Source organism: Oncorhynchus mykiss, chromosome 23 (genome assembly GCF_013265735.2).
Source record: "Oncorhynchus mykiss isolate Arlee chromosome 23, USDA_OmykA_1.1, whole genome shotgun sequence".
Classification (NCBI taxonomy): Eukaryota; Metazoa; Chordata; class Actinopteri; order Salmoniformes; family Salmonidae; genus Oncorhynchus; species Oncorhynchus mykiss.
In genome coordinates, this window is record NC_048587.1 from 18834826 (window position 1) to 18906914 (window position 72089).

The 72089-nt window shown below is 41.3% G+C and overlaps 2 protein-coding genes across 3 annotated transcripts; both read right to left on the reverse strand.

Annotated features, from left to right (window-relative positions):
• Positions 1 to 14563: 14563 nt before the first annotated feature.
• On the reverse strand, positions 14564 to 19397 carry LOC110502394 (succinate dehydrogenase assembly factor 4, mitochondrial). The gene is made up of 3 exons (XM_021580385.2): positions 19188 to 19397; positions 16667 to 16780; positions 14564 to 15460 (listed from the first exon to the last, which is right to left on the reverse strand). Exons 1-3 carry the CDS (start codon positions 19270 to 19272, stop codon positions 15351 to 15353), a joined length of 309 nt encoding a protein of 102 aa, XP_021436060.1. The 5' UTR covers positions 19273 to 19397; the 3' UTR covers positions 14564 to 15350.
• A 734-nt stretch (positions 19398 to 20131) lies between these two features.
• LOC110502395 (T-cell leukemia homeobox protein 1) lies at positions 20132 to 26164 on the reverse strand. 2 transcript variants are annotated; one of them, XM_021580387.2, is made up of 3 exons: positions 25553 to 26164; positions 24126 to 24327; positions 20132 to 22909 (listed from the first exon to the last, which is right to left on the reverse strand). In XM_021580387.2, exons 1-3 carry the CDS (start codon positions 25980 to 25982, stop codon positions 22699 to 22701), a joined length of 843 nt encoding a protein of 280 aa, XP_021436062.1. In that variant the 5' UTR covers positions 25983 to 26164; the 3' UTR covers positions 20132 to 22698. The 2 variants fall into 2 exon arrangements, with proteins under 2 accessions (XP_021436062.1, XP_021436061.1); XM_021580386.2 differs by having other exon boundaries at positions 24126 to 24363.
• Positions 26165 to 72089: the final 45925 nt, after the last annotated feature.

The window sequence follows — 72089 nt, forward strand, 5'->3', positions numbered from 1 at the left end:
ACTAACTCAGAGAGGCCGCTGCCTGTATTCAGACCCAATCACTGGGCACTTCAATGAATGGATCACTAGTCACTTTAAAAAATGCCACTTTAAATAATGTTTACATATCTTACATTACTCATATCACATGTATATACTGTATTTTATACCATCTATATTGCACCTTGCCTATGCCGCTTGGCCATTGCTCATCCATATACTTATATGGACATATTCTTGTATGGACATATTCTCATTCACCCCTAGATTTGTGTGTATTCGGTAGTTGTTGGGGAATTGTTAGATATTACTGCATTGTCGGAACTAGAAGTACAAGCATTTCGCTACACTCAAATTAACATCTGCTAACCATGTGTATATAACCAATACAATTTGATTTTGATTTGATTTACTTGGCTAAAATGCTTGCTCACTATCCTACATCTAGCTACGTATTGAACTATATATTGAACTTCCATCCTCTCTGGCCAGGTGCACAATGTATGAATTTCTGGTTGTATCAAAATCGTCGTTATAATCATTGGCCAGTACGGAGAATTAAGTCAAAACATAAGTCCAAATCCCTATCCCCACCCATGGCAAATTTAGGAAAGGGACGATTTTAGCTAGCTAGCTAGGCATCGGTGGACAACACAACAAAAGCAACAATTCAAGTTTTCTGTCAATGAAGTTTTGATTTTGATGTGATGTGATTGGTGTGAAGCTAAATCCAAACTAGTTTCACTTGACACTTTTCTTTTGGTGTGCCAGGAACATTCACAGTTGAGCTCACTCAGTTCAGCTCAACGCTGATTGGCTATTATTGTAGGGAGGCCAAATACTGTCTGGCTTTGCATTCTATGCTACGGCTGGCAACAATGTCATACTCTTTTTGATCAGACAGCATCAGATAGATGAGCTACACATGGAGAGACAGAGCATCCGCTCAGATTCTTTCTCCAGCGAGAAATATTCAGCCTCTTGCCAATTAAAGGAAAATTATTAAATACACATGAATACACACCACTGTTGGTGACAAAGTGGTTTCCTTGAGAATTACCCTATCTATATTCATCAGGAAGTTGAATATCTCCGATAAGCTCCGATAATCTCCATTATATTTAATGACAGTAAGATTCCATTCTAGACTCACACATTAGGAACACAACATTTTTGTTGTAAATACAACAGCGCGTCACAGTCAGTTTTTCTTTAAACAGACAGCTAATGCTCATTGTGTCTGGGGTGTTGCACTTCCTCTAGCAATCCTTCCTGCAAGTTTGAGTATGTCCTGTTCCCATGGCAATGACTAAAGAGTGGCTCTCTAGAATGCCGATCATGAGGTTGGCGACCATAGAATTAGGAATTCAAATATTTTTGTCAGCTGGTGATTGTCACGCAAATAACTGCCGGTTTCATTGATTGTTAATGAATATAAACACATGTAGCATCTCCTGGATTCCAAGCATAGCCTATCAGCCACTGATGCAGACCTTTGGAACATCTACATTTGCAGTCTAATAAATCCATCTAATATATATAGCCCACACCATCACAATAAATCCATTATTTATTTCTAAAGAAATATGACATGAAGAAAATCTCTATTTCAAATGTACAGAATAGCATACTCTGAGATGCCCTTATGTTAGGCCCTGATCTGGCTAGGCCAAATGGCTGTGGGCTATGCTAGTTCATTTAACAGACAAGGTTTTCTTAGAATTCTGTGGCATTATTTTTAGATACTTTTATAGTATGAAGAATACAATTAAACAAAGCTGAATAAAATAGAAAGGATATTTTCTCCAAACAATTTTTAATCCATTCTAACGCTGCACGATGCGACTCTAATGATGATTTGAAAACATTTGCATGAAAGGCATGGGCTCTGCTGAGTTTTTTTGTGCAGGCTGTACACACTCCAATAGTCTCTCATTCACAATTTGACAAGCACTTGATAATGCCTCCAATTTACTGGCGGCATCCAGTTTGTGTGGCCGTAATGCCCCCTAAAAGAATCCATGCCTTTTGTGGCCAGTGGCCGTTGTGCCCTGAATACAATAATTATAATTCCCTTCTCCCATCTGCGTGCTCCGAAGCATCTCTCACTCACATGGCTCTCTCAGATAGCTCAATTCTTATTAGCCAATGCCCGTCACATATTTAGGTTTTTCTCACAGGCTACAAGTGAAGACAGACACATCGGGGATGTAACTGCGTGCGTCCTTCTCCAATTCCGAGGCGCATATTGAAGATATTGAAAGAACTGTCCACATTTACTTTTTGTCAGCCAACAAGATGAGTAGGCCTAACGAGCAGCAAAAGCACTAGCCTATGTCAATCTACTATCCCCCATAGTACAAAAGTTTACCTATTTTATTTTTGCGATAAATAAATATTCCAACCCGTCTGGGACAGTTGTGGGATGCAATAAATTGCAAATTAATACAACTACTAGTATCAACCATTTTTTTAAGCAATGAGGCTGATGCAACAGATCAGAACATTTATCTTAAAATGTTGATAAACTATTAGTCTGTTTCTTCACATTATAAACGCATCATTACGCATACGGCAGTAGACTGTAAACGCAAATGTTCCAAAATCAATTAGCGGGAAAACACCATTCTCATAAATGACCACAAATGTGATTATGCATGTAATGCTTTTATTATAAAAAGTGCATTTTTATGGTGAAAATAATCTTCCCAAAATGTGAAACTCACACGCTGCTTAAGTATGCCAGTTAGGCTCCATGGTCAACCATGGTTTGCCAGTGCTGTGATAAGATATTGTTTAAAACAAGGAATATGAAGAATTGATCTGCATTTTTTGTGTGTTAGCTAACTAACCAGACAGTTTTAGAGGAATGATTCCATACATTTTATAATGAACTGCCAATATGCAAATATTGTGCCGTCAATCCACAGCAGTACACTGTTTCAAATCAGTTGATGATAGGACTTAGACAATTTGTAAATGCAACAAGTACTGATATTGTATTAAATAATAGGACTCACATCTTTCCAAGAACATGTATGGTCTGTTTACATAGAGGCTGTTTATACAGAAAGTGTATAAAACCTGTATAAAATGTATTTGTAATTATATGGCAATATCGTAGTTTGACTATAATTCCATTACAACATTTCTGATATACACGGAACAAAAATATAAACGCAACATGCAAAGTGTTGGTCCCATGTTTCATGAGCTGAAATAAAAGATCCCAGACATTTTACATACACACAAATAGCTTATTTATCTCACATTTTGTGCACAAATGTGTTTACATCTGTTAGTGAGAATTTCTCCTTTGCCAACATAATCCATCCACCTGACAGGTGTTTCCATATCAAGAAGCTGATTAAACAGCACTGTCATTACACAGGTGCACCTTGTGCTGGGGACAATAAAAGGCCACTCTAAAATGTGCAGCTGTGTCTCACAACAAAATCCCACAGATGTCTCATGTTGAGGGAACGTGCAATTGGAATGTTGACTGCAGAAATGTTCACCAGAGCTGTTGCCAGAGAATTGAATGTTTATCTTTCTACCATAAATCCTTTTAGGGATAGGGGGCAGCATTTTCACTTTAGATTAATTGCGTGCTCATAGTTTACTGCCTCTTACTCTGTCACAGATGCTAAAATATGCATAGTATTATTACTATTGGATAGAAAACACTCTGAAGTTTCTAAAACTGTTTGAATTATGTCTGTGAGTATAACAGAACTCATAGGGCAGGCAAACTTCCAAACAGTAAGTGGAAATTCTGGGGCTGGTTGATTTTCAACTCATCACCTATTCACATCCCAATAAGATATGGATCTGTTCGCACTTCCTACGCCTTCCACTAGATGTCAACAGTCAGTAAAATGTGGAATGAAGCCCCTAGTGTGATGTGGGGCCGGATGGGAGGGGAATGAATCTCTGGTCTGGCAGAATGCCAGTTCCTGGTTATGCACCAGCATATGGTCTCACAAGGGGTCTGAGGATCTCATCTCGGTACCTAATGGCAGTCAGGCTACCTCTGGCGAGCACATAGAGGGCTGTGCGGCCCCCCAAAGAAATGCCACCCCACACCATGACTGACCCACCGCCAAACCGGTCATGCTGGAGGATGTTGCAGGCAACAGAACATTCTCCACGGCGTCTCCAGACTGTCACATGTGCTCAGTGTGAACCTGCTTTCATCTGTGAAGAGCACAGGGCGCCAGTGGAGAATTTGCCAATCTTGGTGTTCTCTGGCAAATGCCAAACGTCCTGCATGGTGTTGGGCTGTAAGCACAACCCCCACCTGTGGACGTCGGGCCCTCATACCACCCTCATCGAGTCTGTTTCTGACCGTTTGAGCAGACACATGCACATTTGTGGCCTGCTGGAGGTCATTTTGCAGGGCTCTGGCAGTGCTCCTCCTGCTCCTCCTTGCACAAAGGCGGAGGTAGCAGTCCTGCTGCTGGGTTGTTGCCCTCCTACGGCCTCCTCCACGTCTCCTGATGTACTGGCCTGTCTCCTGGTAGCGCCTCCATGCTCTGGACACTATGCTGACAGACACAGCAAACCTTCTAGCCACAGCTCACATTGAATTGCCATCCTGGATGAGCTGCACTACCTGAGCCACTTGTGTGGGTTGTAGACTCCGTCTCATGCTACCACTAGAGTGAAAGCACCGCCAGCATTCAAAAGTGACCAAAACATCAGCCAGGAAGCATAGGAACTGAGAAGTGGTCTGTGGTCCCCACCTGCAGAACCACTCCTTTATTGGGGGTATCTTGCTAATTGCCTATAATTTCCACCTGTTGTCTACTCCATTTGCACAACAGCATGTGAAATTTATTGTCAATCAGTGTCGTAGATTTCACAGAAGTGGGATTGATTTGGAGTTACATTGTGTTGTTTAAGTGTTCCCTTTATTTTTTTGAGCAGTGTATGATAACATCCTGAAGATTGATTCTCTACTTAGTTTGACCAGTTTATTCGACCTGGAATATAACTTTTTGAAGTTTTCATCCGAGTTCGCCTGGACCAGCGCCAGCTTTTGGACATGTGAACTAAACGTGCTAGCAAAAGTAGCTAATTGGACAATAGTAATGGACATTATCGAACAAAACAACGATTTTTTGCGGAACTAGGATTCCTTGCACTGCATTCTGATGAAAGATCATCAAAGGTAAGGGAATATTTATGATGTAATTTTGTATTTCTGTTGACTCCAACATGGCGGAGAAATATATTTACGTCTGAGCGTCGTCTCAGATTATTGCATGGTATGCTTTAAATATATATATGATTTTTTTTAAGTTTAAAAAAAATCTGACACAGCTGTTGCATTAAGAACCAGTGTATCTTTAATTATATGTAAAACATGTATCTTTCGTCAAAGTTTATGATGAGTATTTCTGTTATATGACGTGGCTCTCTGTAATTACTCCAGATATTTTGGAGGCATTTCTGAACATGGCGCCAATGTAAACTGAGATTTGTGGATATAAATTTGCATATTATCGAACAAAACATAAATGTATTGTGTAACATGATGTCATATGAGTGTCATCTGATGAAGATTATCAAAGGTTAGTGATTAATTTTATCTCTAATTCTGCTTTTGTGACTCTTTGGCTGGGAAAAATGGCTGTGTGTTTTTTAGGATTTGGTGGTGATCTAACATAAATATATGTTGTGTTTTCGCTGTAAAACATTTTAAAAATCGGACACGATGGGTAGATTAACAAGATGTGTATCTTTCATTTGCTGTATTGGACTTGTTAATGTGGGAAAGTTAAATATTTAAAAATATATATTTTTGAATTTCCCGTGCTGCCTTTTCAGCGGAATGTTGTGGGGGGGGGGGGGGGGGGGGGGGGGGGGGGGGGGGGGTGTCCTAGACCTGTGTCCTAGACAGGATAAGCTGCCTCCAACGTCGTTTTAGAGAATTTGGCAGTACTTCCAACCGGCCTCACAACCGTAAGGCGTCGTGTGGGCGAGTGGTTAGCTGATGTCAACATTGTGAACAGAGTGTCCCATGTTGGCAGTGGGTTATGGTATGCAGGCATAAGCTACGGACAATGAATTGCATTTTATTGATGGCATTTTGAATGCACAGAAATACCATGACGAGATCCTGAGGCCCATTGTCGTGACATTCATCTTCCGCCATTACCTCATGTTTCAGCATGATAATGCACGTCCATGTCACAAGGATCTGTAAACAATTCCTGGAAGCTGAAAATGTCCCAGTTCTTCCATGGCTTGCATACTCACCAGACATGTCACCCATTGTGCATGTTTAGGATGCTTTGGATTGATGTGTACGACAGCGTGTTCCAGTTCCTGCCAATATCCAGCAACATCGCACAGCCATTGAAGAGGAGTGGGACAACATTCCACAGGCCACAATCAACAACGAAGGAAATGTGTCACGCTGCATGAGGCAAATGGTGGTCACACCAAATACTTACTGGTTTTCTGATCCACGCCGCTACCATTTTTTAAGGTATCTCTGACCAACAGATCTGTATTCCCAATCATGTGAAATCCATAGTTTAGGGCCTTATGAATTTATTTAAATTGACTGATTTCCGAGTATGAACTGTAACACTGTAAAATTGTAGAAATGTCGCATGTTGCATTAATATTTTTGTTCAGTATATTGCATGCCTTTTACTTTCCTGCATAAGTAAAAGCAGGAAATGCATCACCTATTCCTCTACTGCCATTCAATCCAATTAGACTGATTTTCGATTTCTCCCTGACCAAGATGGCTGCCATTTTTGCCCTATTATGGAACTGAGGGTTTATGACATAGCCCCTCTACCCTCTAGTAATTTAATAGGATGTCTATGGCGTCGTCAATCAAAGCCTACTACAGAACAAAGACTGACAGAACACTCAGTCTGCCCCCTTTCCTTAGTTGTTACCTTTATGCCGACACCATTTGAAATATCCTAATGTATTATGTCTGAAAACAAACAAATACACATAAATTTAATCTAAGTTAATTTCTTACCACTCTGTTGAAGCTGCCACTGTGATCAAATCATTTCGGTCCCCGGTGCTTCTTTGTTACTTTCATTTGAGGGAGAACAGTTGTGGATACTGGCTTAGCAACAACTTGTTTGCCTTTAATCACACATGGCAGAGCAATGCACAGTGAATAATCGATGTTGTTGTTAAAGAGCCAATGAGTGTTCTTGTAGCCATGCTTGCCAAACTTATAGACATTTCTGGGAACAACACTAGTTTTCTTTGTATATATTTATCTTATTAAGAGAGCCTAACTTTCAGAGATATGCAGGTGATTTGACACCTCAACACTAACTAGGGTTGTGCACTGTGACACTGTATGACCTTAATATGCACACTTAGTTAAATAGGAGGAGGACAATGATACAGAAGCTTTGCTCTGTGAGAAAACCCTCCCATGTTTTAGGATGCTGACTACTCTTCTGACAGGCAGTGTTTTTTAGGGGGCTGAAAAGGTACACAGATCTCACTGGGCACCAAAGGGAACCCCAGTGATTCCAAACAAATGAACAAAACAAAGCAGCGCTCCTGGGTGAATAAAGCTTGCTCACTGTCCAAAATTATCCCCGTTATAGACATCTATTTCTTGGTTAGTTTGGCCTACATTTCCCAATCTTGTTTGTAAAGAAAGCTCTTAATTGTCAATCTAATGTGTCAAATAAAGTTCCTAAGAGCCTTCCAGGTCTTTCAAAAATCCCATCTTTGTGTGAAAAACAAACAACTATGGTTGCCAGGCTGAAACAAAATAGCCTAGAGTTTACAATCATTTATGGTTCCTAATATTTTAACTGTGATTCGCTACGTAGGTCCTAGTAACTTTAAATGATTGCAAGGGTCTACACAAAGTACAAGTCAAAGATCAGTCAATTGAGAAATAAAAAAAAATACCAGTGCAGGGCTTGGGGGGTGGAGGGGGTTCCATGTACATTTACTTGAGATTTCTGACTCAAAACTGAGAATGAAGAAAATGGTAAATGTTCCGTTTTTTGTTTCTGAATTTGAAAATGAAAATCGGAAATCGACTTGTTTTTTCATTTATTGTGTCAAAATTGGACATGGAACAACAGAAAACAAATAAAATGCATTCAATTTTTGATTGTAGTTTTTGTTCATACATGAAAGTACATGCCTCCTTGTAGAATATTCACGGGGCTTAGGGGGGTGTGTTTACAGCCTAGGTTGGCAGCACAAAGAAAGGATTAGACTGTGTGAGTGTGACAGGAATATAAAAAAACTTATGCTTGCTAAAATGCATGACTTATTATGAAATTAGCATGCCAATAGAAAAACTGAACAAAGTCGGCTTGCACTAGCTGACTATTGACTAGCTAGCAGGCTAGTTAAGTAAGTCCCTCAACCTGCTACAAGATTAAGGTGGCTTCTGTAGTTTGTCATTTCCACTTTAAAATATCAGACCTGATTTGTCCTAACTAAAAATGCATCAACCCTCTCAAAAATGTAAATAAATTATAATCCACACAATAATTAACATTTCCTGCTTTGAGAAAATTGTAAATATTATGACCCTACATCTGTACATAGACCCTGTGGGGAGGTGGGGGGGGGTTGATGATCAATGATACGGAACCAGTCTAATATTGCTTGGTTAATGATCCCCCCCCCTCCCACAATCTTCCTCTTTCTCACACAGTTCAGTCCTATGGACGATGCTCTCAAGGTCCTGTACTACTCCTCCTACAACACCCCAATGAGAAGCAATAAACCTGACCCCGTGACTGTACAGTAAGTGTGCGTAACTCTCTAACCCTGCTATACCTACTGTGCTGAGACAATATGACTCTAGAACAGTTTTACACTATTTTAAATGGAATGCTCAACAGTGATTATCTCTCTCTCTCTCAATTCAATTCAAATGGGCTTTATTGGCATGGGAAACATATGTTAACATTGCCAAAGCAAGTGGAATAAACAATCACAAATTAACAGTTAGCAGTTGGCACCAACAGCATTGCCAAGCAGTTGACTTGGCAAAGTTCAAATGTCATACAAAGTGGGTCATGTTGAGACCCCAAATCCCGTCTGTCACTGAATCAATTACATATCTTAAACATATACAGTTGAAAGTGTGGTCTGTACCTTGTGAATATTCCCTTTTGATTGCACAAATATTCCCATTTGTTCTCTCCGCTTTAAAATAAAGATGTTTTTCAGAATTACTGCCACAGGCATATGTTAAATAGTCAGGCGCTTGCACATTGGAAAAGAGTGGAGGGGTCAGATAATTAAGAGGCAAAGGCCTGAGGTTATAGCCCACTAACAAATGACCGGCCAGGCCTGAGTATTTTACATAGACATATACTGTATGGCAGTAATTCTGAAAAACATATTTATATATTATAGCAGAGAGAACAAATGTGAATATTTGTGCAATCAAAAGGGAATATTCACAAGGTACAAACCACACCAACTGAATGTTAAAGATATTTAATGGAGTAAGTGACAGACAGGAGTAGGGGGCTCAACATTACCCACTCGGTATGACACTTGAACTTGGCATGTCACATGTGTCACGTGACTGGATCACAAACAGACATATCTAGTAATCATAAAAGCAACTTTCAGGGAATTGAATTACTTTTGACATTTGCTCAGTGCTTGAAGGGTGAATAGAAAAACTTCCACAGACCTCTTTGAAGGTGCAAGCACATTGCTGCCATCTAGTGGATGAAATTGTTTACAACACAGGAGCTAATTCTGTAAATACACTACAATTCAGCCATATGAGACTTGACACAGGATTAATAATGCTAACTTCAACCCATATCAGATATAATAATATTGGGTACCTTGTTGTACATATAGTGCCAACACATACATGAGCATAATAATACAGCCTGTCACATTTAACACTTCATCCAAAGTGCTTTACCGTAAAATGTTAAAACAGGCTTAAAAAAAAAGAAATGCTTGCTGAAGTGGATTGCTGCATTTTGTTAGTCATGAATAGATGTGTAAAGACCAGGGTTGGGTAGGTTACTTTCCAAGTGTAATCCGTTACAGTTACTAGTTGCCTGTCACAAAATTGTAATCAGTAATGTAAATTTTGGATTACCCAAACTCAGTCACGTAATCTGATTACATTCTGTTACACTTAGATTACTTTCCCTTTAAGAGGCATTAGAAGAAGACAAAAATGAATGTTACTAATTGAACGGCATCTATTGCAGGATAAATCAATGTTAAAGTTTACATAGCTGGCCATATATGGATGTTGTATTTAACTTTATGGGTTGGTTATGTAGGCTTCTTCTAACCCATCGCTTTCTACTACATGAAATAATACGATTCAATTATGTATTTTCATTAAAAACCGAAGTTTATCAGAATTGCATTCATTCCAATAAATGTTATACCCCTGGATCTTCAAGAATAGGACTTGGAAATATGGAAGTATAGATAAGCCAAATTGTTTTACCTGAGCATGACCCCAAAACTAAGGACTTATTAGCCAGCCCTACTCTGTTCTTTCTGATTTTGTTGTCATGGGGGACTGATTGGGCTCATTGATTCGAGTTGAAAAATAAATGCTGTGCTCATGGAATGGCATGCTTTGAGCACTACCGAAGAAAAAAAAAGCCCCACTTGTATTCCATAGGCTTGGATCCGCACTGTGCAGCTGTTGCAAGTGCACATTATTCATTGTCTGTCCACTGGTTTCAAAAACAATGATTGATAGGCAGCTTAAACTTCTTGAATTCAACCATTATTGGGTTCAAATACACATTTAGATTTGTGAACAGCAATCCACAACCACAATCCGTAAGTAGCTAAAGGCGCAAATAGCTAAATGATAGCCCATTGATGTGAATCACACTGCTGCTGTATGTGGATATCAATAATAAGTTATATTCGTATCGCCGTACACTAAACCATTGCTGTCCTCCTTACCTCCAAGCGTTTATTCAAGTTGGATAATCTTTGCATGTCGACAGCAGTCTCATCATTGGTAGACATACTGTAGCTTGGACTGTAACCTACAAAAGCCTATTCCTGCTCTTTTCCCGCGATCCATCAAACACATTTGGTGTGTCATCATAGTGATCTCTGACTTGTGGTCAGACTCGCTCAGGTGGAACAAACTTAAACTTGCGTCTTTTTTCAATGCTGATTTGAATGTCATTGAGAAAACAGAGAAGGGTCAAAGATTTTTCGCAAACATCCTTTTTGAGTTTAAAAGTAATCGTCAAAGTAATCATCTAGTTTTTCAAAAGTATCTGTATTCTGATTACTGCATTTTTGCTTGTTACGTACCGTCTTTTTGTAATCCGTTACTCCCCAACCCTGGTAAAGACAAAGTAATATCATGAAATATAATTCTGTCAAATATTATTATTATTAATATTTTACCACAGACCTTATTATAAAATATTTGATTCTATATCACAGATAAAATGCAGCAGGAGGTAGGGGGATTGGGAGTTTCTTCAACCAAACCCATCTACATCCATCTATCCACTCTTGTCCCACACCCATATCCCGCCATACAAGTGCCATCTGTCAACTTTCACTAAAAACCACACTTGAAGCAAATATAAACACTCAATTAAACCGATTTAATCAAAGGGCAGTTGAACAAGAGTGAGACAAGTTTAGCATGGAGGGGATACAGTACGCCTGGCAGCATGAGATTGGTGCCAATATCAAAACAACTTCCCCTAATGTATCCTTGATAGAAAGAGAGAGCGAGATATGTGTAGAGTCACATCGTCTCAGCACAGTAGGGTACAGCAGGGTTAGAGAGATATGTGTAGAGTCACATCGTCTCAGCACAGTAGGGTACAGCAGGGTTAGAGAGATGTGCAGACGTACAGTTATGGGGCCAGGATTATTCTTTCTCATCGGGGGTGTTGTAGGAGGCAGTGATGCAGGACCTTAAGAGCCTCATTTCCACTGGCTAGGGCCGAGTGACTGAACTTTGTGAATGGTTCCGTATCATTGATCATCACCCCCCCCCCCCCCCCCCCCCCGCTAGGTAATCATTTAAAGTAACTGCTGTTCATTTTTACTCAGTCAATAAACACCATCAGCCAACAAATATCTAGCTAAATTAGCTACAGAAAGTCATTATTAAGAAATCTGACCTTTCTGCAGCAGGTAGCTCTGGCCGGGCAGCTTCATCTTGTAACAGGTTGAGGGACTAATTTACTTCTACTAGCTAGCATGACTATAAACCAGTAGCAAGCGCCAGCCAGCCAGCGCTGGCAACCCTGTTCAGTTGTTGTTGAGTTTGTTCTATTGATATGCTAAGTTCTGCATCTTAGCTAACAGTATTTTATTTCTTCCTGTCACACTCACACAATCTAATCATTGTGCTGCCACCTTTGGTTGTAAACACCCTAAACACCCTGAAAAATCTGAGCGTGTGTGTACTTCCGAGTATGAACCAAACGAAAAAAGAAAATGGAATAAAATGTTTGTTTTTCGTTATTCCATATCCAATTTCGACAATAAATGAGGACACAAGTAAATTTCCGATTTTACAATTCAGAAATAAAAAACGAAAATAATGTGATTTTCCGTTTTCCATTCTGTGGTTTGACTCGGAAATCAAAATAACGAAACGTAAACAGACCGTGACAGCACATTCACAAGAATTATCAATGTAAACTACAGACTTACTCTATGTACAGTACCAGAGGCTACTTTATTTCAAGTATCCAATTTCTACATTGAACCAGTTCTAAAATGACATTACGAAACCCCTGCTCTCAGCCCTAGCCATTTAACATTGCTCTTCACTCCAGTAAAGGCTCAAACAGAACATATATTTTTCTTTAGCGTGTGCCTGTTGGATGAATGTATGCCAACTAAAAAAAATACAATGGACGCATCCTTACAGAAACTTTTGTTTCACTACATCCCTTCTTGTAACAAAGATACAACCAGAGATGCTGTATATTGTGACGAGATGGTCTTATTTCCACCAGAACAATGGGAGTCGTCCCAAAGGCGTAAAGCAGGCGATCTGCTTACTCTCAACCAGTGAGATGAGCAGACAGCTCCCAGACTGTAGCTAACACTAACCTCTAGTGGGGGGCCACGTCTGTAAGAAACTAGTATATACATTCGTCTTGTGCACATTGTTCACAGTATTTCATAATTTAATATCACAACTAAACTCAATACAGGTCAATAAGGACATATTGGTGTGCTGGTATTAGAACCATTTTGTTATCTTTGTGTTAAAAATGTCTCAATACAGCCACACACATCAGACCATCGGCTACAGAGGGCTCCACCGCTTTTATAACTGAACAAAAATATAAACGCAACATGTCAAGTGTTGGTCTCATGTTTCATGAGCTGAAAAAGATGGAAAAAGGCACACACTGCTGCTCATGCTCTCAGCTGATAATGATTTATAACATTTCGACCCTTAGGTCTTCATCAGGCATCCATATCCCAAGTGGGGGTGGGAGGTAATTTTATATATATATATATATATATATATATATAGGGGCAGTACCAATTGTATTGTGGACTTGGCTAAACTGATACTAACCTCACACTATTTTCGCTTCAGAGACTTTTTCCTCCACACCAAAGGGACAGCGATAGGGAGCACTATGGCTCCTAATTATTCAAACATATCTAGGAATGTGTGAAAAACAGGTGGTGCTGAATCCAGACCTTTTTTCTCCAATATTCACCTAATTCTGAAATATTTGGATAACATTTTTGTGATCTATACAGGCAACCAGGAAGAACTTTTGGAATTCCATGCTTATCTAAACTCTGAATGAACACCTTAATCTCACCAAATCAATGTTATTGATGTGATGGTTATTAAGGACAAATCTTCCCTCTCTACAGATCTCTATTGGAAACCTACGGACAGGAATACCCTCAGAGGTGTCAGCTTTCATCCACGTCCACTTATTAAAAGTCTCCCTCTAAGTCAATTCAGTCGCAACAGAAGAATATGCAGCTTTGATGCTTCTTATCAGAAAGAGACCACGAATCTCACACAAAGGTTTAAGGGGATACAAAGACAATTGGGAAAAACATGCCAATGATAATTTTGAAGTACTAACAGTTGGAAAGCCTTCAACCAAAAGTTAAATAAAAAGCAGAACATGCTTCACCCAACACTCACCATTGGGGAAGGCATTTAATTCCGTTATCAGGAAGCACTGGTACATTATTGCCGCTCACCCACAATTGAAACCCATTTTAAAATATTACCCAGGGTTTCACAAAATGTAGAGATATTCTGTCAGAGAACCATTACTACTCACAATGGGCCAGCCTGGTAAAGGTGGTGTCATGCTCTTGTGAATTTTGGGTAGAGCGTATGACAGGTGTCACACATGTGGTTGGGCAGTCAACATTCATATACTCACATTCTGTCTTTGTAAAATCCCCTTCATCCCCAAATTTTGACAATTTATTATGGATCCCAGAACATTTCCATACTCACGAAAAGCTTATTTCTCTCAAATGCTGTGCAGTCAAGTGAAATCCATAGATCACAGCCCAATTAAATGTCAATTGACCGATTTCCTTCAATGAACTGTAACTCAGTCAAATCTTTGACATTTTTGCATTTATATTTTTGTTCAGTACATGTTACAGGGTAAGGGTGTGCCAGTCAGACAAGACGTAGAAGAGCCGCTCAGGATGCCAGGTGGTTGCCTGATGAGTGTCGCTGAGCAGGAGCGCTTCCCTTCATTGTACAGTACACATAGAATCAATAAACAACCAAGAGGCAGGAAAGAGAACGAGAGTAGAGTGAAAAGAGACAGGGGCTAATGTAGGAATACTGACCAGATCAGAGGCATTGTCGATGACTCAATATAATGAGCAATAATCAAAAAGTAAAAACATGCCAGAGTAATCTCCAGAATTTTTTACATTGCATTTATTCACAACATTGACATCTCTGTAGAGGAAGCAATAAACTTGCATGACAATCGCTCATAAAATTGTTCAGAATGGAGTAAATGGAATCAAACAGCTTTTTTTGGGGGGGGGGGGGGTTGTCATTCCATTCACTTCATTTCAGCCATTAAGAGCCATCCTCCCTCAGCAGCCTTTATTGTTCACTAGGTCATCATGTCTCATCCTCATCATACATCTCAACAAAGACAATAGTGTGCAAAGTGAGTATTGCACCATAAAAAGTAAGTGAGACTGTTCTACAGACTACATGTGTATACATGTGAAACTACAAATCAGATTGTATGGTTCATGGGGAAATAGTCCAGACTGATTCAGTATGGTGTACTAATCCTGGTCTCTTGCACAACAATCCTCAGACATGGATGCATAAGTTATAGATAAGGTATGTCCACATCGCATGTGTAATATACCAGGAATGGAAACTAGAAGTCGACACAGCGGCCCTTCCTCTCCCAGTCCCCGTAGCGCGTGGGTTCTGGGCCTCGGGGCCCCCCCTGCTCCTTAGTGGCTGGGTTCACATCATCAGGGAACTCTGGTAAATCAATGGGGAATGATTAGTGTGAGAGGTAATGGAGCATCCTAGAAGGTATCTGCAACCTTTTGCCTTATCTGTGACATCGTGAATATACAGTGCAGTCGGAAAGTATTCAGACCCCTTGACGTTTTCCACATTTTGTAAAAACTGAAATATCACATTTACATACACTACCGTTGAAAAGTTTGGGGTCACTTAGAAATGTCCTTGTTTTTGAAAGAAAAACACATTTCTTGTCCATTAAAATAACACCAAATTGATCAGAAATACAGTGTAGACATTGTTAATGTTGTAAATGACTATTGTAGCTGGAAATGGCTGATTTCTAATGGAAAATCTACATAGGCATACAGAGGCCCATTATCAGCAACCATCACACCTGTGTTCCAATGGCACGTTGGTTTATCTAATCCAAGTTTATCATTAAAAAGGCTAATTGATCCTTAGAAAACCCTTTTGCAATTATGTTAGCACAGATGAAAACTGTTATTCTGATTAAAGAAGCAATAAAGCTGGCCTTCTTTAGACTAGTTGAGTATCTGGAGCATCAGCATAGAAAGAGGAGTGGGAGGCCCCGGTGCACAACTGAGAAAGAGGGCAAGTACATTAGTGTGTCTAGTTTGAGAAACAGACACATCACAAGTCCTCAACTGGCAGCTTCATTAAAAAGTACCCACAAAACACCAGTCTCAACATCAACAGTAAAGAGGCGACTCCGGGATGCTGGCCTTCTAGGCAGAGTTCCTCTGTCCAGTGTCTGTTCTTTTGCCCATCTTAATCTTTTATTGGCCAGTCTGAGACATGGCTTTTTCTTTGCAACACTGCCTCGAAGGCCAGCATCGTGGACTCGCCTCGTCACTGTTGACGTTGAGACTGTTGTTTTGCGGGTACTATTTAATGAAGCTGCCAGCGAACATTAGACTCCGTCATTTTAGAGAATTTGGCAGTACATCCAACCAGCCTCATAACCGCACGTGGTCACACCAGATGGTCACCAGATTATGACTGTTTTATGATCCACACTCCTACCTTTTTTTTTATGAAGGTATCTGTGACCATCAGATGCATACCTGTATTCCTAGTTATGTGAAATCCATAGTTTAGGGCCTAATTAATTCATTTCAATTGACTGCTTTCCTTATATGGACTATAACGCATTAAAATTGTTGTGTTTATATACACAAAAAAGTGTATTTGTCCTACTTTCAAGGGGATCCTTTATCTTCTCATCATTCATGTCAAAGCGGCCCTGGGGGGTTTTGGCCTTGCGCAGTGGCTCCTTGTCCTTAGCTGCTCCACTTGCTGTCCGCAAGCATCCTTTACACAAGAGAAACACATTACAGCTGAGGCATTAACCACTTCATACCTAACCTAAAATATACATTTGTGTTGATATTTTGAGATGATTTTTACATATCAACATGATTATCGTTTAACAGGTGGCTTGAGAAGGGTATCAATCTCTTGGTGTAGATTTTCTAATCAAATTATGTATGTGAGTGTAGGAACCATTTCCTGACTTAAAATTAAAATAGTTCACCTAATTTCAGTTTGTGACAAAACAAGCAAGTATAGAGAATCATTGTACCAGGGCTGACAACTTCTGAAGAAAGCTTGTAGTAGGATTTGCCATGTGAATTTCATTGCCCGCTGTCACAACCCCTAGATGGAAAATGTTACTGTTTTAAAGCTAATTTCCTGCAATTCTACATATTCTGACATGTCTTAGGTGCAGAACCAGGGTGGAATTAAACATTTTTTTAAAAACACAAAAAAACAGGTCAGGTGTATTCAGGAGGCTTTGAACATTAAATGAACACACACAATTCAATGACTGCTACTTTGAGATCTTGGGGGGGATTTTAAAATGTGGGTGAACTCTTAAAAATAGGTCTGGAAGAAAATCCTGCTTGCTCTCCAGAAGGGTTGGCCTCCTTGTTACAACAATTAATTTCTCAAAAATCACCCAGCCTTCAAGAAAAATCAAATGAATACCAATATGCAGGATGTTAATGCCTACTAGTTGAAGATCCTTGCAAAGGGTCAGAAACCTTCCGGTAAAATCAGGAAATTTTCCTTGGAATGTTTAGTCTGGGGAATTTGGGTAATTTCGCTTAAAATCATCCAAAAAAGTTAGCTTATAACAGTGAACCTTTTTTATGGGATACACAAGGCAATTCTAGATCATATGGCATATTTTGGTTAAACTATCCCCAATTCAATGGAATTGCAACCCTCTGCATGCACAGTGCATTCTTCCATCACATGTGCAGTGCACTCTTCCATCACATGTGCAGCTGATTCTCAAGCACTTGCACACTAATGAGATGCTATATTGAGCTCACACTTCTACACTGTCTGAGCCAAGGACAACCTGCCTTCTGGGAAGTTTTGATTAATACCTGGGTGGGGTGAATACATTTTATATGATTTTTTGTTAACTAATAAATAGTAGCCTACAGCAAAGTGTGTTTAAATCATTTCTAACTTGTTAACAATTTCTGCTAGTTAGTTTTTGCTACCGTGTGGGTTTTAGCTTGCTTGAGCCTGCTAACTGAGGAGTGTTAATTCACAAAATATATAGCTTCATAATTCATTTTCAAAGACCCCAAGTAGGCATATAAGATTTAAAATGTGACTTTTTTCAGGAAACTAGACATGTGTCGGGCGTCACTACTTCACAGGAGAGACATTTGAACGTAAACACTTTTTTCTTAATCAAAATGCTTTTTTGGCAGAAATGCCTTCTGGAACATTTGAGCTTTCATGTGCCTTAATAGCAAACTTGTATGCCATCTGTAAATACAAATAAAAAGAAGGTTAAATTACGAGCCTAGTTGGCTTAGCCACAGAAAATGACAGCAAACTTCCCGCTAGCTATGATTGGCTGAGATAATGATTGGGCTGGACATCCCGAGAGACAAGTTCGGATTGGTCTGCCATGTAGCACGCTTCTGGCTGTAATATGAGCTAGTCAGTATGTGTAGGTAATCCTTTCTAACACTTTCTTGTTTAAAGATATCACATAGTAAAGGGAAGGGGGGGGGGGGGACGCTCTGAATTTACCAATGGTCAAATTGACAACGTTCTGTGTTTATGAATACTCCAGATTACATTTACAAACCCACCAGTAGTATAAACCAGATTTTAGTTTTAAGCGATGGGTGGGGCTAAAACTTAAGGGTGTGAACGATGCTGAATGGGTGTAGACAAAGACCTCTTCAGTGGGTACCAAAATATTAAAAGGGACATTTTATCAAACGTGAGTTTATCAACTTTCATTTTCTCAAAAGTTTATAAACTTTCAAAGCAGAATTACTTTCCAATTGTATCTCAACTGTAGTGTATGATATACAATTTTCTAGCTCTGAGTCTCTACTTTTATCTAATGTAAAAAATGTAATAAAAATGTTGCTACATAAGACCGAATCGAGCCGGTCGGTCGCATGAGATTACACTGGCAAAATTGGGAAGGTCTGTAGTGACGCCTCTAGCACCGAGATGCAGTGCCTTAGGCCGCTGCACACAGACTGTCCTACATTGCCGAGGAAGAGCTTAAGAGCGTGCAAACAAGCGTTTCACTGTACTAATTACACCAGCTGTACATTTTGCACGTGACAAATAAACGTCGATGTTGATGTCGTTTACCTTTCTAGCCAGCAATCATGCGCACATTGTGGCTAGCCGCTTTGAGAAACGACACTCTTCGAGTTAAGACACGCACCTGTAAAAGCAGACTCCATGAATAACCCTTTGGTCGCACGAAAAATCGATGTAGAAGCACATACGCGTAGTAGAGACATGTTCATTGCCGTTAGCTAGATACACTGGCTTGATAAGAAAGGTCAAACAGGCATTTACACAACTTTATGGTGTTTTGGCAAGCATTAATGACGTCTGGAACGTCATCATATTGCGACAAAATGAACTCTGCAGTAACTACGTATGGACACCAGGGCGAGCCAAAGTAAAATGTGTGAGTCAATCAGGATGCAGTGCAAATCAGAATCCTTGGCACGACCATACCCTAAAACCTAACCTTAACCTCTACTCTTACCCTACCCCTTACCTAACTCTAACCTTAACCATTTCAAATGTTAACTGCAATTGGGTCAGAGTTGGGACGTCCTAAGGATCCCGGATAGCACCAACCATCAATCAGGCATTGGGATAAGATGCAGCCTTGTACACAACACAACCTAGCACCACCGGTATGTCCCTGTGTAAGTGCTTTCATCATCATGTCTTCTGGATGCAGAACGTGATATAACATAATTATGAATGTCTGTGGGAGAAGTCATGGGTCTATATGTTCTTCTCCTTATACATTGTATGCATGTGTGCATATGTGGGAAAATTACATTTCTGTTGCCATGACTATTTGTGACACACACAGATTGAGGTTTCCCATGGGTTCTCTTGCTTTCCTTGGATGCTTTATCACTAAAAACAGTGAAGTGTGGAAGAAGTATGGTGTAACCTATCAATCCACCGATCAGTGGTCCAGAGGAGATGAGAAAATAAAGCCTTGTTAAAAATTGGGATACAGCTTTGGTATTCTTTTATGGACAATATTTAGTCTCTTGTTATATTTTAAACAAGATAACTATTGGGTTAGAAGAGCCAAACATTTTTCAAATACAAAGCCATGAAGACAAATACGACAAATGATACAAAATCATTTAATACAAATTTGTAACGTACAAATTGCCCTACTCTGTTCATGACTATGATTAAACAATGATTGCAGGATAACGTCTGCAATAAACTATTTATTTTACATGCAGCTCGAAATTAAAAAGAACGTTGCTCCATTCATACATTTTCAATTCAGAGACATAGGCTACACAATGATTTATGGCTTTACATGGTACAGTGATTAATCTGGGTCTAGACACAAGAGATTATACTGTAGCTAATTTGACTCATACAGTCCTATTCATAAATCAATAGGATTTATTGCAAATGAACTGTAGCAATGTTCATGAAGGACATGACACAGATCGGTTTATTGCAATTTATGTTTTAACTTCTTAATTGATGATGTTCAGGATATGCTGCTTTGTTTCCCTGGTGGTGAATGAAAAATGCATGGGCTTCAGTGACTCACTGTGGCTGAGTTATACATTACTGTAGTATAAACAGGAGACTAAGCTGTAACTCAGCGTTAACGCTCATTGGTAGTGTGTAGTGATGAATGCATTGCAACATTATAGATTATAGAGAAGCAAAGCCCAATAAAATCAAATAGAGGACATGTTTAGAAATATCCATACATCATACAGTATGTTACAAAAAGGGTGCAGAATAATAGCAAAATAAGAATTGAGGAATATTTGTGGCTGTGTCACTAATATTGTTTGATTGTAGTTACAAGGTGGAATTGTGGCAGAGAAAACAAGCAGTAAATGCTCACTTGGTCGAAATGCAATAACATGTTAAGACAGTTCTGAAATGCACAAAGGACATGTATTTGATTGCATAAACCAAGCCTAAATAATTTTCATTTAATGCAAAAAAACAAATAAGAATACTGATTTTTTTTAATTGAGAAGACTGAGGACAGGAAAGAAATGCAAGGTGTTGCCTAAACCCTCACTCTAATCTGCCGCTCACTGTGCTTGTTCACTTCTTTGAAACTTATCTGCCATTTTGACCACATTTTTCCCTTGAGGGCTTTGAAACAACTGAAAGCCAGCATGCTTGCTTGGTTTAGGAATTTCGGGAGTTTTGGAAAAGCCACTTAAGTGATGCTGCAGTGCTGATATTTCTGAGTAGAAGGGGAAATTCTACCCTACATTCCTTTTTGACCATGGGGAGAGAGGCCCTGGACTAACTCACTCACTCTCGCTCTCTCTCACACACACACATATACACACACACACACACACACACACACAGCTGCATAAGATCAGCATCACACACACACACTTTACAGTTGCAATGAGTGTTACACTAACACACAAGTACAGAGCCACATACTCCATAATGTAGATTCACATTCATCATTATCATGCAACCAGTATCAATCACTTGCTGGAAACACCATTATAAAGGCCTGGTATTGACTAATAGGGCAGATATACGAGTTCTGGCCATCAGTTTTCCCAGACACAGCAATGTAATTCCTTCCATGCACTCCAAAATGCATGATGACCATTGGTTTAAAACAAAATATGACAAAAACACAAAGCACAACACTGCTGTATTAATTATTTAAAAATATTTTATATGGCCTTATAATTCTTGCCTGTCATATGTATAAATGGATCACCAGAACTGAAATTATTAGAGGACTATAGCCTAAAGTACAAGAAAATTGAACAAATAACGCCTTTTTTTACAGGCATAATTCAGCTGTTTACCTGGTTTTATTAAGAAATTATAGGCTAATAGTAACAATGGATACGGTACCTACCAAAAAAAAAATAACTTCAACAAACTCAAGGCAATATTAATATTTCTACCGTCTTGCTTGTTTGAAAGATAAAAACAAGAACTAATATTGGATAAAGAATTAGTAAAATATTTCTAAGCAAATACCAGGTAAATAGCAGACTGCAATAAAGTTTCATCCAAATGAATAAGTGCTTGAGTGATGTGGTAAAAGGTAAAAGATAATTACTAATTTATAAGAGAGAAACTTCATGAGATGGTAAATTGTCAAATATTGTCACTGCTTCTTCCCTGCACAGAGAGAAAGGGGTTGCGTCTAGTCAACTGCTAAAACCTCATTTATAACCATTGTTATCAACATAAACATTGTTATGAGACACAGATAGGCTACTGAATGTATGCCACCGAATCGATACATTTTTCTTGAATTAGGCCTGTTCCTCAAATTATCAGGTATGAATATCTATCTATACGTTTTCCTGTAAGAGAAAGTGCTAAAATAAGTGCTCACTTATTGTTGACTTATATCAAGGTATATGCTTAGTCCATAATTAGGACTGGATTATGTTTTACTGAAAATGTTAAATAAAATCTTCTGAATTTAAACCACGTAAAAACAGGCAGATAAACTGAAACTCAAAAGCCCATTGCTATTGAGCTCGTGTCGTGGCGTTCACTGACACTATCAACCTAAACTTTTTTCGAGGCAGTGTCAGATAAATCCGGTCCTCGTGAGTCATATTTTTTCAAGTCATCTTCATGATCTTAAAAAGTTGTTCACTATATTACTACAATCCCTTTAACCTTTAAAGAGGGAAAATAAAAGCGGTCAGAGTTTGTTATTCGCAGGCGGACACGCTGCTGATTTTGGCGGTGTTTTCAGTCCAGGGCTGGAGGTTCTGAAGCGCAAACAGGGAGCTGTTATGCAGGCAGAGCGGGTCCGGGTTTGCCGGTTGGTTTATCGTTTTCTGAAAAGCCTCCTGTTGGAGTTGCATGAGGATCCGGTTGGCTTGCTGTCGCTCTGCTTCTCTCTCCTCCGCTGTCTGGCGCCTGGAACACCGGAGACACGAGAGAGACACTGTGAGGCATCAGAGGGGAATTATATCCAAAACAGGCTGCGTCGTATATGTACAGGCCTTGAGGCCTAAATCACATTTTGACACAAAGTGTCTTCTGGATTAATTTGAACACGTTTATTCAATCATGATTAGCCTAGATTATAGCACATTGTTTAACAAAATTAGCATGGAGGCAAAATTGCTTGCTTACGCATTATTAACATGTTGGCTAAAAGCTGATATCCAAATACAAATTGTCCACAATGTTCGACATTTTTCTCAGCCAACAATAGCCTATGTGGAAATAAATACATTTTGGCAATTAATTTGTCTTCGTCTGATGGCGTAAATCTTCCTTTAGATTTTTCTGTTATGTTCTCCCATTGACTGAATAATTATTATTAGGCCTAGACTATATAACATTATATTAATCGTTGATTGATATGTTATTTTTAAATGTCTAAAATCCAATCTCCAGAGATGTATAAAACTACTTCAGTAGACTACGGAAAACATCTTCAATCTTAATGCGTAAAAGACGTGGCCAAATTGGCCTTCCACTTTTACCCACGATATGTTTAATCTGAAAATAGCTTTAATAAAGTCCTTAGAAATAAATATTTTCGTCTGAAATGACATTATTTCGAAAGATTTAAAAAACGTTCACTTTTACAAGAGTAGTCATATGCTAAGATAATCATGATCCTACTTTTGTGGGATAGGATATAGTTAGTTGCCACAGAATGTAACTCATTATAAGACTGACTTTGTCTTTTCCTTGACTGTTGCAAGACAACATTAATTAACTGAATGCAACTGTTTAGAACCGAAAACTTCAATTGTAAAATACAATTTACGACCTGGGGTAGACAAAGAAGTGGGGCGATTGGATTTTGTAAATATTTGTTATCAAATGCACACAATTAATTAATGTCATATAATAGATAAAGACATAATTTTATATGCGTTATTATATTAAAGTTCATATTTGTAAAACATCACCAAGATGTGTAGACCTTTTGCTATTTTGGTTGGGTTTGCAGCCTTCTTGGAGTGTAAATAAATTGCCCATTCTATACATAAAAGCACCAACAGACCTAAAACACACACATACACGCGCGCACACACACAAACAAACTACGACATTCAGCGCTGGAGCGTACACTACGTTAAATGTGGCCTATACAGATAATCATCAGTAATCTCACCTCCATTTTGTTCTTCTGTTCTGGAACCATGTTTTGACTTGCGCGTCAGTCATCTTGAGGGCCTTAGCCAAAGCCGCTCGCTCTGCGGAAGCCAGGTACTTCTGTCGGTGAAAGCGTTTCTCCAGCTCGCAGATCTGCAGGCGGGTAAAAGACGTCCGAGGCTTTTTCTTCTTTGGGGGCGTTCGGTTCTGGTACGGGTGACCTACACGGCGTGTTACAGTGAGGGGTGAAAGCGCCACTGGATTGGGAGACGGATAGATAGGGGCAAAAGCAAGCAGCAAAATCAGAAAGAGAGCAGCAACAGAGCAGCGAAGCAAGTTCAAGAAACGTCAGACATAGAGGGGAGATCTATAGCTCGCAGGGAAAATTAAAGGGTTAAAATGCCCGAACGTGACACAAAGAAGCGCAAATTCATTATGAAATTTCAAACTCCTAGACCAAACATCCTATTGGTAACAGTCTAAAATGATACATGCAGCCCCGAATTATATAAGTGGGAGGAAAAAACGTTAGTAAAAAAATAAATAATTAAAACCCCATCCCACCCTCTTAGAAAAAAAGGTTCTGTATAGAACCAAAAAGGGTTATATTGCTTGCTTCATATATGGCACCCCTAAAAGTTCTACATAGAACCCTTTTGAACCCCAGCGGTTCTTCTTCACAACCAAAATGTGTGTATTATTTTTGCATTATTATTGCTAGGTATTACTGCACTGTTGGAGCTAGAAACACAAGCATTTCGCTGCACCTTCGATAACATATGCAAATCTGTGTACGTGACCAATAAACTTTGATTTGATTTGAAAATTGGTTCCTTATAGAACCCTTGGGTTTCATATAGGGTTCTAAATGGAACCAATTTCGGTTCTATATAGAACCTTAAGCGATTCCATACATGAACCAAGCATAGAACCCTTTTGGTTCTATCCAGAAACGTTGTTTCTAAGAGTGTAGGCATGAAGTTAACTTTTAATATGTCAGTTTGAAGGAAAATGTTAATGTTAAATCATGGAGCGCTAAGAAGCAGAAATAGGTACGTGTTAGCCTATACGTTGTTGTAGCAATTTGGGAAATGTAATTTAGGCTATTTCGATAGCATGTCTTAGGCTATGTTATCTAAGTCACTGTTATTTGTAGGTGCTTCTTATGAGCTATAAAGGCCGAGTAAAATAAGTAAAAGCCATTGGTGTTCATCAACTAAAATTGTCTCATGAAATTACACAGCGTGTTAAGCAGTAGCCTAGCATATGATTTATTATCGATTATTTCAGAGCTGAGTTCATCAGGAAAAATTACTAGGCTACGGACCAACATCAGGAACATAGCATGACGGGGATTGTCTCATAATAAACATGGCAACGCCATTCATATTGCTATTTAATTTCCAGACAACCAACCACATGTTATGTGCATTAGAGGTGGTCTACCTGTGAACCTGTCTTTGGTGTATCTTCTGTTGCTCTCCATCCAAGGGAAGGTAAATCCCGTCAAGTTGTTAATCGAGCCTGGTATCGTGGACATACCACCGGGGATGGACGAGTGTCCACTGTTCAGAGGCCGGTGCGCGGGCACACGGATGACTCCAGCCGCGTTAACGTTATTCCCACTGACGTTCATCCCCATGTTCATGTTATAGGTGCCGCTCAGATTGGTTACCCCATATGCGTTGCTGTTATATCCAGAGTTGTTGCCGGTGAAGTTACCCGTCATGGTGTTGTAGGCAGTGCTGACAACGCAGCCGAGTCCATAGTCCGACTCGGGCATCCAGCTCTGATCCACATTGTTGAGGATGTGGTCGATCCCAAAGCTGATGGGCTCCGCGTGAGTGTGCTGGAGATGCGCTCCAATATGATCCATGGCCTCCTCGAGCCCCCCGCGAGGTACAGAGGTGCTCCACGCCGTGCGCCTTATCTTGGAGCTTAAAAACGTATTCTGCTCTCGCTCCAGTCGTTATCTAATAAGTGTGGGTGCATGTGTGTACTTGTTTGTATGTGTGCGTGCGTGAGAGAGTGTATGTGTGTGACGCTAAACTAAAAGCGATTGTCTGTTTTTTTCTTCTTCCTTTTTGGCTCAGGCAGCCTTGCCGGCTGGAGTAAGAGGGCATCAATCAAAGTGCCAAATAGGCAGAGCGAGATTAAGACCCAATTTTAGGCCTCGAGACTCAATTGGCTAAAGACACTACGGAGAGGCCACAAGCTCATTCAGTGAAAGCTGCGCGCCTTCTCTATGGACTCGTGGCACACTTCATAAACACCAGGCGGAGTCTGGTGAAAGTAGGCAATGTTTATATTCTGTAGCCTATTCATTTCACCTCATGGTACAGTACATTTTTACAACATCAATTACAAAACTGTTTTACAAACCTCAAAGTAACCTAAGGTAAATAGGCGCGTGGTCAGCTCCGTGCAAGCAGTGAAAGTGTTTAACGTGTTTCGAGAGCTGCGCCCATCCATCCATCCATCATAAATAAATAAATGGGTATAGGTCTCTGTGTTCAACTTATTTCAGGTAGGCCTAATCAAAGGTCTCCAATTGACAGTGGTTCTCGGGAACACAATTGAACTGGAGACAAATCTACGTCAATGGTCAAGCAAATACGCAACCCAACAACATTACGCACAATAAAACTCAATTCGGTCATAATTGGGGAAAAACATCAACAAATAGCCAATTTTGTTTTGATACAAGGACAAGATGAGGAAGTAAATCGATTAATAGCATACTAAACCTTTAGTTAACCGCATATCATAATGAATTTCAAACAGACCTGCAATGTGCTCATATTTTATATAAAACGTATTAATGGCATAGGCCCATGCGTAATTCCAAAGTTATTCAATTCACTTGTGAATTGTGGGCTCATCTCTTGATTCTATATGTAATTAAAATCCAATACTGCCAAATAGATCCGTGCCATGTAGAGCCGGAAGGAGTTGATTAGGCTTTCAGGGGAAAAGGGAGATCAAATAGGTCAATTCATGATAAGCATATCACGTGCTCAACTCCTATAACGATCTCCTATAATTACCCCATTATGTATTTATGTTTCCTATAGTGGCATCATTACAAAACTAATGTTTTTTAATTAGCCATTGACTGAGTGTGCGTGTGTCAATACTTTCCCCCCAGAAGAACCAGAAATATTCAGGCTACTACAAACTCGGTATTTTTAATGAAACAAATCCACTGTTTTATTCAATCTGTATACGTCATTAATGATCAATGGCTTTGTATTATGTATTCAATAACATTCAAGTTAAAATGAATACATATTGGCTGCCTGTAGCATATCTAAATAAAATCCCAATAAATTATCAAAGCGAGTTTTTGGAATGCGTTATTAATCTACACCTAATAAATGTTTAGAAATTAGAAATTCAACAAACAAAAACATACACTTTAAAACAATTAAATGAAAATGAAACCATATGGGTCATTGATTTTCTCTCCTCTCGAAAGCTTCAGGGACGTGATTATTTAACCGAGAGCATTAAAGTATTCGTATTGGATCTCCAGATTCTCACTGGCCAATTGACCAACATTAACGTTTAATGGCTCGCGGTGCTCCCAAACTTATGTGGTTTTCCAACTCGTTAAAACGTGGACTAGGCTAATAACGAACGTTGAGGACTTTCAGGGAGAGGTAAATAATTCAAATGAAATGCAATAGTCTACTAATGCAGTCACGGAGGACTGCACGCTTTTCTTTTTTCTTCTGAGAAAGAGAGTTAGAGCATGAGCCTATAGGAAAATCTTGCCTATCTGTCCATTTAATAGGCACTATGATAAGGCTTATTATAATTCATCGAAATGGTGGTGTAAATGATTAGCTGTTCTCATGCACAGTGGGCCATGGGTCTTGTGTGTGTGTGTGTGTGTGTGTTTGTTTGTTTGCCTGAGTGTGTTTGTCTGTGTGTGTATGTGTGTGCGCGCGCGCGTCATACACCTCCAATCCAACTAGGAGTAAAACTGGCAGCAGCATTTGATCAAACTCGATTATTGAGCGGCGACCTCCAATAGCAGCTCCCGTTTCGGTGTGGGGTTTGGCAAAACTTGTCTTTAGAGACATTTAGCGTATTGATTTCTAACCACTTTAAGTAGCCTATGCTTGACAGTGCACTAATCCCAGCGCTTTAGGCTACATTAGCATATCCTAATAAATTAAGCCATATAGCCTATAATGGGTTATTAAGGCCTATTTTCAGATGTTTTTAGTTCTGCTGCTTTATCGTGTGAGGACAGTCTCGTGGTGGTATGTGGTCCTCTATCCGGATGTTGTGTTTCTTTCCCCCTGTGGTTGTATCAGAGTATATCGTCTTTCTGACTCTACCTGCGCAGTCCTTGATCCCTAACCCCGACCTCTCTGGCGCCAAATCCATCACCTCACCCCCTCATGCATGCACTTAACGAGAAGGCTCGCCTGAGTCAAGCGCACGTGGCCAAGAATGGCACAGTTTGGGTGAGCGCTCTGTTCCCGCATACACGAAAATTAAACCATCCCTCTCTCCCCAATCTTTTCTGTTCCGCACCGCCAACTGTGGTGTAGACGTGGACATTTCAATTGATTGTATCAGAATGAATAACACAGCGCAGCAGCCACATTCTCAAAGAAGCCAGATAAAACATTGCATGGACATGTTGTATCTCACATCGACACAGAACAGCCGTCAAATACAACCAATGCCTCGAGCCAAACTTATGTCAGTGCCTACGTGCTTGTGCACCCGGATATCCGGGCAAAAATAGGCCTACCCTATTGAACAATTATTTTATACACAGATCATCTAAACAAGCTGAACAAATACCATGAAAACACATGAATTTCACATATTCATTGTAGAATAAGGCTGTAACATAACAAAATGTGAAAAAAGTTAATAAGGGGTCTGAACACTTTGTGTCATACTTTGACATTTTTTTCATACTTTCACCAACCAGCTCTCACAGTCTCTCAGAATTAGATGTTCATCCACGTTTCTCAATCAAAAAAACATTTCAAAGTGGTTCCAAACTTTAAATTTCGAAGTGAGAATGGATGTCAAATATTGACTTGTATCTGCTGTTGACCTGGCTGACTTTGACTGCATTTGATTGGTTTGTAGAGTAAAAATGTGTAATGCAATTCCTAATTGACTTAACACCTTCACTTGGGTGAATTATGCCTAATGGATTCCTTGGCATAGGTCTACATGAGCTTTTTTAAACTGATTTGAGCTGAGTGTCCCTGTGATCGTTGCTGGTCAAGTGTGCACTATTTCATACAGTCTTTGAATGACTTAGGTTGATGTACTCATCTCTTGCCCATGATCTGAAGGGCTGAAATAAGTTCTGAAATAACAGTTCTCAACGGGATAAGTGAACTATCATCCTGTTTGTTTAGTAACACAGGGAAATGGCCGCCACCACAGGGATCTCACACACCAGACACTGCTAGCCCCGTAACCCCTCCACTTCCTCCCGAGCACGCAGGCACACAAGCGCGCGCACACACACACACACACACACACACACACACACACACACACACACACACACACACACACACACACACACACACACACACACACACACACACACACACACACACAGTCTCTGAACAAAAACATATGAGACATGGGATTCACACACAGGAAAAACATGAGGAAAAAGATGGGCATGTTTTGATTCACACCGCTGCAGGCAGACTGATCCATCAGAGTTAGATGCACTTTACTGACACACCTGTAGGTAATGTGAGGCAGTAAACACAAACTATTTTGTCTTGAACACTGTCTAATGGTCTAATTGACAAGGGGAACTCTCCCAGGGTGTATTCATTCTCAGAGTGCACATAAGGACATTTTGTTTTCTCCGTTAAAAGTCGTGTTTAAAAGCATAAACTCAGACTAACCATTTACTACTTGTGAGGAGGAAAACACAAGAGAAGAGCGCCCGGAGGTGAGAGCATGTAGCCAGTGAATAAGCTATGTTGTGTTTGTGTGTGGTGCCTGGGGTGGGGGTGTATGTGGCGTGAGTGGAGGAGACTTGCTACAGTCCAGGCCATAGGTGTAGCCACATGAGTGATGACCTCATACAGTCTGTCAACACACACACACACACACACACACACACACACACACACACACACACACACACACACACACACACGCAGACTAAAATCTCAGAGCGATGGAACAAACCGTTTTTTCACCTATTTTCTTCAAACAGGACCAGAATTTAATGATTGTAAAACACAGAGTAGCTCACATTTCCATGTCTTGCAGAACACAAGGTTGACTCTTTCCTCTGCCTTGTGTGATTGACCGGTCCCTTATCTGAACGTCAGCAACTTCCAGAAAAGCCCATTTTCAAGTGATGGATGGGACCCAGTCAGAGAGAGAGACAAAGAGAAAGAAAGTAGAACAAAAATAAAGCAACCATGGACACTGGAGTGAGTTGCCTTCAGCTAGTTGGACACAGATGCACCTTATTTTAATGACAGCCATCCATGATAACTTAAAGGAGAATATTTTTTAAGTAAATGGAATGTTATGGAAGGGTCCAGACACTGCCATTTCACATGTTTTTGAGAAACTTACCCCAACCAGAAATTCACTTCCTCATCCTCGTTGTGCAATATTGGGGCACTGAAAACACATGAAAAAAAATGCTAAATAAAATTCCTAAATGTGTCCTTTTAGAAACGGAAGCGTTCTCAGTGTAGTGATGCAGGTCTTTAGATGTTGTACACATGAAATTGTGTCATTCTGAACTTTATCCGCAACGTTATATTCCATTTTGTGGGACTCCTGCTGTTTCCCATATCCAGCTGTTCCATTGTCTGTGTAGCCTGCTGTTAGAATGTATGGAGAGCGTTCGCTCGAGTGGCAACAAAATGGAATATAACTTTGCGAATAAAGTTCAGAATGTCACACTTTTATGTGTACAACATCTAAAGAACTGCATCACTACACTGAAAGCTTTTCCATTTCTAAAAGGACGCATTTGGGTGTTTTTTTGGAGCCTTTGTTTGTGTTTTGTCGGAGATCCTGTAGTGCACAACTAGGATGAGGAATTGGATAGCTGGGTTAAGTTTCTCAAAACATGTGAAATCACAATAAAAGTGTCTGGACCTTTCTAAATTGGACAAAAATATAAATGCAACATGTAAAGTGCTGGTCCGATGTTTCATGAGCTGAAATAAAAGATCCCAGACATTTTCCATACACACAAAAAGCTTATTTCTCAAATAATTTCTCAAATAAAGAGTCATACCAAAGACTGTAAAATGAGACCGATGCGTCTCTGCTTGGCATTCAGCATTAAGAAGATAGATTGGGGGTAAGGCCCTGCGATAGACTAGCTTCCTGTCAAGGGCCTGTACTTGTACATCAAGCTGCCTCACTCTACAGAAACAGGAGATAGGCTCCTGCTCCTATGAGCCATTCTGTCTGGCACAAGCCAAGGCTTGTGCAAGGCTACGTACTGATAATATGGACCAGTATCTTGTTAGGTTCATTTCTGGAAGGACAAATGATATTTTAGATAGTGTCATCATCAATTCATTTTCATTCACTTTGGAGTAGAAAAGTCACCAGAACTGACTTTTTCACAATCGTTAAAAAAATTATAATATTACAAGGGGCATGCCAAGTGTGGTGATGAGTACATAAATGGAATAATGGGTTATGACATTTAAATGAAGTTAAAGCGGGGTTTGGTGGTGACTTTCGGAACCGTTATAGTTAGACCAAAAGTTTAAAGAGATACAGAAATTATTGGTAGTTCAGTTCTGTTTGGGATATATTGATCAGGAAAAGATCCCCCAAATGTTCCATACGCACAAAAAGCTTATTTCTCGCAACTTTTGTTTACATCCTTGTTAATGAGCATTTCTCCTTTGCCAAGATTACCCATCTACCTGACAGGTGTTATCAAGGCTCAGGCTAAGACCCAGATGCAGACACAGGAGGTGTATAGTACGGGTCTCAGAGTTTATAGTAGTTCAAGGGGCAGGCAAAAGGTAAGTCAAGGCAGGCAAAGAGTCGTAATCCAAATCAGAATCAGGCAGGTACAGGACAGCAGGCAGGCAGGCAGGTACAGGACAGCAGGCAGGCAGGATCAGGACAGGCAGGCAGGCAGGCAGGTACAGGACAGCAGGCAGGCAGGCAGGCAGGCAGGTACAGGACAGCAGGCAGGCAGGCAGGCAGGCAGGCAGGCAGGCAGGCAGGCAGGCAGGATCAGGACAGGCAGGATCAGGACAGGCAGAAAAGTCCAAACTGGGAAAACCAAAAAGTAGCACCACAGGAAAGACTTGACAAGACAAACTGGCAACAGACAAACAGAAAACACAGGTATAAATACACAGGGGATAATAAGGGGATATGGGAGACACCTGGTGGGGGGTGGAGACAAGCACAAAGACAGGTGAAACAGATCAGTGTGTGACGGGTGTGGCATATCAAGAAGCTGAATAAAACAGCATGAGCATTACAGCATGCTGGGGACAATAAAAGTCAATTTCAAAATGCACAGTTTTGTCACCCAACACAATGCCACAGATGTCTCAAGTTTTGAGGGATTGTGTGAGTGGCATGCTGACTGCAGTAATGTAGTAATGTCCACCAGAGCTGTATGGCGTTGTGTGGGTGAGCGGTTGTGTACAGAGTGCCCCATGGTTGCGGTGGGATTATGGTATGGGCAGGCATAAGCTACAGACAGCGAAAACAATGACATTTTGTTTGATGGCAATTTGAATGCACAGAGATACCGTGATGAGATCCTGAGGCCCATTGTCGTGCCATTCATCCGCCACCATCACCTCATGTTTCAGCATGATAATGCACAGCCACATGTCGTAAGGATCTGTAAACAATTCGTGGAAGCTGAAAATGTTCCAGTTCTTCCATGTCCTGCATACTCACCAAACATGTCACCCATTGAGCTTGTTTGGGATGCTCTGGATTGACGTTTACCACAGCGTGTTCCAGTTCCAGCGAATATCCAGAAACTTCGCACTGCCATTGAAGAGGAGTGGGACAACATTCCACAGGCCACAATCAACAGCCTGATCAACTCTATGCGAAGGAGATGTGTTGCGCTGCATAAGGCAACTGGTGGTCAAACCAGATAATGACTGGCTTTCTGATCCACACCCCTACCTTTTTTAAGGGTATCTGTGACCAACAAATGCATTGGGGTGGCAGGGTAGTAGGTAACCTAGTGGTTAGAGCTGGTGGGCTTGCAACCAAAACCGAAAGGTTGCAAGTTCAAATCTCTGAGCTGACAAGGTACCAATCTGTCGTTCTGCCCCTGAACAAGGCAGTCATTGCTAGGCTGTCATTGAAAATAAGAATTTGTTCTTAACTGACTTGCCTAGTTAAATATAACATATCTGTATTCCCAGTCATGTGAAATCCATAGATTAGGGACTGATTTCCTTAAATGAACTGTAACTCAGTAAATTGTTGCGTTTATATTTTTGTTCTGAGTATATTTACATCAAAAATACAGATTTGGCTGTTAAAAAAGCAAAATTCTCCTTTAAGGTTGGATCCCTTTCCCATACAAGGCCTCTTGTCACTCAGGTTCATTGAGTTTAACCCCTCAGGGGGGATTGATGGTCAGGGTGAGAGGAGTGACTCAGGAATAGAAGGCAAAGATCAGGGAAAAGGACAGGGAATGTTTGGCCTGAATGCTTGGAACGGAAGCAGGGACTCCACGTTTGGTTTTATGGACACACCATCAAATATAAAAAAGGGCTTATTCTGAACTTTGACGTTGTATGGTGGATGCTGGCTATGTGCTGCACTGCGTGAATGTATACTGAGTAAAATACAAAGGCATGGATCCATCAATCTATCTCATGACCAATCTGTCCAATAATGTGCAATCAAGAGGAGCCATTCATACATTTTAAAATTAAACCTGAACTTAATCAATACATGTTTTGGAGTCATATGTTCCCAATTCAAAATCATGTGCATGGCTAAGTTGGTTGACACATGGTACTGGCAAACAAAAAGGCTGTGGGTTCAGTTGAACCCTATGTTGTGTTGGATAAAATGTGTATAACTTCTGCTTTGATGGCTAACGCGTAGTGCAGGAGCTACTTGAGATATTCATCCCAGCAAACCAAAATTGGTTCTGTGAAAGTTCTAACAACATTTGTTCGGTCGCGGAATGTTCTCATAACACAAAAACTGCCCAGTCGTGCTGATGATTATAAAATGTTTGCGTGATGTTGCAAAAATGTTCCTCGGACACATTTAATCTGTTACAGGTTCCCAGAATGTTTCATTAGGCTCTAGGAACAGGTTCCCAAAACACAAAATATGCTCAGATGTGATGCCATTCATACAATGATTAACTATAGTTGCACAGGACATTCCTATAATGTTGTAAGAATGTTGACAGGACACCTTAAATCTAAGTTTGACCTAATATTACCACAACATTCTCAGCATGCAAATTTGTAGCTCATTTGGCAGTTTTTCTCCACATTTATTGACAATTCACATTTGAGAACTGTATTCTAGGTGATACAATGGTATTTTAAATTCATTTATAGGACATTTGAACAGCATTTCATTATACAAACACAACTGTATGTTTTGTATTTCATATGTTGACAATATGCACATGTGGGGTTTGAAGCTGCAATGTAAGGTTCCTTTGACAGGTCTTTTATCCTCTGCACCACCAGGGAAGCTCTCTCACATCTACTTTTTTCTCCCAATATATAGCCATGGCAGTATGGTCAATCAGGAATTCCATGCTTCCTTTTTAGCCTTCTGACGCACAGTTCAGATGTCAAATTTATGGAGAGTCGAACTGAATAGAAATTAAAAGCATGGTTAAGCACTTTGCTTGACATACCGATTGGTTTCATACAACCACCGTCAACACGGTATCAGACTTCCTTGTTGGTTTTGGGTTGAATTCAGGCAAAAAAGCGACTTCTCACAGAAGTGCTCCACCTGCGAGGAGTATTTCTGTTGTGGATGTGGTAGAGAAGTAACCTTTTTTTACATGCAATTAACATATATTAACATGCATGATAATTTCTCTCAACAGTGGGAGAACTGCTCTGGCGTGCTGCTTTAAACAGAGGCGTCCCTCACGTGCACCGCGATAAAAGAGCGGCAGAGCGTATGGCAGAGGATGCGCTGACCAGCTGGCAAGTATCCTCACTGACAATTTCAACCTATACCTGACCGGGCTGTAATACCAACTTGTTTCAAGCAGACCACCATAGTCCCCGTGCCCAATAATGTCAAGGTAACCTGCCTAAATGACTATCGCACGGTAGCACTCACATCTATAGCCATGAAATGCTTTGAAAGGCTGGTCATGGTTCATATCAACACCATCATCCCAGACACCCTGGACCCACTCCAATTAGCAATACCGCCCAAACAGATCCACAGATGACGCAATCTCTATTGCACTCCACAATGCCCTCACCCACCTTGACAAAAGGAATACTTATGTAAGAATGCTGTTCATTGACAGCTTAGCATTCAACACCATAGTCTCCTCCAAGCTCATCACCAAGCTCAGGACCCTGGAACTGAACAGCTCCCTCTGCAACTGGATCCTGGACTTCAGGCAGTGAGGGTAGGTAATCATTCATCACACTGACCATCGACAAGGGGGCACCTCAGGGGTGTGTACTTAGTCCCCTCCTGTACATCCTGTTCACCGACAATTGCGTTTACGCGCATGGCTCCACGATGTGTTAGGACTGATCTCCAAAGCCGATGAGGCAGCCTATAGGGAGGAGCTCCGAGACCTGGTAGTGTGGTGCCAGGACAACAACCTCTCCATCAACTTCAGCAAGACAAAGGAGCTGATCGTGGACTACAGAGGGCCCAAAACATTGTCTAATACTCCATCCACCCAAGCCATAGACTGTTCTCTCTGCTACCGCAAGTGGTACCAGTGGACAAGTCTGGAACCAACAGGACCATGAACAGCTTCTACCCATAAGCTGCTAAACAAGACTTCTAAATAACTAATCAAATAGCTACCCTGGACTACCTATATTGACCCTTTTTTGAACTACCTCTCTTACACGGACTCTGGGCACACACACTGGACTTTACACTCACACATACTTACACCCCAAAACACACACACTACATACAGTGGGGCAAAAAAGTATTTAGTCAGCCAGCAATTGTGCAAGTTCTCCCACTTAAAAAGATGAGAGAGGCCTGTAATTTTCATCATAGGTACACTTCAACTATGACAGACAAAATGAGAAAAAAAATCCAGAAAATCACATTGTAGGATTTTAAATGAATTTGGTGGTCTTGTATGCTCGCACACACATGCTCACACCACACACACACTCTCACAACATACGCTACTGCTACAGCTCAGTCTTATCTATCCAGTTGCCAAGTCACGAAGCATGTGACAATTTTATTAAATTTTATCGTCAAAATTCCGAGGCGCAATCTACTCTTTCACACGGCACTCTATCCCCGCTCTTCCAAAGAGAAAGTGACATATTTTTTAGTTTAGGGAGGAGCTTAGACATACAGTGGGGCAAAAAAGTATTTAGTCAGCCACCAATTGTGCAAATACTGGTAACTGGGTTATTCACCATCACTTCATCCCAGTGGAGGCTGCTTGGGGAGGACAGCTCATAATAATGTCTAGAATGGAGTGTAATCACGGGAATGGGGTGGCAGGTAGCCTAGCGGCTAAGAGAGCTGAGCCAGTAATTGATAGGTTGCTGTTTGAATCCCAGAGTCAACTACACTACCGTTCAAAAGTTTATTTAGAAATGTCCTTGTTTTTGAAAGAAACACATTTTTTGTCCATTAAATTGATCCAAAATGCAGTGTAGACATTGTTAATGTTGTAAATGACTATTGGAGCTGGAAACAGCAGATTTTTTATGGAATATCGTCATAGGCGTACAGAGGCCCATTATCAGCAACCATCACTCCTGTGTTCCAATAGCACATTGTGTTATCTAATCAAAGTTTTTCAGATTTACAGTTTTTTCCAACTGCTTACACACGTTTTCAAAACGGTCTCGTTTTTTCAAAACTCTACACACAATTCCCAAAACTGCACACACAAAATGCAAAATGCCTCACATCTCCTTCAAAATGTAACATTCAAACTCAAACTCACATTCAAATTCAAAATGTAACACTGCATTCAACATGCCATAAACACATGTCAAACACAAGGAAGCATTTGCATCAAATGGCAAACACTTCTTTCATAATAGTACATTTTTGGATATACCATGTAAACACTGTTGTTCTAAATCTAAAGCTCTTTGGTCTTTCATAGGCTTATATCTACATTTCAATACAATGTTCTACAGTGAAAGTAATCTGCTGAGCGGGGTAACAAGTACACTGTAAACACCAATGCAATGTAGAAACAGAAAATATTTATTAGGCCAAACATTCCTGTTGTATACAGCAGCATACAACAAAACCATAAACATATGTAAACCAAAAGTATATTCTTTAGAATACAGTAAAGAACACAATTGTGTATGTGGTGTCCCGGGGGGCAGTCCAGGAATTGGTAGGGAGGGGGGGGGCAGTCACCAGTGCTAAGCTACGGTTCATCTCTTCTCCGGCCTGGGTCTGGCCACAATACTTCGTCCACATCACAAGATAAGTTTGCTTGCCAAAAATTGAGGGAAGTATCTCCTAGCATGGCGTATCCAACCTTGGACAGAGGCAACCTCTATGTCCCCACATGTGTCCTCCATTACCTGGAGAAGCGGCATGCGGGCATAGGGTTGGCGATCATACACTTTCCAGCGCTAGGCTGAGAAGAATACCTCTATGGGATTTAGAAAAGGTGAATATGGGGGTAGGTACAAAACTACAAATTGTGAATGGGTGGCAAACCAGTTTTGGACCAGAACAGCCCGGTGAACACTAATATTGTCCCATAAAACCACAAATCTAGCAGGCTCCTGATCTGGATCAGGGACAAGCATTGTGTAAATTGCATCCAGAAAAGTGAGCATATGGCCGGTGTTGTACAGACACAGTGTGGCATTGTGGTGGAGGACCCCGTTTTGAGTGATGGCAGCACACATTGTTATATTACCCCCACGCTGTCCAGGGACATTGGTACTTGCCCTCTGTCCTATTACATTTCTTCCGCGGCGCCTGGTTTTGGTGAGGTTGAAGCCAACCTCATCCACATAAATAAATTAATGGCGAATTACATGGGCATCCAGCTCCAATACTCTCTGTAACAGACAAAATGATATACAGTTGTCTGAAGTACTGGAAGTAGTGTTGCATACATACCTCTGCAAAGTCATGTCGCATATTCTTGAGCAAGAGGACAAGTACATTGGAGTGTCTAGTTTGAGAAACAGACAATACACAAGTCCTCAACTGGCGGTTTCATTAAATAGTACTCACTAAACACCAGTCTCAACGGCAGCAGTGAATAGGTGACTCCGGGATGCTGGCCTTCTAGGCAGAGTTGCCAGAGTTGCCATAAAGCCATATCTCAGACTGTCCAATTAAAAGAAAAGATTAAGATGGGCAAAAGAACACAGACACTGGACAGAGGAACTCTGCCTAGAAGGCAATATCTCGCATGGAATAGACTTCAATAGCCTTCACTTTACTTAGTTTTTTGGGGGGGTCATTTTAATTTAAACCAATCACAGTAAGGTACTTGATTGTCACCCAGTAATGATTTGAAATTGAGATAAAAACAGCTGCATTGGACCTTTAAATCAATAAAATATTATTGATATTATTAATATTATATTATTATTGCGTTGAACCTGAATTTGTTTTGATATATGAATTATGAATTATCATTTTTCAGAATGAGTTTTGCATGCATTTGTATCTTCTGAGCCTGTATTTAAGAAGCATATCAATACACAAGAATACAAGTTATTTAAAGGAAGATCAATCCAACTAAAATCACATTTCATAAGTTTTTCAACATGTGATGAAGAAAGAAAATGTACAATGGACTAATTTCAGGAAACTAGGCGTATGGCGTACGTCACTACTTCACAGGAGCGGCATTTGAACGTAAACATCATTTTTTTAATCAAAATGCATAAATCCATAAATACGAATACAATCGTTAAATTACGAGCCTACTTGGTTTAGCCACAAAAAAAATACAGGAACCTTCCCGCTAGCCATGATTGGCTGAGATAATGGATGGGCTGGACATGCCGGGAGATGAGTTTGGATTGGTCTACCATGTAACATGTTTCTGTCTACAACGTGACCTGTTCAGTATGTGTTGACAGTCCTTTCTACCGCAACGCTTTTGAAGATATAACATTACCATTGAGAACAACAACATTGATGCCCTGAATTTAGCAGGCACTATCGATAGATCAGTTGGAAGAAGTGATGGGCTACTTTCTGCACACGTAACGGTCAGTGTGAACCGGAGTGACTTGACACATACTTAGCTAGATGTGATTGGGGGGGGGGGGGGGGTTATAGCATTTCCTTCGCATGACCCATCAATTTAGACATGTGTGTCAGGTAAGAGTCATCTAATAAGGATAAAATATGTATTACTTTCTGCTTTTGATATTGCTACAATGCAGTAACCACTTCACTGTACCATTTACCCCTTCTGTATCCTGTGCATGTGACAAATTAACCTGGATTTTATTCAATGCATACCCAACAAGACATGCCACCAGAGGCCATGTGTTTACCACATGGCCTCATGTGAATCCTTAAAGAGATGGGTGGGGCTAAGGGTTAAGAGGGTGTGAACGGTGCTGAATGGGTGTAGACAAAGAAGAACTCTCCAGTAGGTGTATTTGTATTTATTATGGATCACCATAATACTCTTCCTGGGGTCTGGCCCGTACTCCACTACCACATATCACAAAATCCATGTGTATGTGTGTTTAGTGCATATGTTATCATGTGTGTATATGTCTGTGTCTATGTTTGTGTTGCTTCAAAGTCCCCGCTGTTCCATAAAGGTGTATTTTTATCCATTTTTTAAATCTGATTCTACTGCTTGCATCAGTTACATGATGAGGAATAGAGTTCCATGTAGTCATGGCACTATGTAGTACTGTGCGGCTCCCATAGTCTGTTCTGGACTTGGGGACTGTGAAAGGACCTCTGGTGGCATGTCTTGTTGGGTATGCATGGGTGTCTGAGCTATGTGCGAGTCATTTAAACAGACAGTTCGGTGCTTTCAACAGGTTTTACCTCTCACAAATACAGTCCCCTCCTGTACTCCCTGTTCACTCATGACTGCACGACCAGGCATGACTACAAAACCATCATCACTGGGGCCAAGTTTCCTGCCATCCAGGATCTCTATATCAGGCGGTGTCAGAGGAAGGCTCAAAAAATTGTCAAAGACTCCAGCCACCCTAGTCATAGACTGTTCTCACCTAAATATACATAATTACCTCAATTACCTCAACACCGGTGCCCCTGCACATTGATACATTGACTCTGTACCGGTACCCCCTGTATATAGCTCCGCTAATGTTATTACTGCTGCTCTTTAATGATTTGTTATTCTTATCTCTTACTTTTTTGTGGGTCTTTTCTTACAACTGAATTGTTGGCTAAGGGCTTGTAAGAAAGCATTTCACTGTAACCTGTTGTTTTTGGAGCATGTGACAAATACAATTTGATTTGATGAAGTCAATCTTTCCTCCACTTTGAGCCAGGAGAGATTGAGATGCATATGATTAATATTTGCTCTCTGTGTACATCCAAGGGCCAGCTGTGTTGCCCTGTTCTGAGCAATAGCAATTTACCTAAGTCCCTCTTTGTGGCACCTGACCACATAACTGAACAGTAGTCCAGGTGCAACAAAACTAGAGCCTGAAGGTAGAGCAGTGCTTTATTATGGACAGACTTGTCTCCTTCTTAGCTACTGTTGTATCTTATTATGGACAGACTTGTCCCCTTCTTAGCTACTGTTGTATCAATATCTTTTGACCATGATAGTTTACAATCCAGGGTTACTCCAAGCGGTTTAGTCACCGGAACTTGCTCAATTTCCATTTTATTCATTACAATATTTGGTTGAGGTTTAAGGTTCAGTGAATGATTTGTCCCATATTTAGGACTAACTTACTCCTTGCCACCCATTCTGAAACTAACTGCAGCTCTTTGTTAAGTGTTGCAGTCATTTCCGTCGCTGTAGTAGCTGGCGTGTATAGTGTTGAGTCATCTGCATACATAGACACACTGGCTTTACTTAAAGTGGCATGTCGTTAGTAAAGATTGAAAAAAGTAAGGGGCCTAGACAGCTGCTCTGGGGAATTCCTGATTCTACCTGGATTATGTTGGAGAGGCTCCCATTAAAGAACACCCTATGTGTTCTGTTAGACATGTAACTCTTTATCCACAATATAGCAGATTGTGCAAAGCCATAACACATACAGTACCAGTCAAAAGTTTGGACACACCTACTCATTCTACATTGTAGAATAATAGTGAAGACATCAACACTATGAAGTAACACATATGGAATCATGTATCTCAGCAAAAACAATGAACGTCCTCTCACTGTCAACTGCATTGATTTTCAGCAAACTTAACATGTGTAAATATTTGTATGAACATAACAAGATTCAACAACTGAGACATAAACTGAACAAGTTCCACAGACATGTGACTAACAGAAATTAAATAATGTGTCCCTGAACAAAGGGCGGGTCAAAATCAAAAGTGTCAGTCAGTATCCGGTGTGGCCACGAGCTGAATGAAGTACTGCAGTGCATCTCCTACTCATGGACTGCACCAGATTTTCCCGTTCTTTCTGTGAGATGTTACCCCACTCTTCCGCCAAGGCACCTGCAAGTTCCCGGACATTTCTGGGGGGAATGGCCCTAGCCCTCGCCCTTCGATCCAACAGGTCCCAGAAGTGCTCAATGGGATTGAGATCCGGGCTCTTCGCTGGCAATGGCAGAACACTGACATTCCTGTCTTGCAGGAAATCACGCGCAGAACGAGCACTATGGCTGGTGGCATTGCCATGCTGGAGGGTCATGTCAGGATGAGCCTGCAGGAAGGGTACCACATGAGGGAGGAGGATGTCTTCCCTGTAACACACAACGTTGAGATTGCCTGTAATGACAACAAGCTCAGTCCGATGATGCTGTGACACACTGCCCCAGACCCTGACAGACCTTCCACCTCCAAATCGATCCCGCTCCAGAGCACAGGCCTCGGTGAAACGTTAATTCCTTCAAAGATAAATGCGAATCCGACCATCACCCCTGGTGAGACAAAACCGTGACTCGTCAGTGAAGAGCACTTTTTGCCAGTCCTGTCTGGTCCAGCAACAGTGGGTTTGTGGGTCCCATAGGCAACGTAGTTGCCGATGATGTCTGGTGAGGACCTGCCTTACAACAGGCCTACAAGCCCTCAGTACAGACAGACTGAGCACTGATGGAGGGATTACACGTTCCTAGTGTAACTCTGCAGCTGTTGTTGCCATCCTGCACCTGTCCCGCAGGTGTGATGTTCGGATATACCGATTCTGTTCAGGTGTTGTTACACATGGTCTGCCACTGCGAGGATGATCAGCTGTCCTTCCTGTCTCACAGTATGGACATTGCAATTTATTGCACTGGCCACATCTGCAGTCCTCATGCCTCCTTGCAGCATGCCTAAGGCACGTTCACCCAGATGAGCAGGGACCCTGGGCATCTTTCTTATGGTGTTTTTCAGAGTTAGTAGAAAGGCCTCTTTAGTGTCCTAAGTTTTCATAACTGTGACTTTAATTGCCTACCGTCTGTAAGCTGTTCCACAGGTGCATGTTCATTAATTGTGTATGGTTCATTAAACAAGCATGGGAAACAGTGTGTAAACCCTTTACAATAAAGATCTGTTAAGTTATTTGGATTTTTATGAATTACTTTTGAAACACAGGGTCCAGAAAAAGGGACATTTCTTTTTTTGCTGAGTTTAGTTACCAAATAAGTGTTAAACAAATCAAAATATATTTAATATTCGTGATTCTTCAAAGTAGCCAGCTTTTGCCTTGACGAACAGCTTTGCACACCCTTGGCATTCTCTGAACCAGCTTCATGAGGTAGTCACCTGGAATGCATTTCAATTAACAGGTGTGCCTTCTTAAAAGTTCTTACGGCTGAAATCCCGCTAACGGGATCAATTTGACAACAGCCAGTGAAAGTGCAGGGAGCCAAATTTAAACAACAGAAATGTCATAATTAAAATTCCTCAAACATACAAATATTATGCACCATTTTAAAGAAACTTGTTGTTAATCCCACCACAGTGTCCGATTTCAAAAAGGCTTTACGACGAAAGCACACCATCTGATTATGTTAGGTCAGCGCCTAGTCACAGAAAAACACAGCAATTTTCCAGCCAAAAAGAGGAGTCACAAAAAGCAGAAATAGAGATAAAATTAATCACTAACCTTTGATGATCTTCATCAGATGGCACTCATAGGACTTCATGTTACACAATACATGTATGTTTTGTTTGATAAAGTTCATATTTATATCCAAAAATCTCAGTTTCCATTGGCACGTTATGTCCAGTAATGTTTTGCCTCCAAAACATCCGGTGATTTTGCAGAGAGCCCCATCAATTTACAGGAATACTCATCATAAACGTTGATAAAAGATACAAGTGTTATGCATATAATTAAATATATACTTCTCCTTAATGCAACCACTGTGTCAGATTTCAAAAAAGCTTTATGGCAAAAGCACACCATGCGATAATCTGAGTACAGTGCTCAGCCACCATACAGATACCCGCCATGTTGTGGAGTCAACAAAAGTCAGAAATAGCATTATAAATATTCACTTACCTTTGATGATCTTCATCGGAATGCACTCCCAGGAATCCCAGTTCCACAATAAATGTTTGTTTTGTTCGATAAAGTCCATCATATATGTCCAAATACCTCCTTTTCGTTCGAGCGTTTAGTCCAGTAATCCAAATGCAGCAAGCACTAAGTCTAGACGAAAAGTAAAAAAAGTTATATTACAGTTCGTAGAAACATGTCAAATGATGTAAAGAATCAATCTTTAGGATGGTTTTATCCTAAATCTTCAATAGTGTTTCAATAGGACAATAACTTTGTCTTTAGAAATGAAAAGGAACAGAGCTTGCTCTCATGGTCGCGCGCGTGACTTAGCTCATGGCATTCTTCCAGACACCTGGTTCAAACAGCTCTTATTCGCTCCCCCTTCCCAGTAGAAGCCTGAAACAGGGTTCTAAAGACTGTTGACATGGAAGCCTTAGGAAGTTCAATCGGACCAAATTTACACTGTATCTTGGATAGGCAAAGACTTGAAAACCTACAAACCTCAGATTTCCCACTTCCTGGTTGGATTTTTTTCTCAGGTTTTTGCCTGCCATATGAATTATGTTATACTCACAGACATCTATCAAACAGTTTTAGAAACTTCAGAGTGTTTTCTATCCAAATCTACTAATACTACTAATCTACTAATCTACTAATATGAATATCTTAGCTTCTGGGCCTGAGTAGCACGCAGTTTACTCTGGGCACCTTATTCATCCAAGCTACTCAATCCTGCCCCCCAGCCATAAGAAGTTAAAATTAATTTGTGGAATTTATTTCCTTCTAAATGTGTTTGAGACAATCAGTTGTGTTGGGACAAGGTAGAGGTGGTATACAGAAGATAGCCCAATTTGGTAAAAAACCAAGTCCATATTATGGCAAGAACAGCTCAAATTGGCAACGTGAAATGACAGTCCATCATTACTTTAAGACATGAAGGTCAGTCAATACAGAACATTTCAAGATCTTTGAAAGTTTCTTCAAGTGCAGTTGCAAAAACCACCAAGTGCTATGATGACACTGGCTCTCAAGAGGATCACCACAGGAAAGGAAGACCCAGAGTTACCTCTGCTGCATAGGATCATTAAAGTTCATTAAAGGTAACTGCACCTCAGATTGCAGACCAAATAAATGCTTCACAAGGAACAGACACATCTCAACATCAACTTTTCAGAGGAGACTGCATGAATCAGGCTGTCACGACTCCCGCCGAAGTTGGCTCCCCCGCCTGTTCGGGTGGTGCTCGGCGGTCGCCATCACCGGCCTACTTTCGGTTAGTTTTGTCTCATTTGTTACATCGGTTCCTATTTTGATGTTCACGTTGTGTCGTTGGTGTTGTTTGTGCTCTGGACCGTGTTACCCGTTGTTTTGGGTTGGTCAGTGTTTTGCGCCCTGCGTGTTTGGGCGTTTACTTTTGGTGCCACATTAAAGTGCATCTTTCCCCTGGACCTCTCTGCGCCTGATTCCTCTCTACACACCTAGCCAGCCGTGACACAGGCCTTCATGGTCGAATTGCTGCAAAGAAACCACTACTAAAGGACACCAGTAAGATGAAGATGATTGCTTGGGCCAAGAAACACGAGCAATGGACCGGTGGAAATCTGTCCTTTGGCCTGATGAGTACAAATTTGAGATTTTTGGTTCCAACCGCCGTGTCTTTGTGAGACGCAGAATAGGTCAACGGATGATCTCCACATGTGTGGTTCACACCGTGAAGCATGGAGGAGGAGGTGTGATGGTTTGTGTGTGGTTTGCTGGTGACACTGTCAATTCAAGGCACACTTAACCAGCATGGCTACCACAGCATTCTGCACCGATACGCCATCCATCTGGTTTGTGCTTAGTGGGACTATCATTTCTTTGTCAACAGGACAATGACCCAACACACCTCCAGGCTGTGTATGGGCTATTTGACCAAGAAGGAGAGTGATGGAGTGCTGCATCAGATGACCTGGACTTTATAATCACCCAACCTCAAACCAATTGAGATGGTTTGGGTTGAGTTGGACCGCAGAGTGAAGGAAAATCAGCCAACAAGTGCTCAGCATATGTGGGAACTCCTTCAAGACTGTTGGAAAAGCATTCCTCATGAAACTGACTGAGAGAATGCCAAGAGTTTGCAAAGCTGTCAAGGCAAAGGGTGGCTACTTTGTAGAATCAAACATATGTGTCACGCCCTGGCCTTAGTTATCTTTGTTTTCTTTATTATTTTGGTTAGGCCAGGGTGTGACATGGGTGATGTATGGTTTTTGTCTCATCTAGGGTGTTTGTACTGTCTACGTTTTTTTGTAGATTTATGGGGTTGTGTTCATTCTAGGTGTTTATGTAAGTTGGTTGGTTGGTTCTCAATCAGAGGCAGGTGTTTATCGTTGTCTCTGATTGGGAACCATATTTAGGCAGCCATGTTCTTTGGGTATTTTGTGGGTGATTGTTTCCTGTGTCAGTGTTTGTGCCACACGGGACTGCGTCGTTGTCAGTTCACTTTATTATTTTGTATTTGTGTTCATGTTTAGTTTTTCTTTTTAAAAACCATGGACACCTGCCACGCTGCGTATTGGTCTGATCCTTGTTTCACCTCTTCAGAGGAAGAGGAGGAAATCTGCAATCGTGACAATAGGAAATATATTTGGATATATTTAACACTTTTTTGGTTACTACATGATTCCATATGTTTTACTTCATAGTCTTCACTATTATTATACAATGTAGAAAATAGTTAAAAAAAGAAAAACCCTTGCATAGGTGTGTCCAAACTTTTGAATGGCTCTGTACGTTCTTCCAGCAGCAGACAATGATCGATAATGTCAAAAGCCGCACTGAAGTCTAAGAAAACAGCCCCAACAATCTTTTTATCATCAATTTTTCTCAGCTAATCATCAGTCATTTGTTGAAGGGCTGTGCTTGTTGAATGTCCTTCCCTATAAGCATGTTGAAGGTCTGTTGTCAATTTGTTTACTGTAAAATAGCATTGTGTCTTGTCAAACACACATTTTTACAAAACTTTACTAAGGGTTGGTAACAGGCTGATTGGTCGGCTATTTGAGCCAGTAAAGGGGGCTTTACTATTCTTAGGTAGCGGAATGACTTTTGTTCCCCTCCTGGCCCGAGGGCACACACTTTCTAGTAGGCTTAAAATGAAGATATGGCCAATAGGAGGGGCAATATCGTCCCCATATTATCCTCAGTAATTTTCCATCCAACATATCAGACCCCGGTGGCTTGTTATTGTTGATAGACAACAATATTTTTTTCACCTCTTCCACACTCACTTTGTGGAATTCAAAATGACAATTTTTGTGATTCATAATTTGGTCAGATATACTTGGATGTGTAGTGTCAGCATTTTGTTGCTGGCATGTCAGGTTTGCTAGTCTTGCCATTATCAGTCGGCTTTGTAATGAATGAGCCACCTGATTCAATGAATGATGGAGCTGAGATTTCCTTTTTTCCAAAAATGTAATTGAAGGTGCTCCAAAGCTTTTTACTATCATTCTTTGTCATTTATCGTTGTTTCATTGTGTAGTTTCTTCTTCTTTTTCTTCAGTTTCATCACATGATTTCTCAATTTGCAGTACCTTTCCCAATCAGTTGTGCAGTCAGACCTATTTGCCATTCATTTTACCTCACCCCTCTCAACCATAGCATTTTTAAATTCCTCATCAATCCAAAGAGATTTAACAGTTTTTACAGTCATTTTATTAATGGGTGCATGCTTATTAGTAACTGGAATAAGCAATTTCATAAATGTGTCAAGTGCAACGTCTGTTTGCTCCTCATTACACACCACGGGCCAACAAATTGCTTTACTGGGAAGCTTAGCAGAAGTAGATATTTTCATGTTATTTATGTTAGTGCAGGGTGAGCTGCACACAGTGGACTTCCTACTAGGACACACTGCCTCAGTGCTAACAGAATAAATCTGGTTTGTAGGCACATGATTGCTGTATACAATAGCTGCCGGATCAGCCGAGGCATTCAGGGCAGTTAGAGGGACATAAATTAAGTTACTTACATTGTGTCTACCAATGCCCCCAGTATAATGTACATTTGCTAAAGCATTATGATGACTCAGTGACACAACGGTAGGGATTACCTGAGCTTGGGTCATAGATTTTTTAAAGATTTTAACTAGGCAAGTTGAGAAACAATTCATAATGGCAGCCTACCAGGGAACAGTGGGTTAACTGCCTTGTTCAAGGGTAGAATAACATATGTTTACCTTGTCATCTCAGGGATTTGATCCAGCAACTTTTCAGTTACTGGCTTAACACTCTAACCACCTGCCGCCCCAGATTTAGTCAGTGTCTCAACGCAGCCTCATAACGCTGTGAAAGGATCCAGGAACCCAAATGATTTGGGTGGATCCAATCCTCCTTATAGAAAGTGTTTTGTTTCCAAAAGGTATTGAAATTGTCAACAAAAGTCACACCCACTGAGCTGCAATAATCACATAGCCAGTTGTGAAGAGAAATAATTATTCTAAAATCAAATCAAATTTTATTTGTCACATACACATGGTTAGCAGATGTTAATGCGAGTGTAGCGAAATGCTTGTGCTTCTATTTCCGACAATGCGTTCAATGCCACGATTCAGAAAGGGCACAAGGCAAGATATGATGGGTCTTTTATTAGTGTCTAGCAGAGAGTCAATAAGCTCTTTGAAATCCAGTTTCAACTGTTCAGAGCTAATGTCATAACGTCATTAAAACCCACATGGACTACGATAGAATCGATGACCATATCCTGGCATAGTACAGCTCAATAATGTAATTTTCTCAAGCTCCAGGATAGGACATTGCATTTGCACCAGGAACAGTCACACTTCTTACCATGGAGCTGCTCAAAATCACGACTGGAGAGAAGGACGAGGAAATCCGCCTATTCCCACGCTTCACAGGATGGTGCAGGCCTCCGATAGATGGAGAAGCCCCGCTCGATCCAGCGCAGGAATGGAAGGTTGCTGACATCGTCTTCGAAATTGTGGGGGAAGATGTAGGAGTAGGCACAGAGGCCGCAGACACAGGTACCCCCAGCGACGAAGGTGCAGGAAGATCAGGCTCCAGGGCGACAAAACTATTCGTTGTTTGTATCCGCTCCGAGACTCTCGTTCGGAGTGTAGATTGCTTTGCAGCAGGCCGCTGACTTTGGCTTCCGCGCCTCGTGACATGCGACCATCGTTGATTGCCGTGCTCCTCTTGCTGTGCTCCTTCGACTCCATTATAAAATGGGGGAGGAGAGGCAGGAGATGGCTCCCCTGGCGAATGAACTCCGGGCAACACCGTCCACCGTTGGATAACGACAAACGACAAGATGGAGATGCATCCAACATGCGCGTAGAAAAGGTCAACATTTCACTCTGCGTTTTCTCCAGTTTCTAACGTAGGCTGACGACCTGCGTGATCAAGAAAGCCACCTAAAGCCTATAATCCTCTGCAAGCTAACAATTGCCACATTGGAAGTCTGAATGATCCAGTTTAGTAGAAACAGCTCCTACAGCGCTGGAACCATTCATTTACTTCTCCAGACAAAGAGAACTCATCTGGGCCTAACATAGCTTTATGGCTAACTTAGCAGCTAGGTGTGAGGCTCTTTCAAGCAGACTTTAACCTGTCAGTTAAGCGGGATACCAAAACATTCAAGGGACATTTTCTCAACTTTCAAAGCAGAATTAACTTGTAGAAAAACACACAATTTCAAATTTTGCAACATAAGATCGAATCGAGGCGGTCGGTCACAGTATGGGATATTTTTAATAACTCAGAAATTGTGTTGTGTACTGATTGACCATATTAGACTGAGAGAAAAAAACTGAAATACCACAGCTGTCCCCTGGTGATGCAGAGGGTTAATGATCTGTCTGCAGAGCTGAAGATTGCAGCTTCAACCCCACATATTCTTTAACCAAGTGTCTTTTGAATGAATTTGTGAAATTGAGGCTCAGAAAAATTCACAAAAAAAGAGAATGTCTTTATTGTGTCCAGATTTATATATCCAGTCTAACTGTAATTTTTTTTAAACATTGTGTAAAATTGTACTGTTCAACTTTAAAAAACGCACCCTATATAATTCCTACTTTGAGATGCTTGATTTGGTTTCCATGGCTATATACGGAAAAAATAAGATGAGCGAGCTTCCCTGATGGAGCAGAGGATAAAAGACCTCGCTTGAGAAACAAACTTTGCAGCTTCAAACCCACATGTGCACATATGAAGTGTAAAAAATATGATTTTGTTTTTACGACTAAATGCTATTCAAATGTCCTATGAATTAAATAACGTGCAGATTTTCAACATATGAAGTGTAAAAATGTCTTTCTATGATTCAATGCTCTTCAAATATCCTATGAATAAAATTAAAATGCCATATGTGTAACGGATGTCGTCTGGAGATAGAGAGGATGACCACGGTGCAGCGTGGTAAGTGTTCATGTCTTTTTAATAAACAAACTGAACACTGGAACAAAACAATAAACGATGTGAACAAAACGAAACAGTACCGTGTGGCCCAAACACTCACACGGAAACAAACACCCACAAACCAAAAATGAAACCCAGGCTACCTAAGTATGATTCTCAATCAGAGACAACTAACGACACCTGCCTCTGAATGAGAACCATACTAGGCCGAACACAAAAACCAACATAGAAAAACAAACACAGACTGCCCACCCCAACTCACGCCCTGACCACACTAAAACAAAGAATAAAATAACAGAACTATGGTCAGAACGTGACAATATGTCTCTATATCACTTACAATACAGTCCTCAAATGTTAATTGCCATTAAATCTGGAGAAAACATAATGGTAATGCATTCCAATCTGCTTTCTTATGCTTTAAGGAGCTACAAATTTTCATGCTGGGAATTTTGTGGTAATATTAGGTCAAACTTAAATATAACATTTTCTAAATATTCTTGAAATTTGCTGAGTAAAATGTGTATTGTGTGAACATCAAGGCAATATTATGTTTAACATAAAACAAATATGCTATGAATGTCATAAAAACATACGTATTTTGGAAATTGTGGAACACTGTGCACCATTGTGGGAATGTTCTGTGCAACCTTCATGAATATCACAATAATATTCTTGCAACATCCCAAATGACTCCCACAACTTAATTAAATGTTCTGGGAGCCTTTAAAGAACTTAGACCAGGCGATCTGTCAACATTCTTACAACATAAACCTTTTATTGCAGCGGGCTAAATAAGAGTCACACAAGAGTGACTTTTGGTAATCTTAAACAAATTAATTTTGAAACAAAAGTATACACGTCACAAACATGGACATGTGATAAAAAATACATGAATAATAAAATAAAGACACCTGTCAGATATAAAGTTGAAGGCCTCCTGAGTGGCTCCTGAGTGGCTCATGGGGCGTTGTACATTTGGCCCAGCGTCGACCGGGTTACGGGAGGGTTTGGCTAGCAGGGATGTCCTTGTCGCATCGCACTCTAGCGACTCCTGTGGCAGGCTGGGTGCATACACGGTCGCCAGGTGTACAATACAGTGTTTCCTCCAACACACTGGTGTGTCTGGCTTCTGGGTTAAGCAGGCATACATCAAAAAACACAACTGTTTGAAGTAGGAACACCAGATTTTGATCTGTGTTTTTTAAATGACCTTTATTAATGATGAAATTATGAAAAATATGAACAACATTCCACCCATGAGGCCAAAGAGGGCACTTTTGGTATTGACTGCAGGAAAGGGCTACGGGAATATCCTGTGCAAACTAACTTAAACGTTGAATGAATGTCATACAGTATTTTGTGTTTTGGAAACCTATCTCTTGTCATACCCCCACAATGTTCCCTCAACCTAAAGAAATGTTTTATGAACTTTTAAAGAATATAAAACATTTGTTCAGGGAAAGTTATTGTAACATCAGGTGAATGTTTTTTTTGCACCCTAAAATTAACATTGTATAATCATCCGCACAATTGGGCAGTTTTTGTGTTTTGGGAACAACCTAATAAAAAATTCTGGGAACCTTTAAAGAACAGACTAAATGTGTTCTGGGAAAGTTCTTGTAACATCAGGTGAATGTTTATTCAACCCGAAAATAAACGGTGTACAGTCATCCGCACAACTGGATAGTTTTTGGGTAATGAGAACATTTACCCCAACCTAATGTATGTTTAGGGAACTTTCGCTGAACCAATTTTGGTTTTCTGGGAAAACATTACTGGTACATTGTGTTATTACATTACCTGTAAACCTAATGAGAACTATTGAGGAATGTTCTGCGTTGGTTGTTGGAGATGTTGTGCACAACATTTTAGTGAATGTTAGGAGAACATTCCAAGGATACATCATTTTTTTAAAGAATGTATGAAAAAAACATTAAATGTTTTTGGGATGTTATCCTAATGTTAGATAAAAACCTAACTAGAACTTAAGGTGTAATATGCAGAAATTGCTCTGACATTTCCTGGTTGCTAAAATTCTAATAGTTCCCCTCATTTCAGTTTATGTGGCGAAACAAGCAAGTATCGTGTAGAGAATCATTGTACCATCTAAACCGTGATTAAATATATTTTCCATACCAATTTTTTCTTTATTTTCAGCTCTTTGAAACTGGTGTACAAAACCAAAAGTAAAACACGAAATTTATGAACGGGAAGCATAGAAAGAGCGCACATAGAACAGATCTACTACTTCTCTGACTTGCTTGCAATGTGAATGACCGATCTATAACTCACATTTCTATGTGAATTTGGTTGGGTCACCCAAAAAGTTACATATTACAGCTTTAATGGGAATCTTAGCTAATGTTCTGGGAATGTTCCCGGTTTGCTGGGATGGTTCTGAACAGGCCTCTCATGTATATGTGAGAGTGGGCTTCACCACGGGTTAGTGGCTTAGAGAGCTGGGAACTATGAGACCATGCTACACTGTGTTGTGTCTTCCTGGCTAATTGCTCAATTCAACTCCTATGAAGGATCTGTCCAAATTGAACAAAATAATGAATTGGTCATCATTTCTTCATTCTGCTGACATTCAGAGAATATTCAGACACCAATGGCACTGATAAGACACAGCACTGATAAAGTCACACTTATCTGAGTGGTAATGAATGAGGGAAACAAGTGCCATGAGAGGGTCAGAGATGGACACAACAACAGAGCCACATCATATAATCTGGGACACAATCTGTCACTGCACCTCATGTGAAGTATACCATTTAACAGCAAACGCAATCTAGCATTGTGCTCATTGTGGATATCATCTATAATACACAATACACAGCCCATTAGTAGACTATCTGTGAATGTTATCTGCTGCCTAAGTGTAACTCTGAGGTGTGGTTTGGCAGAGGCAGAGCATACTGTTTGAGGACGTACACAGTCTCTGTGCTTGTTTATGGCACATGACGTTTGGAGGTAGTTTGGAGGTGTGTGTGCGCCTGTAGTAGCTGCTGGGATCACTCAAGAGGAATAGGCTGTAGATTTATAGCCCGACTCCCCTCACGCACACACACATCCTGTTCCTGGCCAGCAGCTGGACTCTGTCCGGCCAAACGGTAGCCCCTGTCAGAGCTGACAGTCCAGCCCCTCACCACCCCCATTGCATCGTGGGTGCCTCCCCTCCCGTTCCGTTGAACGGTGGGTCGAGTGTGCCCTTCCTGTTGTCTGCGTTTGATTTGGGAAGATGAGTGGGGCATTCCCGCTTCCCTTTCCCATCCCACATGGCCAGCTGGCAGATGCTGAATCCTCACAGACAGATGGAATCATCTCACTGGCTACTGGTCAGAATGTTTAAGGATAGTTTCATACATATATTGATGACCCTGTTGTTATAAGAAGAGGTGATAACCCTTCATTTAGCCCTGACTAGGTACCTAGTGTAAAAAAAACAGCAGAGAACAGAGAGGGCTACATAAGAAACTAGCCAGACCCTTTATTGGAAATCTATGACTATTCAATCAAAAATCTAAACATTAAGAAAACTGTTTTACTGTAAAAACTGTTAAATCCCTTTGGATTGATGAGGAATTTAATAATTTTATGGTTGAGAGGGATGAGGCAAAAGGTATGGCAAATGAGTCTGGCAGAACAACCCGATTGGCAAACGTATTGGAATAAAAAGAATAAACTATACTATGAAACAAAGATGAGTGATAGTAAAACGCTTTGGAGCACCTTCAATTACATTTTTGGCAAAAAGGCAAACTCAGCTCCATCATTCATTGAATCAGATGGCTCATTCATCACAAAACCCACTGATATTGCCAGCTACTTTAATGATTTTTTCATTGGCAAGTTTAGCAAACTTTGGCGTAACATGCCAGTAACAAACGCTGATACTACACATCCAAGTATATCTGACCAAATTATGAAAGACAAGCATCGTAATTTTGAATTCCCGTATAATGAGTGTGGAAGAGGTGAAAAAAGTATTGTTGTCTATCAACAATGACAAGCCACTGGGGTCTGACAATTTGGATGGAAAATGACTGAGAATAATATTGGTCGATATTGGCACTCCTATTTGCCATATCTTCAATCATTCACAAACCCTAAACCTCAACTAAATCTTGTAATGAATAATGTGGAAATTGAGCAAGTTGAGGAGACTAAACTGCTTGGAGTAACCCTGAATTGCAAACTGTCATGGTCAAAACATATTGATACAACAGTAGATAAGATGGGGAGAAGCGCTGCTCTGCCTTTTTAACAGCACTATCAACAAGGCAGGTCCTACAGGCCCTAGTTTTGTCGCACCTGGACTACTGTTCAGTCGTGTGGTCAGGTGCCACAAAGAGGCACCTCTGAAAATTACAATTGGCTCAGAACAGGGCAGCACGGCTGGCCCTTAAATGTAAACGGGTAGCTAACATTAATGATATGCATGTCAATCTCTTAAGACTCAAAGTGGAGGAGAGATTGACTTCATCACTACTTGTTTTTGTAAGAAGTGTTGACGTGCTGAATACACCGTGCTGTCTGTTTAAACTACTAGCACACAGCTCGGACGCCTGTTAATACGGGGTGGAATGTAGCCTAGTGGTTAGAGCGTTGGACTAGTAACCAGAAGGTTGCAAGATCAAATCCCCCGAGCTGACAAGGTTAAAATCTGTCATTCTGCCCCTGAACAAGGCAGTTAACCCACTGTTCCTAGGCTGTCATTTAAAATAAGAATTTGTTCTTAACTGACTTGCCTAGTTAAATAAAGGTAAAAAAATATATACCCCACAAGACATGGGGTCTCTTCACAACCCCCAAGTCAAGAACAGAGGAGGTGCACAGTACTACATAGAGCCAGGACTACATGGAACTCTACTCCACATCAGGTAGTTGATGTGGACAGTAGAATCAGATAAAAATGCACCTTATGGAACAGCAGGGACTGTGAAGAGACTCACATGTTCATTGTTTTATGATGGTATTATACATTTTATATTGTAGTGGTGTAATGTTGTAGAAATGTTATATGATGTAATGTTTTATCTTTTGTTTTATGTGTTATGTAAGTGCCTTAATGTGTTTTGATCCCATGATAGCAGCTGCCTTGGCTAAGGGAGATCCCTAATAGATACATACACAAATATAAAACTGCATCGAAAAAGTACAAATAAATCTTCCCAGTCAGATGTTCATTTTTTCACACTGTATACATTGTGTTTCTGTGCATACATTAATACTGCAGTAGCTTTGGAGTGAACACACACACAACCAGACTGCAGATCTTTCAGCCAGCCCACACACACACAAAGATACACACTTACACACACACACACCCACGCACAGAAACACTAACTTGTCGCCCCAGTGATTTGGACAGGTAGGATGTTTCACTGTTTGCCGGTTTGGCCTCATTGCACGGCCCTCCCAATTACACAGCAACGTACACCAAAACAAACAAGCATCCAGCCCAAACACACACAGCCACACCCGCACAAACACACACACACAGACTGCCTGGTGCCTGTGTTGCCCCAGGGGCCCTTGGCTAGCTTAAAGGCTGCCCTGATAGGGCTGCAGGGTCTCTCTAGTCACACTTAGTGGGAGGATGAGCTGCAAAAACTGATCCATGCCTCAGCCCTCAGCCTCCCTTATCCAAAACACTATTACAGACCTGTCTGAGTCCGGCTCAGATCCTATCCCTCACTTCATTAAAACACTGCTGTCTGCATTCCTCTGTCTGTGTTTCTGTCTGTGTGTCTGTTTCTGTCTGTCTGTTTCTGCATGTCTCTGGCAATATGTTTAGCTGCCTGCTTTCTGCCTTTCTGTCTGTCTATCCATCTCTCTGTCTATATGCGTGTGTTTGAAAGAGAGAAAGAGAGAGAGGGAAAGAGGAGCAGCACGGGAAAAAAGAGAGAAAGACAGAGAGAAAGTAGAAAGTGCGTGCAGACAGAGAAAAAGAGACAGTAGTGAGTGCAGAAAGAGAGAGAGAGAGTAGAAAGTGCGTGCAGGCAGAGAGAAAGAGACAGTAGAAAGTGCGTGCAGGCAGAGAGAAAAAGAGACAGTAGAAAGTGCGTGCAGGCAGAGAGAAAAAGAGACAGTAGAAAGTGCGTGCAGGCAGAGAGAAAAAGAGACAGTAGAAAGTGCGTGCAGACAGAGAGAAAGAGACAGTAGAAAGTGTGTGCAGACAGAGAAAAAGAGACAGTAGAAAGTGCGTGCAGACAGAGAGAAAGAGACAGTAGAAAGTGCGTGCAGACAGAGAGAAAGAGACAGTAGAAAGTGTGTGCAGGCAGAGAAAAAGAGACAGTAGTGAGTGCAGAAAGAGAGAGAGAGAGTAGAAAGTGCGTGCAGGCAGAGAGAAAGAGACAGTAGAAAGTGCGTGCAGACAGAGAAAAAGAGACAGTAGAAAGTGCGTGCAGGCAGAGAAAAAGAGACAGTAGTGAGTGCAGAAAGAGAGAGAGAGAGTAGAAAGTGCGTGCAGGCAGAGAGAAAGAGACAGTAGAAAGTGCGTGCAGACAGAGAAAAAGAGACAGTAGAAAGTGCGTGCAGGCAGAGAGAAAGAGACAGTAGAAAGTGCGTGCAGACAGAGAGAAAGAGACAGTAGAAAGTGAGTGCAAACAGAGAGAAAGAGACAGTAAAAAGTGCGTGCAGGCAGAGAGAAAAAGAGACAGTAGAAAGTGCGTGCAGACAGAGAGAAAGAGACAGTAGAAAGTGAGTGCAGACAGAGAGAAAGAGACAGTAGAAAGTGCGTGCAGACAGAGAGAAAGAGACAGTAGAAAGTGCGTGCAGACAGAGAGAAAGAGACAGTAGAAAGTGTGTGCAGGCAGAAAGAAAAAGACAGTAGAAAGTGCGTGCAGGCAGAAAGAAAAAGACAGTAGAAAGTGCGTGCAGACAGAGAGAAAGAGACAGTAGAAAGTGCATGCAGACAGAGAGAGAGACAGTAGAAAGTGCATGCAGACATAGAGAAAGAGACAGTAGAAAGTGAGTGCAGACAGAGAAAGAGACAGTAGAAAGTATGTGCAGACAGAGAAAAAGAGACAGTAGAAAGTGAGTGCAGACAGAGAGAAAGAGACAGTAGAAAGTGCATGCAGACAGAGAGAAAGAGACAGTAGAAAGTGAGTGCAGACAGAGAGAAAGAGACAGTAGAAAGTGCGTGCAGACAGAGAGAAAGAGACAGTAGAAAGTGCGTGCAGACAGAGAGACGGTCTGTGCTGTGCTGCAGTGCCTCTGTCTTTACAGAAGCATGATGTGACAGACAGCTCTCTCTGTGGGGTCAGAGGTCAGCTCTAATTGGGTTAATGGACACAGAGAACCAAAACAAACAGATCTCAGGTCAGCCCAGATCAGAGGCCAAGCAGCGTCGCCCAGAACCAGAGAGGAACAACAAACGAGCAAACAGAAGCCCCTAGACACAACACCGCCACATAACAACAGGATAGGGTTACACGGCAACACTTAATACAGTCTATGTAGTTGTCCTTATGACATGTAGTTACTTTGATACTATTTTGGTCACTAGAATATCTATACCCCGTATTGGTACAATTGTAAAAGTAGCCTAAAATGAGTTACTGGTATTTATACAAAAAAAAAGGAAATCCTCTCAAACTACACACCACAAGGGCAACATAAACTCTGACCAGTTACATTACAGCAGTACACTGAGCATGAATGATTGACATTTCACAGTTAGGCACTAGATCATGACATCTAAGATTCCGGAAATGTCAACCCAATCCTGGGATTCCCATTGGCTTAGTGTTGCATGTGAACTCTAACTTACTGTAAATGACTAATCATACTACGAACTTGAGCCTGTTATACCACAATGCCCATGGCTTAGCAAATAAATATCCCTGATGGAGGGGGTAAAAGACGCGGAGACAGCACCTTTCGATCCGCAACAGGAAGCAGGAGGGAAAACACTTACTGAGGAGTCATAAAGAGCCCTAACCCTAACCCTAACCTGACACTATCACCCAAAACATGAGAACAACAGGCTACGTAGGATTTCTACTGTATCTGACATTATATCTGGTGGCATGTGATTGTAAGTGACATCAACTGTTGCCCTCCTCATAGAACAGTCAGAGGAACTCTAAAAAGTAATCACTCATAACACGCCACAGAGCCGAAGCCAGTGTCGATCTAATGGTCTCCGTAAAACGTCTGTCCAGCTGTTAAGCACCTGCATCCATCTCTCTCATACAGATTCTGTTTAGGCAATTTGGCACTGAATGTGTCAGAGTGTGTGCCTCTGTGTGAGTTCACGGAAGCCTGAGGTGTGCGTGTTTGTCGGACTACGGAAGGGCTGTGTGTGAGTGCGTTGTGAAAGAGTTAGGATCTGTTTGGGTCAATAACGAGGAGAGGCAGCACTGTGTCACTCAGCAAGATAAACAGTGTCAGAGTTTAAAACAGCCCAGACCCCTCTGTCCACACACACACTCACATGCACACTCCCTGTTGCTTAGGGGAAACCCCAGACGTTTCACCATTGTGTGGTAGCCCTGAACTAGACCACCTGATTGATCTAGTCAAAGGCTTGTTGATTAGTTGACAAGCTGAATCAGTTGTGCTAGCCCTGGAATAGATCAAATACATGGAATGGCTGGGGTTCCAGTAAGGTATCTTCTCTATATTTCTACAAACACCTCCACGCCACATAGCACCTCTTCTTTATCTTTACACACGCCTATCTCTCTCTCCTCTCTACATCCTCTCTCCTCTCTTTCCCCAGTAACTTCAGGCAGGCAAAGCCACCAGCCAACTGTCTAACTTGTCCTGATGTTGTCATCATGCCACCCAGTGACAGCGTAAACACCTCCAACAGAGGGGGGGGTGGGGGGGGGGGGGGGGTGCCGCATGGGGCCCGCGACTTTAACTGCCTTTAATTGTCCAAACTTTTGTTTGACATCACAGGAAAACATCCCAGCATCAATCTAGAGCCAATTACAGCAAGTTCACGCCAGGCAGGTGGAGTCAACGCCTATCGGGCCTCTGTCGCCGTGACACCAGGATGATTGATCACCGCGCTGCGGCAACGGCTCTCTAACCTGATCAGCCAAATTACCGTGGCGACCGCGGGGGCCATCTGAGCCTCGCACCGCAAATTAAATCCACAGCACTCGTCAGATCACACACACACACAAACGCACGCACGCACACACGCACACACACATCACACTTACATCACACACCCAAGGCAGACTACATCCTCTTGTCCTCTCAATCAGAGAGAGAGAGAGACCGCCACCATTGTCCCAGGGGACCACAGCACCAGGTGATGGGAACGGACGGAGGACATTAAGACATATTAATGTACTAAAGACTTAATGAAGCTCAGTCCAGTACTCAGAGAGAAGAGAGAGGCTACCGGAGTGGAGGGTCTCGTGTTTACTTTATTAGTTTACAGCAGATTAATGGGGCTAATCATTTAAGTGATGGAGATGGATTACCCTCTCAAAGCTGGCCCTGGCCCCAATACCAACCCCTCCTTTACCACCCCCACCACCACTCCTCTTCTCTCCCCTCTGGATCGCCCACCTCTCTCTTTTTCCCTGCTTGGTCAATCTTAAAGCAACATGGAGGGAGGGCGCATCGCAGAGGGCGCATCTTTTGAGCCTAAAAGGAAGACAATCCGTGCAAAAGTGTAAGAGTAGACCCAGCCGCAAATAGATGATCTAACAGGGATTCAACAGCACAGATTCAAAAACGTTAGAAAGTGACTGACTACATGTGTGTGTAGGGGCGGGGGGACTGCTTTTAGGATTTCCATTCTGAATCTTAAAGGGGGGAAAACAGAATCACTGTCAAACCTTGACGTGGAAATGGATTATCTCTCTGATATATCAAAAGTACAACTTCATTGTAACCGTATCTGATGAAATAGACCGGATGCAATAGTGCACGAGCCTACTGTGAAACCTTCGCAAATCAAGATAAGGTCATAATGTATACTGAGGCAGGGCCTGTTTGTTGTCTCATTGGGTTTGGGTCTGTGCTTGAGGTTGATGCCGCAGCAGACGGCATCAGTTTATGGCAAATTAGGACACCATTGTCACTGTGGCCCAGCCCCTTAGACAGGATATTGCATCGCTTTGCTGGTAATAAAAGTGTCACACACACACACTCCTCTTTACATCTCCCTCCTCCAACTCCTCCTACCATCTCCATCACTCCGCCCGCTGCTGGCAGTATTTGAGTAACACAGCGTCCACCAAGAAGTTTAATTACTGTCTCCTCTTTCTCTATTTCTCTTTCAATCCCCCACTTCCCACTCTCCTACCCACTGCAAGATAGATCTCAGTGTCAGAGGCCCTGACACATGAAGACAGAGCGCAGGTACCACTACATATGCATGCACAAGTGTACACACACACACACACACACACACACACACACACACACACACACAAACGCACACACACACATACACACTTTCTGTCCCTCAATTCCCGCTCTCTCTGATTCCGTCGCTACAGGGGAACACAGTCGGAGTATTGTTCCAAGACAGAGTGAAGGGTGTGGACTGAGATATAAATCAGAGTCAGTGTTAAGTAAAGTTTAGATCAGAATGTGCACGCAGGAGAAGAGCTCATTCTAAACAGCACTTAACCCGTAAGAGGCTACAGTAACATACATATAATAGTAGGTCCATTTAAAGTGTTATATACATACGGTGGTGCATCAATGTATAACAAACGCAAAACCTCCCAAAGTTACATTGGCTGATACTGTACTCATATATGCACACCAACTAGCCTAACCGTTAAATCCCTCGACTGCAAACAAACCCCAAAAACCGCATAATCACATATTCAAACATACACAGTAATATCCTCACAAATATTTACACGGGCTAAACCAATAAACAATACCACACAGTAATGAATTACAGTTTCTCAATCGTGTAGGCTTTTAAGCATTTTTTTTGGAACAATTGTGCCTTCTCGAAATCTTAAATACATTCATCAAAAGGACACGACTGCCTATATAAAAATATATATATATTTAAAAAAGGCAACCGTACTTATCTCTTGAGTCAAAGCAGGCAAAAAAGAAAGTTAGTCTGTGTTTTAGAAATCCCAGTAGATCAATAGATTTTCTTTGCAGTCACTAAATCATGACAATCCAAATTGATAAAGGTGCGGAATGATGGGCAATTACTGTCATTTTATGCTTCTTTCACGAAGCAATTCATACACATCAAATTCAATATTACTCCTGATAAAAACAAATGTATAAAGAAATAGGCCAAGCACATTCTGTCCAGGATTCAATTACCGGTATCATCACAATCCAATTCCATATATTAATTAAATACAAATGTTGGTTTGCTCAAGGTTTTGTAGACTTTCCGTTGTTGCACAGAAACACAATCCACAATAGAAATAAGGAAAGGTGAATACAATGGAGGAACACAACTGAAATGAGTGTATGGCCGTCAATCCACACCAAAGCAAAGCTCCCTAATGTAAGGAAGGTCACAATGTTGTAAATGATGAGGAGTAAGCAAAAGTTACGCGGAAGCAACCCATCTTCATCTCTGCACGTCCGCAATGTTGTAATAAAAACAACAACAACAAAAAACAATTAGACAATCCCCATTTACTAGATATTTGCGTGTATTGACACTGATGGGGTGATTTAGAATTGTGTGTAGTAGTATTTACTGATGTTCATACTATCAACCATCAGTTACAGTTAGGGTTAGGTTTAAAATAAGGGTTAGGGTAAGGGTTAAGGTTAGGGTTAGGGCTAGGGTTAGGATTAGTAGATAGTTAGTTGAAATGTTACTGATAGTCTGTAGAGCATCTACAGATGGACTTTCCAAATAAATACCCGTTTCTCTTCTGATGAAAACAATGTGCTCATGTTCTGTGAACAAAACATTGAAGATAGGATTTTGTATTCACTGAGGACCTTTGTATTTAAAGTTTTGCTAAAGGCGGTCTAAGCTATGCAAGTCAGGTACGAAGGCAAGACAATGATCAGACGATCTGTAAATGTATTTGAGCGTTAGATCATTGCTGTTCTGCTATAGATACATCTCAAAACAGATCCTAAAATTGCTAGTAGGAGATTGAGAAAAACGGTATGATCTACTGTTTGGAGTGGAATTCTGTAGATAATACTGTGATTATTTTCTAGTGCTTTCTACTATTTTGTTTTGACAACTTTGAGAGACAAGTTGCTCAACTGTCTCTTATCACAAGAAAAGAAAAACATGAAAAGAAAAATGTAACCTTTATTTGTCATGTTGACAATGAAATATTAGCCTTTTTTTTGTTGTTGTTGTAAAATATCCATATCAATTATTTACCATGCAGCGAAATGCAATATGATAGAGAGTAATATGTTTTCATGCGGCATGCATAATTCCAATGCCTTTTATTCATGTGAATATAAATGAGACATCATAATAAAGCTCCTTGCATGGGCATGGTAAGAGCTTTACATAATATGAAGAAGTTTTTTTTTTCTGTGTCACTGGTAAGAATATTCCCTCTACTTCCCTCTGGTGGAGAAAAAGAGGAGAGAACAGACAATGAGTCAATGAGAAAATCTTGAGCAGGATACCCAGACAGATGAACAGATATTCAGTCCCGGTCAAAAGTTTGGACACACCTACTCATTCAAAGGGTTTTCTTAAAATTTTTTTGCTATCGTCTACATTGTAGAATAATAGTGAAGAGATAAAAAAAAACAATGAAATGACACATATGGAATCATGTAATAACCAAAACAAAGTGTAAAAGTGTAAATTTAATATTTTAGATTCTTCAAAGTAGCCACCCTTTGCCTTGAGGACAGTGTTGCATACTCTTGGCATTCTCTCAACCAGCTTCATGAGTTCCCACATGTGCTGGACACTTGTTGGCTGCTTTTCCTTCACTCTGGGGTCCAACTCATCCCAAACCATCTCAATTGAGTAGAGGTTGGGTGATTGTGGAGGCCAGATCATCTGATGCAGCACTCCATCACTATCCTTCTTTGTCAAATAGCCCTTACAAGGCCTGGAGGTGTGTTTTGGATCATTGCACTGTTGAAAAACAAAACAGTCCCACTAAGCACGAAACAGATGAGATGGCGTATTACTACAGAATCATGTGGTAGCCATTCTGGTTAATTGTGCCTTGAATTCTAAATAAATCACAGAGTGGCACCAGCAAGGGACAACCACACCATCACACCTCCTCCTCCATGCTTCATGGTGGAAACCACACATAAGGAGATCATCCGTTCACTTACTCTGCGTCTCTCAAAGACACGGCAGTTGGAACCAAACATCTCAAATTTGGACTCATCAGACCAAAGGACAGATTTCCAGCGGTCTATTTTTTCTGCAGCATTTCAACCATGAAGGCCTGATTCATGCAGTCTCCTCTGAACAGTTGATGTTGAGATGTGTCTGTTACTTGAACTCTGTGAAGCATTTATTTGAGCTGCAATTTCTGAGGCTGATAACTCTAATGAACTTATCCTCTGCAGCAGAGGTAACTCTGGGTCTTCCTTTCTTGTGGCGGTCCTCATGAGAGACAGTTTCATCATAGTGCTTCACGTTTTTTGCGACTGCACTTGAAGAAACTTTAAAAGCTCTTGAAATGTTCCGTATTGACTGACCTTCATATCTTAAGGTGGACTGTCGTTTCTCTTTGCTTATTTGAGCTGTTCTGTCACGTTCTGACCTTAGTTCCTTTGTTATGTCTTTGTTTTAGGTTGGTCAGGGCGTGAGTTGGGGTGGGTAGTCTATGTTCTTTTTTCTATGTGTTTGGCCTAATATGGTTCTCAATCAGAGGCAGGTGTCGTTTGTTGTCTCTGATTGAGAATCATACTTAGGTAGCCTGTTTTCCCTATTTTGGTTGTGGGTGTTTACATTTTCTGATTAGTGTTTTTCTGCACAGGACAGTTTTTTTTTTTTTTTCTTGGTTTATTCACGTTGTTGTTTTGTATTTCAGTGTTCCATTATTAAAATCATGAACACGTACCACGCTGCGCTTTGGTCCACACCTTCTTCCATCCACAACAGCCGTTACAGAAACACCCACCAACCAAGGACCAAGCAGCGTGGTATCGGGCAGCAGCGATTTCTGGACTCATGGACATGGGAGGAGATTTTGGACGGAAAAGGACCCTGGGCACAGGCCAGCCCCCCGCAAGTGCCATGCGAGAGTGGGCATCCAGCAAGGGTGTGTTGTGCTGGCCCAGCGTGTTTTGTCTCCAGTACGCCGTTTCGGCCCAGGGTATCCTGCGCCGGCTCTGCGTGCTGTGTCTCCGAGGCGCTGGGAGGGTGCAGTGCGTTTTATGCCTGCGCTCCGCCCGTGCCGGGTGAATGTGGGTATTGAGCCTAAGGGAGAGGTGCGAGTGGTATGAACCAGATCTCCAGTACTCAACCCACAGCCCAGTTCAACCTGTGCCTGCACTCTGGAGGGTCCGGGCTAAAGGAGTCATCCAGCCTGTAGAAGTGGTACCAAGGCTGCGCACCATGGCTCCAGTGCTCCCCCACAGCCTGGTCCGTCCGGTGCCTCCTCCAAGCACCAGGCCTCCTGTAGGTCTCCCCAGCCTGGTGGGTCCTGTGGCAGCCCCAGCCCCACGCACCGTCAGTCAGGAGCTGCCAGAGCCGTCCGTCAGTCAGGGGCTGCCAGAGCCATCCTTCACTCCGGAGCTGCCAGAGGCGCTGCCGGAGTCTCCCATCTATTCGGGACCCACTGCAAGGGTCCCCAGTCCGAGGTCGGCGGCGAGGGTCGCCACTCTAAAGGCACCACTGAAGCGGGCAAAGAAGCGGGCAAAGACTATGGTGGAGTGGGGTCCACGTCCTGCGCCAGAGCCGCCACCTCGGACAGACGCCCACCCAGACCCTCCCCTATAGGTTCAGGTTTTGCGGCCGGAGTCCGCACCTTTGTGGGGGGGCACTGTCACGTTCTGACCTTAGTTCCTTTGTTATGTCTTTGTTTTAGGTTGGTCAGGGCGTGAGTTGGGGTGGGTAGTCTATGTTCTTCCACCTACAACAGCTGTTACATGTTCTTACCATAATATGAACTTGGTCTGTTACCAAACGCTATCTTCTGTATACACAACACAACTGATTGGCTCAAACCCATTAAGAAATTCCACAAATTAACTTTTAACAAGGCACATCTGTTAATTGAAATGCATTCCAGGTGACTACCTCATGAAGCTGGTTACGAGAATGCCAAGAGTGTGCAAAGCTGTCATCAAGGCAAAGGGTGGCTAATTTGAAGAATCTCAAATATAAAATATATTCAGATTTGTTTAATACTTCTTTAGTTACTACATGATTCCATATGTGTTATTTCACAGTTTTAATGTCTTCACTATTATTCTACAATGTAGTCTGACAAGCCATTACTGCAGACAGGTCATTAACTATGTGAGATAAGTAAGAGCTGCTGCTGAAATGGCTGTCCTGTTCTCTCTCCCTCAGCTCACCTCACCCACCTCTTCTCCCCCTCTCTCTCTTCCGTATACAAGAAAAGTTGAGGTGCAGTGGCAGTGTGTGTGTGTGTGTGCGTGCGTGCGCGCGTGTGAGTCTGCATGTGCATATGTATGCATGTCTGCTTGGACATGCGGCGAAGCGATGCCCTGACAGGCAGTTTGTGTGTCTCACCTCTCAGACTCTCTATGTTCAGTGCCTTTTGAAAGTGTTCAGACCCCTTGACTTTTTCCACATTTTGTTACATTACAGCCTTATTCTAAAATGGATTAAATATTACTTTTTTTCTCACACAATACCCCATAATGACAAAGTGAAAACAGGTTTTTAGTTTTTTTAAATGAACAGAAATACCTTATTTACATAAGTATTCAGACCCTTTGCTATGAGACACGAAACTGAGCTCAGATGCATCCTGTTCCCATAGATCATCCTTGAGATGTTTCTACAACTTGATTGGAGTCCACCTGTGGTAAAGTCAATTGATTGGACATGATTTGGAAAGGCACACACCTGTCTATATAAGATCCCACAGTTGACAGTGCATGTCAGAGCAAAACCAAGCAATGAGGTCGAAGGAGTTGTCCATAGAGCTCGGAGACAGGATTGTGTCGAGGCACAGATCTGGGGAAGGGTACCAATAAATGTCTGTGGCAGAACCTCAGACTGGGGTGAATGTTCACCTTTCAACAGGACAACGACCCTAAGCACACAGCCAAAAAAACGCAAGAGTGGCTTCGGGACAAGTCTCTGAATGTCCTTGAGTGGCCTAGCCAGAGCCAGGACTTGATGTTTGATCACATCTCTGGAGAGACCTGAAAATAGCTGTGCAGCAATGCACCCCATCCATCCTGACAGAGCTCGAGAGGATCTGCGGAGAGGAATGGGAGAAACTCCCCAAATACAGGTGTGCCAAGCTTGTAGCGTCATACCCAAGAAGACTCGAAGCTGTAATCACTGCCAAAGGTGCTTCAGCAAAGTACTGAGTAAAGGGTCTGAATACTTACTATGTTAATGTAATATTTCAGCTTTTTATTTTGAATAAATTAGCAAAAAGAAATGAAAACCTGTTTTTGCTTTGTTTTTATGGGGTGTTGTGTGCAGGTTCATAAGAGAGAAAAAATGATTTCATCAATTTTAGAATAAGGCTGCAATGTATACACATTTGGAAAAAGTCAAGGGGTCTGTAACCTTTCTAATGCACTGTATCTTTGAGTGTCTGTATGCCCCAAGTGAGTCTCTTTGTCTCTGTTTCTGTGTCTGAGGGTGTGCATATGTGTGTGTATCTCCATGTTTCCTAGAGAGACTGCCATTGTGTGTGGATATTTAACGTGTGTGTGTCTTTATTAATTTGTGTCTAGGAACATGCCTGGATCTCTCTGAGTCTCACTGTGTGTGTACTATCCAGAGCCTCAATCGTCCACACAGTGGTTATCTCTGAGCTGTTTTCCAGACACTCCAATGCTCAGCAGGCCTGGACACACCCCAGCCCTCTCCCGCAGGGTACACAACACACCGGACCTCCCCCGCAGGGTACACAACACATCGGCCCTCCCCCGCAGGGTACACAACACATCGGCCCTCCCCCGCAGGGTACACAACACATCGGCCCTCCCCCGCAGGGTACACAACACATCGGCCCTCCCCCGCAGGGTACACAACACATCGGGCCCTCCCCCGCAGGGTACACAACACACCGGCCCTCCCCCGCAGGGTACACAACACATCGGCCCTCCCCCGCAGGGTACACAACACACCGGCCCTCCCCCGCAGGGTACACAACACACCAGCCCTCCCCCGCAGGGTACACAACACACCAGACCTCCCCCGCAGGGTACACAACACACCAGACCTCATACTCAAGGGTAAAATGTGTTTTTCCTATTTATCTTTCTCTTACTGTATCAAATGCATCAAACACATGTGTTCTATGCCATTCCATTACCTCTTTTCCAGCATTTATTATGAGCCATCCTCCCCTCAGCAGCCTCCACTGGATTTCACACACTGTCATACTTTCTTTTCCAACTGCAGAGGATGCGGTAATATCAAATATGAAATTCTGTTGAATTTGTTTCTTTCAAGATATAGTTATGTGCGTTTGGTGTGAGAGGAAGGAAACCATTCCCAAGAATGCAGAACCATTTGGGCTCCCGAGTGGCGCAGCAGTTTAAGGCACCGCATCTCCAGCCCTGGTCTGATTCCGGGTTGTATCACAACCGGCCGTGATTGGGAGTCCCATAGGGCGGCGCACAATTGGCCCAGCGTTGTCCAAATTTGTTCTAAACTGAATTGACTAGTGAAATAAAGGTTATATAAAGAAAATGGAGCATTCCTTTATGAAGGAGGGTGTAAGGTACATACTACACCACAAGGTGGCAGTAAAGGCACATACATTGATAGCAGTATCTGAGCACACATATCAGGTGAACATTATCATCTCTGGTCACATGGGGGCACTAGTAACTCTAGATTAACCACTACGGTCAAAAATGTTGGTGTGAAGGCAGAGGATGTCACTGAAGACCAATTAGCAAGAATTATGTCACCATAAACACTCAACTGATGACAGCTATGTCATGAGATAACTGTGGTGGCAAGTCAGTAATGATTAAGAAAAGTACACTGATGACCCCTCTGAGGCTCTGACGTAGGAACACACACACACACACACACACACACACACACACACACACACACACACACACTACCCAAATGCACTTACAGACATAAAATTTGTGCAAATTGGGTTATCAAGTAGGCCATAGCTTCATATTTCCAAGTCAAACCAAAGAACTCAACATTGGAATGGAATTATGTGTGTTCATAAATAACGATTTATCCTGATTCAATAACTTACATTCTTGTTTATGAAGATGAGCAGGGGAGTGTATTTAATCGACATCACGGTTGGATCTATAATTAATGCACATTTGGCCTCCTAATATAGCTAATGACCGTGTCTTGATGATCGGGGGTTATCTCGGCTGTTTCCATGGAAGTCAATAACAAAACATTGTCACAGCTCTGATAAAAACACAAGAGAGAGATTTGAAGATAAGATCTCTAAGCACCAAAAGGCATGTAGTTTAAAGTCATCTTTGGATTACCTGTCGGTGAACTGTGTGCCAATACTAAACTGATCACAACAGATTTGTCTCATGTCTTCTGAATCCAAAACCCTGGAGGAAGCTGCAGACAGCAGCTGTGCTCGAGGAGCCATTCCAACGCATGTGGAGCAGAGACATAGTCAGTGAATTCTGTTTGTTTATAAGCTTCTATTAAATGAATAGATGAGGTAGATTTTGCCCATTAGATAAGAGTGCTTTCACCTGAGCATTTTCAATGTGGACAATGCAAGCAAGCTGGGAGTAGGGATACTGTTGATTTGTCTATAGCCTTGTGGCCTGGTATTTTCCCTTTCAACTCTGTTTGCTGCACTGGATATAGGTTATTTTGACAATATTTCTGTAGCCTATATTTCTATCTTTTGTTGGTGCCTTTGTAATCTTTATTTTTTCCCCCATACTTGCACACTAGATAGAGATAATACACATATAATATTATTTCGTTCTGCAGATTCCAAAGTTCAAAAATGAAGTTTGACCAATAGCTAGTTATTTATATTAATTTCTATAGCTATAGAGGGTACAAAAATTAGTGGTAACAAATGGTCTCCATAATCTCACACACAGAGACACGCGTACACACACACACACACACAGTAGGTCTCTTTCCCTTTAAATCTTGAGATCTGCCTGCCCAGCATGAACACATCATAAACGTAGACAGGCAATTTCTGTTTTCACCAAATAGCCACGCGAGCTCGTTCTGCATCTCAGATTTTAATACACTTGACAAGCGGCTTAGCAGCACGCAAGGGAGGAGTGAGCCGAGCCGGAGGGAGAGAAAGAGATCCGGGAGAGAGATTTTTGGGAGTTATGCCTATCCAATGCCTCTAAATCCATTTGCCGTTTGAATTATAAACTAGAATTTGATTAATATGCAAATTCAAGGGGAAAAGGCTCGTATAATTATCTCAGTGGATAGTAATTAATCTCTGGTTAAAGTAAATTAATACATCTATCAATTTTGTCAGCGACATGCTTTGTTCAATAGCCTGTAAAATTGAAGTTCGAAATGTTAAGGGGCTGTACAGGAACTTAATATCTAAAACTTTAAAATGTACCCTATTTAGTGGTTAATCAAGCCCCCCCCCCCCCCCCCATCGTAATCTATATTATTTCTCACTTCAAATCATACTAGGGGAACGTGGTCGAGCCAAGAATCGTTCAAATTCTTCTTCTTCCTTTGTTTATGATGTTGACCACTTGATCCTACCCTGATGAAAAGCTATATCAACCGAAAGGTTATTTGTCCAGAAATCATTGAAAGACAGAATGCATGATTATTTCCATTATCCATTCCAATTCTTCAAACTATTGTATTAGGGGTAATGTTAGCGAAATATGTTCTTAATAACTAACCTGAATAAAAATATATATATAAATAAAATGAAAATACTATTGTTATCAACGAAAGTGACATATGCCGCCGGCATGATAGGGCCTACTTGAATTAAAAAAGAGGACAAGCAAAAAACAAAATGCTTTGTTAGCCCTAAATAACTGTGGATAACTTTCGAAGATCATTTCAAATCAAATGACCAATTATCAAAACAAGTGATTAGGACCCGAGAGCGAGAAAGAGAGCGAGAGAGAGAGAGCGAGAGAGAGAGAGTAGGGGAGAGAGAGAGAGTAAGTCTAATGTTTACTGTAAATGTGTTATTGTTTAAAGTAAACATATAAGCCCTTAAAATTGAAATTGAATTGAGAGCGAGAGAGAGCGAGAGATAGGGGGAGGGGAGGGGGTAGTGGAGGGGGAGAAGGGTGCAGACCCTATTGTTTCAGCAGGGATTCATGCATCAAACTTCAATTTTCCAACCGAATGAACTAGTGATTTTCTTTTCCCTCCCTAGCTGAAATACACTTAAAACTTGTGGATTAATTACCATAGTGAGGTATTGGGGATTGCACTTGTCTTTGCCGTTGGACAACACATAAAATAAGGAACTGAGACCAGCACGTGCCTAACTGGAATAGCACACTTTGTACTGGTCACTGTTTGACCCTGCATTAAAGACATCCACATCAGAAACCATGTGGAAGCAATATATCTAAAGTACACTTTTTTAAAAACACATGAAGCTTCTCTGTTCTAGGATATGTTCTGCGGTGAAAATTATTTCACGTCAAGTAACGTTGAAAAAAAAGTGCAAAAACAAATCCTCGACCTAAATTTTACCCAACACAACCAATCAAAATATAAATGTTGCTGCCTGAAATGAATAGAGCAGCGTACAATATTGATAACCGTAAGAGAATCAACATTGTCCACACATGCATCCATAGGCTAATTAAGGCCTGCAATTGTTCAAGGGATACTTTGGGATTTGGGCAATGAGGCCTTTTATCTACTTCCCCAGAGTCAGATGAACTCATGGATACCATTTGTATGTCTCTGTGTCCAGTTTAAAATAAGTTAGGTAGTTTCGCAAGCCAATGCTAACTAGCGTTAGCGCAATGCCTGGAAGTCTATGAGTATCTGCTAGCATGCTAGTAGATGCCCATTGCCATAGACTTCTAGTCATTGTGCTCTACCGCTCTACTGCTCGTTAGAAACTTCCTTCAAACGGCAGGCAAAGACATAAATATGATATCCACGAGTTCATCTGACTCTGGGGAAGTAGACAAATGGCATTGCCAAAATCCCGAAGTATCCCTTTAATTCGATGTTGTTTTTTTATAATTTGATTTTGTATTATTTAATAAAAAATAATCAGGTATTTACGTGACACAAACGTAGGACTTTCGCAGTTTAATTCAGCCTCAGGGATGGGACAAAAGTTGGCTTACCCTCTGTGTGCGAGTCATAGGTCTATAACGCAGCCTCGAGCCTATTCTGCCAGACATCTTGAGCAGCGAACATTTTTTTTGCAGGGAAGGCAGCCTGCTTTAACTTCCAAACTTTCCAACCAATACTAATAGCACTAAATGGAACAAATTAGGGAGAGTATTTATAACACAGCCCAAATAATGACAACAAGAATAATTTAATAATAACAACAATAACATAGACTAATTATAATAACATTATCAAAATAGTGTTGCTAACAGGCCTAATAATATAATTTAATAATAATAAACTAGGTTACTAACAACAATATACACGGTAGAAATAAACTAATGATGATAATAATAAACAAATTGTAGGCTAATATTAACAAAGAAAATACTCATTTCA

Excerpts from the sequence above, each read along its gene's own strand:
- LOC110502394 (XM_021580385.2), bottom strand. The coding sequence starts at position 19,272 with ATGAACATGTCTCTACTACGCGTATGTGCTTCTACATCGATTTTTCGT. Across the intron at positions 16,781-19,187 it reads CATGGAGTCTGCTTTTACAG|GATGCTTGCGGACAGCAAGT; the intron begins GTGCGTGTCTTA and ends TCTTGTGTAAAG. Across the intron at positions 15,461-16,666 it reads GATAAAGGATCCCCTTGAAA|AGTTCCCTGATGATGTGAAC; the intron begins GTAGGACAAATA and ends TTGATTTACCAG.
- LOC110502395 (XM_021580386.2), bottom strand. The coding sequence starts at position 25,982 with ATGGATCATATTGGAGCGCATCTCCAGCACACTCACGCGGAGCCCATC. Across the intron at positions 24,364-25,552 it reads CACCAAAGACAGGTTCACAG|TGGCGCTTTCACCCCTCACT; the intron begins GTAGACCACCTC and ends CTCCCAATCCAG. Across the intron at positions 22,910-24,125 it reads AACAGAAGAACAAAATGGAG|GCGCCAGACAGCGGAGGAGA; the intron begins GTGAGATTACTG and ends CCGGTGTTCCAG.